The sequence below is a fragment of the Danio aesculapii genome, chromosome 18 (assembly GCF_903798145.1).
Source record: "Danio aesculapii chromosome 18, fDanAes4.1, whole genome shotgun sequence".
Classification (NCBI taxonomy): Eukaryota; Metazoa; Chordata; class Actinopteri; order Cypriniformes; family Danionidae; genus Danio; species Danio aesculapii.
Genome location: NC_079452.1, coordinates 18011617 through 18083705, shown reverse-complemented (window position 1 = coordinate 18083705; position 72089 = coordinate 18011617). Strand labels below are relative to the sequence as shown.

Sequence of the window (72089 nt, the reverse complement as noted above, 5' to 3'; positions counted from 1 at the left end):
GGTGTCAAAAAAACACGTCAACAATTCAAATCGATTTGATGTGAATCGACTATCTTGACGTCAAAACTACATCAAATTAACATCTAACATTGGTGTCAAAAAACACATCAAAAATGCTAATCGATTTCATTTCAGTTGACTACCTTGGACAAAATGACATCAAATGGACACCTAACATTACGGTCCAAATGATGATTACCTTGACGTCAAAATGATGGACATCTAACATTAGTGTAAAAACACGTCAAAAATGTTATCGATTTCATTTCAATTGACTACCTTGGACAAAATGGCATCAAATAGACATCTAAAATTAGTTAAAAAAACACATTAAAAATGCAAAAATCGACTACCCTGACATCAAATCTACATCAAATAGACATCTAACATTTATAGTGTCAAACAACATGTCAAAAAATGCTAATCGGTTTGATGTCAATTGACAACTTTGATGTCAAAATTACATCAAATAGACATCTAACATTGGTGTAAAAACACGTCAAAAATTCTAATCGATTTGATGTCAATTAAATAGTCTGAAGTCAAAACTACATCAAATGGACACCTAACATTACGATCAAAAATGTTAATAGATTTAATTTCAATTGACTACAGTGACGTCAAAACTACATCAAATAGGCATCTAATATTAGTGTCAAAAAACACATTAAAATTTAATAAACAGATTTGATGTCACTTGACCACCTTGATGTCAAAATTACATCAAATAGGCATCTAACATTAGTGTCAAAAAACACATTAAAATTTAATAAACAAATTTGATGTCACTTGACCACCTTGATGTCAAAATTACATCAAATGGACATCTAACATTAGTGTAAAAACACGTCAAAAATGTTAATCGATTTAATTTCAGTTGACTACCTTGGACAAAATGACATCAAATGGACATCTAAAATTAGTTAGAAAAACACATTAAAAATGCAAAAATCGACTACCCTGACATCAAATCTACATCAAATAGACATCTAACATTTATAGTGTCAAACAACATGTCAAAAAATGCTAATCGGTTTGATGTCAATTGACAACTTTGATGTCAAAATTACATAAAATAGACATCTAACATTGGTGTCAAAAAACACGTCAAAAATGCTAATCGATTTGATGTCAATTAAATAGTCTGACGTCAAAACTGCATCAAATGGACACCTAACATTACGGTCAAAAATGTTAATAGATTTAAGTTCAATTGACTACAGTGACGTCAAAACTACATCAAATAGGCATCTAACATTAGTCAAAAAACACATTAAAATTTGATAAACAGATTTGATGTCACTTGACCACCTTGATGTCAAAATTACATCAAATGGACATCTAACATTGGTGTAAAAACACGTCAAAAATGTTAATCGATTTAATTTCAGTTGACTACCTTGGACAAAATGACATCAAATGGACATCTAAAATTAGTAATAAAAAACACATTACAAAATGCAAAAATCGACTACCCTGACATCAAATCTACATCAAATAGACATCTAACATTTATAGTGTCAAACAACACATCAAAAAATGCTAATCGGTTCGATGTCAATTTACTATCTTGACGTCAAAATTACATAAAATAGACATCTAACATTAGTGTCAAAAAACACATTAAAATTTGATAAACAGATTTGATGTCACTTGACCACCTTGATGTCAAAATTACATCAAATGCACATCTAACATTGGTGTAAAAACACGTCAAAAATTCTAATCGATTTGATGTGAATCGACTGTCTTGACATCAAAACTACATCAAATTAACATCTAACATTGGTGTAAAAAAACACGTGAAAAATGCTTATCGATTTGATGTCAATTAAATAGCCTGACGTCAAATCTACATTAAATGGACACCTAACATTACTGTCAAAAAACACGTCAAAAATGCTAAACGATTTAATTTCAATTGACTACAGTGACGTCAAAACAACATCAAATAGGCATCTAACGCTAGTGTCAAAAAACACATTAAAATTTAATAAACAGATTTGATGTCACTTGACTACCTTGACGTCAAAATGACATCAAATGGACATCTAACATTAGTGAAAAAAACACATTAAAAATGCAAAAATCGACTACCCTGACATCAAATCTACATCAAATAGACATCTAACATTTATAGTGTCAAACAACACGTCAAAAAATGCAAATCGGTTTGATGTTAATTGACAACTTTGACGTCAAAATTACATAAAATAGACATCTAACATTGGTGTCAAAAAACACATCAAAAATGCTAATCGATTTGATGTCAATTAAATAGTCTGACGTCAAAACTACATCAAATGGACATCTAACATTAGTGTAAAAACACGTCAAAAATATTAATCGATTTAATTTCAATTGACTACCTTGGACAAAATGACATCAAATGGACATCTAAAATTAGTAAAAAAAAAGAATATGCAAAAAATTGACTACCCTGACATCAAATCTACATCAAATAGACATCTAACATGTATAGTGTCAAACAACATGTCAAAAAATGCTAATCAGTTTGATGTCAGTTGACTATCTTGACGTCAAAACTACATAAAATAGACATCTAACATTGGTGTCAAAAACACGTCAAAATTTGAATACAGGACTGTCCTGTGATCGATTTTTGACACCAATATTAGATCTCGTTTTGACATCTGGGTAGTTTACAGTGTAGGGATACAAAATCCAGTGTAAACTTGTCATTTGGAATGGAAGCTTTCATGTGAATAAAACTAAACTTCTATTATAATATTTTTGTATTGTTTTTGGTTATTCATGTGTGGATGTCAAATGGACGTCAAGGTTTTGACATTAAATCAATTAGCATTTTTGACAACAATGTCAATTTGATGTCGTTTTGAAATGAAGTACAATACTGTGCCAAAATCACTTAATTTTGCCATCCCATTGATGGTGTTGGACTCTTTCGTAATTTTATGTCCTCCTCAGTGTTCATGTACAGGAATGAAGGTGATAAGCTGGATAGAATGATGTATGATCTGCTGATGAATCTGTGTTTGATGAAAGACACCACAGGTTTCTGTATGGCGAAACCAAAGACTGAAGCGCTGAGCTAACAGAGAGAGTTTGGTTGAGGATCAGTGTGTGGTCATGACTTACAGTGGGATAAAGGATCTGAATCCATTGAATCATTTTCTCCTCTTTTTAGTCATATATGACTAAGAGGCTGTTTACACCTGGTATTAAGATGTGTTTTCGTTAATCCGATCACAAGTGGATGACGCCAAATACACATGTAAACATTGTGTCCATTTTTAAAACACTTCTAGAGACTGAAAACACATTTGATCAAATTTGCCAATACAGGCTTATTCTGAAATGTAGCCCTATATACATTTCTGGAGATCACAAATTATGTAGCCAGAGGTACGTATGGCTGCATTTTGTCTTTAAAACGAATGCTACGGGCCGGTATGATGCTGTTCCATATCAATCTGTGTTTTTGAAAACACTATCGGTTGGGATTAGGGAAGTGGGTGGGCGGGTCAATCAGTGATTTTAAAAACACTGTCAGTTGGGTTTAGGGAGGAAGTGGGGGGGGTCAATTGGTGCTTTTGAAAACACGATCGGTTGGGATAAAGGAAGGGGTGGGCAGGTCAATCTGTGTTTTTGAAAACACTGTCAGTTGGGTTTAGGCAAGGAGTGGGGGGGTCAATTGGTGCTTTTGAAAACACTATCGGTTGGGTTAGGGAAGTGAGTGGGCGGGTCAATCGGTGCTTTTGAAAACACTATCGGTTGGGATAAAGGAAGGGGTGGGCAGGTCAATCTGTGTTTTTGAAAACACTATCGGTTGAGTTCAGAGAAGTGGGTGGGCGGGTTAATCGATGCTTTTGAAAACACTATCGGTTGGGTTTAGGGAAGTGGGTGGGCGGGTCAGTCGGTGCTTTTGAAAACACTATTGGTTGGGATTAGGGAAGTGGGTGGGCGGGTCAATCGGTGCTTTTAAAAACACTGTCAGTTGGGTTTAGGGAAAGGGTGGGCGGGTCAATAGGTGCTTTGAAAACACTATTGGTTGGGTTTAAAGAAGAGGTGGGTGGGTGGGTCAATCGGTGCTTTTGAAAACACTGTCAGTTGGGTTTAGGGAAGGGGGAAGCGGGTCAAATAAGTGCTTTTGAAAACACTATCGGTTGGGTTGAGAGCAGTGGGTGGGCGGGTCAATCAGTGCTTTTGGTTGGGTTTAGGGAAAGAAAAATCTATCAATTTTTATTTGTACCATTCAAATATAACTCACCACAAACACTACAGGCAGAGTTGGAACTAATGCAGATGGCACATTTTTCCGAGTTATTTCAAAAGTGCAGTGTGCAAAAGCATGCAAATAAATGTTTGTAAATGACATTTTATTGAGTGACCCCTGGCTCAGGTAAGTGTTCTCTTGAGCATTTATTGTGAAAGTTAGAGAGGTTAAAAGGTGCTTGTGTCGACCACAGTGGACAGATAACACTCTTTCAGTCCCCAATCGCTGCCCTGGCTCAAAGCCAACTGATAACATGGTCACATACCATCTTTATTAATGATTGGTCAGGTCCCGGGACAGAGCTCAAACCCCCCCCCCCCGGCAGGTAAGATGAAGGATTTTTCTGTAAAGACCACGTCTGAGCTCCACCCAGCAGCAGTCCAATCTAACTCTGCCATAGCAACATTCCTTCAGGAACAAACGAAATAGCTGGAAAGAAAAGGTTGTATAAGGAAGCTGACATCCCCAGAGTCAGACACAGCATGAAAGGCATTCTGATATCTTGATAAAACTAGTTAATTAGTTAACATGCCGCATAACCACTATTAAAGGGACATTTCACTCAGAAATTAAAACGTTTGCGAGTTCCTTTCTTCTGTTGAACTCAAAACAGGATGAATGTTGTAAAAAGCAGAAATTCTCAATGGAAGTCAACGGCAGTTTTTTTAAACATTTCTAATATATCATATTTTTGTTGAACAGAAGAAAGAAACTTAAACAGATTTGGAACAAGTGGAGAGTTAGTAAATGAGGGCAGACCTTTCATTTTTAGACGCATTAGTCCTTTAACTTATGACTTAAGTAAAAATCTGTATTTTTTGCATCTATAAAGATCAATTATTTACAGTGTACACAGGCTTAAAAATAAATGTACTCAAAAACTCACTGGGGTACATTTTCAAGAGATACACAAATACCCTTATGGACTGTTGAGATACTAATATGTGCACTTTAGGCAAAAAAGCAGCCATTGACATCCATAGTAGGAACAAAATATTCAATGAAAGCTAATGGCTGATTTGTATTTTGACTTGTATCAGTGTAGTTTTATACTTTTATTGATGAATGTTTTGGCGGCACGGTGGCTCCGTGGTTAACACTGTCACCTTACAGCAAGAAGGTCGCTGGTTTGAGTCTCGGCTGGCTCAGTTGGCGTTTCTGCGTGGAGTTTGCATGTTCTCCCCGTGTTGGCGTGAGTTTCCTCCGGGCGCTCCTGTTTCTCCCACAGTCCAAACACATGCGCTATAGGGGAATTAGGTAAACAAAAATGTATATGAGTGTGTGTGAATGTGGGAGTGTATGGGTGTTTCCTAGTACTGGGCATCCACTGCGTAACACATATGCTAGAATAGTTGGCGGTTCATTTTGCTGTGGCGACCTCTGATAGATAAGGGAGTAAGACGAAGGAAAATTAAATGATGAATGTTTTAAAATTACAGGTTGCAAAATATGATTTTACAGCAAGCGCTATAGGGATTTCCTGGGTTCCTTTTTCATGGATATTTGGAGTTTCGCTTGAGAGCACCCGCTGTCATTTGGATTAGATTGACTTAATATGCAAATGTTTTACTTTCCATCTATATGAAAACCACACTTTACTTAAAATATATTTTATTTAAACTATATATTCCTATGTGTTCAACAGAAAAAAGAAACTTGGTACAAGTGGATCAGTTAATGCTAATTTCTAAAAAAAAAAAAAGCTCATTTTTGTATCATCTCTTTACAGTTTAAAAAAAATTTTGCATTTTTGCATCAGTCTAAATCAGTTGGTTGTAACACAGGTTTATTGTGTAAATGTACCCCGTATATATTTCTGGAGATTGCGAATTATGAAGCCAGAGCTACGTATGGCTGCATTTCATCTTTAAAATGAACACTACTCCTTTTGCGCTACCAGCTGACCGCTTATCTCCATATGAACGGCTTTTCCGCTGTTACCAGTTTGCCCTGTAGCTCACCATGTACGACGGCAGACTTGAGTCGCAGACTAGAGATCTGCACAGGACTAAATTTTGAATCCCACTCCCGCCAGGTTTTAGTCCGAACCCGACCGCTCCCGCTTATATTCAGCATTTGTTATCCTGCTGCCCGCCCCGTTTTCTACCCGCTGCACCCGTTCCCGCTAATGGGCGGGGGGGAGAACAAAACCAAAAACCACCCAGCTATACAGAGTCCAGAAAGCCTATAACAAGCTGTCTGAATAAACACACACACATAAGCACCAAGCAAGTGACATACACACAGACAGCATCACACTCTCTCTCATTCACACACATACACACACACACACACACACACACACACACAGACATCAACAAACAAGCTAAACATAGCATCACGCTCTCTCATTCACACACATACATATGCGTGCTCGCTCGCTCTGGAGTCGGGAGCGATATTGTTAGACCGCTCGCTCCCGTCCAAAATTACACCTGTTACCGACCGTTCCTGAGCTTTATTCGGAAATGTATTCCCGCGCCGCAAGAAATCTGGTCGGGTCCTGCGGCTGAGCGCAGACCACGATAACAGGGTCCGGCAAAGAACAGTTCTAGAAAGCAGGTAAAACAAATACATTAGACAAAAAATAACATAATCAAGTAAATAACAAGGTGATAATGTGGTAAGATCTGAAAACGTTGTACAAATCAGGCGGCCTCGAAGACTTTTCTTTGGAAAACGCTGTCGATTGTGTTTAGTGAAGGTGGTGTATGGGGGGATTGGTAGGTCGGGCAGTCAGTCAATCAGTCAATCAATCAGTCAGTCAGTCAACAATGGCCACTGGTGGATTTACACGAGAAAAGCAGGAGCGAATGGCACTGGCGAGAGAAATTCGAGATCTGAAAAAGCGTATACAGTAGCCTCTGGCGGGGTCGCGGAAATTCAAATTGCAAAAACAGTACCTCCTGAGATGTATTTCGCAATATCCAGAAATGTATATTGAAGTATGTATCAATATTGAGCCTGGGTTGGTTATTTATGGTGACCAGACTCTCAGAAATAAATGAAAGTACTTTTGCATGGCTAAGAATTTATTTCAGACAACTGAACAAATTTGTCAGTATTATTTTTTTTTGTGAGCACTTTCATATTTTCAGATAGTTGTAGCTTGACCAAATATTGTTCTATCCTAACAAATAATCAATGCAAAGCTTATTTATTCTATTTTTAGGTGATGTATAAATCTATTTTAAACAAGCAGCAAGTCATTTTTTGAGTGAAGAATAACGCAACTGTGCATCATTTATTCACAAACGTCTTTAAAAGAAAATCAGTAGGACCAACACAATCTCACGACAATTCGTAACTTTTTTTTTAGTGGCGAATTCGTACGATCTAATTCGTACAATTTAGTACGATTTGCTCATCCTCCAATGACGGTTGGGTTTAGGGGCGGGGTTAGGTGCCACGCCTCCTTTTTAAAATCGTACCATTTCGTACGACTGAACTCGTACGAATTTGTACGAATTTGCCACTAAACTGTCAAAACGTAAAATACTTACGTTTTCTCGTGAGATCAGGCTGGTAGGACATGTATGTAGGTAAGCATCTGCTACGTAAAAACATATGCCGGAATAGTTGGTGGTTCATTCCGCTGTGGCGATGGCTGATAAATAAGGGACTAAGTCGAAGGAAAATTAATGAATGAATGTAGACTGAGATAAACATTGCATCTTTTTTATCAGACTTGTTTCCAGACTGGCTTTTTATGACTGCCACCTGCTAAACTCATGGAAATCCTGTATATTTAAACCAATCAGAGGGCGACTGATGATCAGCTGAAGTGTTTCCAGAAAAGTGTGCCATACACATCAAATGTTTTTGAGCAGTGCTTGGTTTGACGTCTGAGGCTGAGAGTCTATCCGTCTCCAAACTCGTCTGTGTCTGTTGTGCAGGAGGAAACGCTGGTTAATGAGTAGCCCAGCGCTGAGTCCAGTCCCTCTGTCACAGGTGTGGGGGCTCAAGGCCAGCAGCTGATAAGAGCGCAGAGGGGGAACAGAGAAGAGAGAAGCTCAATAGAGGAGGTGTATATACAGATATATCAATAACCCGGAGTTACTAAGAGACCACATGACTTTCATCAGCATATAACGGTATCTGGCCCACTCCGACATGCCTTTGACACTATAGAGGAGATTGGAGAAGTGTTATAACAATGAAAAAAATGACACATCACGTACGCAATCAGGTAGATAAGAGAGCGCTGAACGAATAAAAAAAATATTAGGCTTTGTTACTGTGGAAAGCCTGAAGCACAACTGTTAAATGGTTACTTGCTGCATAATAAAAACTTTTAGAAGATTCATTATGGGTGTTTCTTTGATTAAAGCGCATTTGGGTTGTTTACCTAATCTCTAAAGGAATGAATGAATGAAGGATATATTAATCATAGTTAATTAATAATAGAATATAATTGGCTAAGTACATTGTATGTATATATATATATATATATATACACACACACTCACTTTATTAGGTACAACTGGTGTTTGTGGAGGCCATTTGAGTACAATAAACTCATTGTCATGTTCAAGAAACCAGTCTGAGATGATTCACAGATGGGTACACTGTGGTCATAAAGGGATGGACATGGTCAGCAACAATACTTAGGTAGGCTATGGCGTTGACACGTAGCTCAATTGGTACTAATTATCCCAAAGTGTGCCAAGAATATATCCCCCATACCATTACACCACCACCACCAGCCTGAACCGTTGATACAAGGCAGGATGGATCCATGCTTTCATGGTGTTGATGCCTAATTCTGACCCTACCCGAATGTCTCAGCAGAAATCGAGACTCATCAGACCAGGCAACGTTTTTCCAATCTTCTATTGTCCAGTTTTGGTGAGCCTGTGTGAATTGTGTGAACTGTGTGAACTGCCTCAAGGTTGGATGTGTTGTGTGTTCAGAGATGCTCTTCTTCAGACCTCGGTTGTAACGAGTGGTTATTTGAGTTACTGTTGCCTTTCTATCAGGTGGAACCAGTCTGGCCATTCTCCTCTGACCTCTGGCATCATCAAGACATTTGCACCCACCGAACTGCCGCTCACTGGATATTTTCTCTCTTTCAGACCATTCTTTGTAAACCCTAAGGATGGTTGTGTGTGAAAATCCCAGTAGATCAGCAGTTTCTGGAATACTCAGGCCAGCCTGTCTGAATACTCAGAACAACCCGAACTCATCTTTCTTCACAGTTCTGATGCTCGGTTTGAACTGCAGCAGATCGTTTTGACCATGTCTACATCTCTAAATGCATTGAGTTGCTGCCATGTGATAACACATGGCTGATCAGATTTGCATTAACAAGCAGTTGAACATTTTCCAGTGCACTTCATTCATTCATTTTCCTTCGGCTTAGTCCCTTTATTCATCAGGGGTCACCACAGCGGAATGAACTGCCAACTATTCCAGCATATGTTTTACACAGCGGATGCCCTTCCAGTTGCAACCCAGTACTGGGAAACACTCATACACACTCATTCACACACAGACACCATGGCCAATTTAGTATATTCAATTCACCTATAACATGTATCTTTGAACTATGGGGGAAACACAGGGAGAACTCCACACAGAAATGCCAACTGACCCAGCCGAGACTCAAACCAATGACCTTCTTGGTGTGAGGCGACAGTGCTAACCACAGAACCATCGTGTCACCCCAAAAGTGAACTTTTTTTGTAGTTGAATAAATAAATTTGTCTCCACTGTAAACACCAAAAAGTTAAGGTAACTCAAACTGTTTGAGGAAACCGATTGCAACAAACCATTTAAGTTAAAAAACGAATTCTAATGAGTACTGTGAGCTTAATCCATTTGAGTAAATGAAGCAATTTGAGCACAGTAAAACCCAATAAATGAAGAGAACTCAAGCCAACCGAGTACTGTAAAACCCAATAAGTTAAGTCAACTCAAATCGTTTGAGGAAACTGATTGCAACTAACAATTTGAGTGAAAAAAACTTATCTATGTGAGTACTGTGAACTTACTCCATTTAAGTTGAGGTAATGAGGCATTAAATTAACTCATTACCTTCAACACTGAGTTCAAAACTTTTTTCAAATGAGTAGAATTAACTTTCAGCAAATTTCAGGTTAACAACACACATTTCATTTGATAAAGTTGACATACAGTGTTTTAAAAGGATACTTCTCCCAGAAATGTATTTTCAGATATGTTGGTAACAACAAACTGCTATAGTTATCCTACAATGGAAATGCAGATTTACATTTACAACTGTTTGTTACCTCCACTTTTTAATTGATTACCAACAACTGGACAGTGAGTATTTGCACAATATCCAACAGAAAACATGCAAAAATCATGTATTTTGTGAGGCGACATGGTGGCTCAGTGGTTAGCATTGTTGTCTCACAGCAAGAAGGTCGCTAGTTCAAGTCCCAGCTGGGTCAGTTGGCATTTCTGTGTGGAGTTTTGCATGTTCTCCCCGTGTTGGCGTGGGTTTCCTCCTGGTGCTCCGGTTTCCCCCACAATCCAAATACATGTGCTATAGGTGAATTGGATAAGCTAAATTGGCCGTAGTGTATGAGTATGAATGAGTGTGTGTCCACTTTGTAAAACATATTCTGGAATAGTTGGAAGTTCATTCCGCTGTGGCAACCCCTGATGAATAAATGGACTAAGCCAAAGGAAAATGAATGAATGAATTTATTTTGTGACTCGTGATAAAATTTTTATATTTCCACACTTTTTTTCTGCTTGTGTATTGCATTATGGGATGCTGATCTTTTTTCCAACAACTTTGAACCTTGAAAAGTTTGTAAAAGTGACTTTTATGAACATTTTGAATAGTTTAAGTGATATATTGTCAGAGTTGGTGTTGTATATTACGCTATAAAAACCCTGTAATAAGCTGCCAGTACATTTTCTGTTATTTTACAGACTTGATTCTCTATATGTTATTTGTTATACGTTTGTTTTTAAGAATAATTATCTAATCCTTTTTGTCATTCAAATAAGTCCATACATTTATACTATAGGGCAGTGTTTCCCAACCCTGTTCCTGAAGGCACACCAACAGTACACATTTTCAACCTCTCCCTAATCAAACACACCTAAATCAACTTATCATAACTTCAAAAGAGACTCCAACACCTGAAGTTAATGGGTCAGAAATCCAGACATCCAAAATATGTACTGTTGGTGTGCCTCCAGGAACAGGGTTGGGAAACACTGCTATAGGGTATATGCACTGCTAGTGTTTCTCTCCATACCGATAAACTTCCGGGGAAAGCTTAATATGACTTTTTTCAATGTAATCCAGTTTCTTTTACATCATTAATGTTGTAATATAATTAAAATACAATCCGTTAAATAGACTTCAGCATTCATTTAGTTGTTCAAGTGTAAAACTAGATGAAAAGCCGTTTACACACACTGTCAGGATCAGCAGGCGAGCACAGAAACACCGTTTAACATGCTGGAGTAAAATAAATTCATATTTTAAAGACATGGCGTGGGAAAATTTTATTTAATGCAGTGCTTCTTGCACATTCTGAGACCCACTTTATATCGTATATCAATCAGGCAGTGATGGTTGATTTTATAAAGAAAACAGATCTTAAACGTGTTAATCTTGTAGCTGTGTACAGTTCACCGGAAGCGTTTGACCCTGGTTATTTTTACATTATATATTTTTTATTTGTACATTTTTATTTATAATTACTATTTTTATTATTGGTAGTGATTATCTTTTTTGGTTTTGGGAGACGTCCTAATCAAACAATATCATCAATTTTGTCATGTAAATAAATGTGTTTGTTTATTTACGGTTTTTGTCTGGTAATCTTGTTACAAAATCTAGTCAATTGTGCATCATAAATGACATCTTGAACATGTTTAGATCTAGTTTTTCTGCTAAGAGAGTTCAGGAGAAGCAGGAAATGTCTGTAAGATTCAGACTTGGGTCACTATTGCCCCACACAGGCCTGCTGCTCTGACATTATGAGCTGTTCTGAAATAAAACGTCCAGTTCCTAAAGAAAATTACCACACAAATTCATTCCTAAATCATGCGTTGCATCATTTTAACAAAGCAATGACCTCTGACCTTTGCAATGTGGCTTTAAAAGATGTGCATGTTTAGCATTTGATTCTAAGTTTTTATTTTCTGGATCTGCTGCAGGTCTCTGTTGCTCAATCTTGACTTATCGCTATGTGTCATGGAGTGTGAGTGGGACACACACTGAAGACCGGATCAATAACAGGTTCCTGCTGGTCCGCCTCTTCCCGCACACCGGCCTCGTTCGACCAGACGGGGTAATGAGTTACTTATGCCACTCTGCACCTTCAAACCCCATTAACCAATCCTCCTGTATCCCAGCATCCCCTCCTCCACACACCGTCTTCCAGCCTTCACCTTTTCGCTCTCTGTTTCTGTCCTTCGCTCACACTTCTGGCAGATCCTGCCAACATTCACTAGAAAATACCATTTGTTTACACCAGAGCTTCATGACCTACTGAATTGACCCTTAAAGGGACAGTACACCCACAAATTTTTATGTACTTATCGTTTACTCAGCCTGAAGCAGTAACATTTTTTCTTGTTTACTGTTGTATATAAAAGAAGATATTTTGAAGAATGCTGTTTTTGTAACATTTTTACATTTACAACTAGCAGACGCTTTTGTCCAAAGCGACTTACAATTGAGGAGGCATTCAGTGATTCAACAAGAACAGGCAATACACACAAGAAGTGCTTATTATACAAAGGAACTGCGTAACACAGGCTCATTGTGAAAACGTAGCCCCATATACATTTCTGGAGATCGCAAATTATATAGCCAGAGTTACGTATAGCTGTATTTCGTCGGTATGACGCCGCTGATGGCTTCTGTTTCTTTTCACACTACCAGCTGACCGCTTACCTCTGTATGGACGGCTTTTCCGCTGTTACCAGTTTGTCCATGGATTGCCGAGCATGTTGAGAGACTTGAAATGCAGAGAGGAGTTGACTGCAACAACGGGGTTCGAGACCGGCGAAGAACGGTTCCAGAAAGCAGGTAAAACAAAAACAAAAGGCAATAAACAAGTCAATAACAGGTTGAGAAAGTGGTAAGATCTGAAAATGTGGTCAAAATCAGTCGAGGGCTTTTCTTTTTCTGGATTGCTTTTGAACACACTGTCGGTTGGGTTTAGGGAAGAGGTTGGTGCAGGGATCGGTCGGTCAGTCAGTCGGTCGGTCAGTCAGTCAGTCGACAGCGGCCTCTGTTGGATTTGCACGAGAGGAGCGGGCAGGAATGGCACTTTTGAGAAATTTGAGATCTGAAAAAGCATACACAGCGGCCTCTGGTGGATTCGCGAAAACAAAAACTGCAAAAAAAACGGACCTGCAGGGATGTATTTCACGAGCTCCAGAAATGTTTATAGGGGTATGTATTCAGAATGAGCCTGGGTTGGAACCGCTAGTGCTCAGAGAATTCAATTCTACAGTAAGAAGGGAGGCGACGCAGTGGCACAGTAGGCAGTGCTGTCGCCTCACAGCAAGAAGGTCGCTGGTTCGAGCCTCGGCTGGGTCAGTTGCAGTTTCTGTGTGGAATTTTCATGTTCTGCGTTTGCGTGGGTTTCCTCCAGGTGCTCCGGTTTCCCCCACAGTCCAAAGACATGCAGTACAGGTGAATTGGGTAGGCTAAATTGTCCATAGTGTATGTATGTGTGTGAATGAGTGTGTATGGGTTTCCCAGTGATGGGTTGCAGCTGGAAGGGCATCCGCTGCATAAAACAAATGCTGGATAAGTTGGCGGTTAATTCCACTGTGGCGACCCCTGATTAATAAAGGAACTAAGCCGAAAAGAAAATGAATGAATGAATAAGGAGGGGGGAATGTTTATAGAGAGAGAAAAGAGTCTCTACAGGTGGTTTGCCAAGTCCACTCACCTTTGTCAAGCACACTTCATTACCATTGTCATCTTTAGTAGGAAAAGAAAATATATATGGGTCAATAGATACTGTTTTAAAACATTCTTCAAAACACCTTTTTTAGTGCTGAACAGATTAAAAAACTAAAACAGGTTAAAATTCAACCCAGTGTATTTCCATAATTTAAATGAATTGCTCTGAACACATAGTTTAGGTTTTCTGTATTACATAAAGAACATCGAATTATCCAACCTCAGTTTAGCTTTTATACTTTATTTACATTTTTAGTGCACTGAAGTAAAGTGGAAATAGGTTCATCTGATTTTTTTTTTTCATGTGATAAATTTGGTTAATAACATTAGTTAACATGAAAATAATACGATAAAATAAAACAAGGTGGCTCAGTGGTTAACACTGTCGCCTCACAGCAAGAAGGTCGCTAGTTCTTGCCCCGGCTGGGTCAGTTGGCATTTCTGTGTGGAGTCTGCATGTTCTCCCCGTGTTGGCGTGGGTTTCCTCCGGGTGCTCCGGTTTCCCCCACAGTCTAAAGACATGCGCTATAGGTGAATTGAATAAACTAAATTGGCCGTTGTGAATGAATGTGTATGGGTGTTGTCCAGTACTGGGTTGCAGCTGGAAGGGCATCCATTGTGTAAAACATATGCTGGATAAGTTGGCAGTTCATTCCCCTGATAAATAAAGGGACTAAGCTGAAGGAAAATGAATGAATGAAAATAAAACCATAATAATACCCATATATGTCAGTTCAATCATGCAGTCAAAGGTGTATCTGTTAATAATATTATTTACTCAACCCCAGTAAACATGACATTATTACTAATCATATAACAATAATCAAACAACTAATCATTGTTAATTTTAGTTAATGCATTATCTAATGTTGAATATTGAGACCTTAATATAAAGTGTTAACCGGTTGACAATAACCTCTCATTTAATTATATTAAATTCAATTTATTATAGTTAATTCCAATATAGGGCGACACGGTGGCTCAGTGGTTAACACTGTCGCCTCACAGCAAGATGGTCGCTGGTTCGAGTCCCATCTGGGTCAGTTGGCATTTCTGTGTGGAGTTTGTATGTTCTCCCCCTGTAGGCGTGGGTTTCCTCCGGGTGCTCCGGTTTCCCCCACAGTCCAAGCACATGCACTATAGGTGAATTGAATAAACTAAATTGGCCGTAGTGTGTGTGTGAGAATGTAAGAGTGTATGGGTGTTACTGGGTTACTGGGTTGCAGCCGGAAGGGCATACGCTGCGTAAAACATATGATGGAATAGTTGGTGGTTCATTCCGCTGTGGAGTCCTCTGAAATAGAGTCGAAGGAAAATGAATGAATGAATGAATAATTCCAATATCACCTGAAACCTTTAAACTTTAAGTTCAGTTTATTTCTTTTCAGTTAAGTTCGATACCGAAATAGGTGTATTTCCTGGGAAACCCTGACACTGATTATAGCTGTTGTTTTTCTCCTTCCAACGCCATGAAAGAATCATTTTTATTTTCAATTTAAACAAGTGTTTACAGTAATTCAATTCAGGAATATGTAGCTTTGTTTGTATTTCAGATTAACAATTATTCAGTATGTGAGAGTATTACTTGTTCTAATAGAGAAGAGGCTAAATGTAAGCAGTTGAATCTGTCTAGAGAAGGGTGAGGTTTTGTGTATGTGTGTGAGTGATATCAATGCGGCAGGCGTGTTCATCTTGTGTCTGCAGTCTCTCCACGCTGTATGAGAGTTTGACAATGGTCGCTCCGAGCCTGAGGATTACAAACCGCATCCTGGTCAGGGATGATGCAGGTGGCCAATACAACAACCTGACGTGCAGGTTATTTCAGAGCCGCTGGAAGATTTTCAGAACAAATGTGGGCTGGTTACTCTCACCACATATCAAAAGATGACTCAAATGTGCTGATGGACCATAAAATGATTCAAACTTGTTTTTATAAATGGGCTGAAAGTAGGTTTCGAAGTGCAAAGCTTTGAAAACAGCATTGTTGTTGTCCAATTGTAAACAACAAAAATGTGAATTTCAGAAGGTAGGTATAAAAGTGTGTATAAATAGTGACGTTATTACATCTTTTCTATAGGAATGAATGAGCACAACCGAAAGTACAACAACTACAATACAGTACAAGAATGAATGTGCGCAGATGTGCAGAGTTTCTTTACTAGATACAATGTAAAACACATCTGTTACTTGACAGTTTTCATATATTGTGTTTCACGGGTGTTTTCTATTTACAGTTGTGAATTGCATTATGGGACTTTGATCTCTGCTCTTTCGACTTTTTAATGTTGAAAATTCAACTCTACAATTTAACGAAGGGACTTTTATTAAAGGGCATGTATTTTATCTCTCTTGCAAGATGTACGATGAGACTTTAGTGTCTCCAGAATGTGTCTGTAAAGTTTCAGCTCAAAATAACCCTCAGATTAATTGTTATATAATGCAGAAACTGCCCATTTTAGTGTCTGAGTACTATGTACTATGTTTTTTTAGAGTAAAAAATATCCAAACAACAAGGAACCATATGGTCAGGACGTGAAAATAAACAAAAAACTCGGATCTCCGACATCACCAATGGTCACGTTCCTCACTTTTTGGGGTCCCCCAACACATTTCCATTGTGGTCTGCGCTATTTACAGTATGTTTCTGTATTTGCATGTGTTGTCTGAATATTTGTTCTTGTGTTTTCGAACTAATTAAAATATTTTCTTTCGGTTTTTGTTATAGTGTTTTTCTATTTGCACGTGTTTTCTTAGTTTGGAGTGCGTTTGAGCTCTCTCAGCCACCGTACATTTTTCTTCTCAGATTTTTTAATTTAATTTTTAGTACTGTAAAAACTAAAGTAGGTTTGTTTTCTTGTGTCTGTCATAAACTGTGAGATACAAGCTTTACATATAATCATCATTCTGTCCTCTATTGTGTTTTCCCTCCTTTCTTTTGCGTTATTGTTCATTGAGCAGGAATTGTGCTTCAGGTATCTGCATATGATTCAGGGCTCTCTGTCAGCGTTTATGGCTCCGGGTGTGTCCTGCTTACTTCCGTGTTTGAGTGGCCATAGATGTAGGTTCCTGTGCTTTGCTTGATCCTGACAGACGAGAAAAAAGCCTGAAGACAAACTGGCGAAGCTGAAGAGTTTCCTGAAGCTTATGACAATATAAGCCTAGATTCACTCATAGTCAACATTTAACAGTGTGTGTGTGTGTGTGTGTGTGTGTGTGTGTGTGTGTGTGTGTGTGTGTGTGTGTGTGTGTGTGTGTGTGTGTGTGTGTATCTTGTTTTCCTTATGTTGCGGGGACAAATTGACAAAGCTGAATAGATTCATGAAGTCAACATTTAGGACTGTGTGTATGTGTGTGCACAAGTTTTCCAAATGTCCCCACAAATATAGCAATACCAGTAAATTTTGACCTTGCGGTGACATTTTTTTGCACCATGAGGAAAAACGGCTCATAAATCGCGCAGAATTTAGTATTTTGAGCTTGTAAAAATGCAGATTGTTTTCTGTGAGGGTTTGATTTAGGTGTAGGGGAAGAGAATACAGTGTGTATAGTATGAAAACAATTTAGCCTATGGAAAGTCCCCATAAAGATAGCTGTACGGTGGGTGTGTGTGTTCATGTACACATCTCCATTGTGGATGAATGAAAACACGCAGGTGACATTTATCAGAGATACAGACCCGGAGAGCAAACACGGGCCTGTTTTCATTCTCTCTGCTCTCGGGCTTTGGCTGTTTGAAGGAGATTTCCAATGGCAGGTTGTAGGTGGACTTATTTGCCAATAAAGTGTGTTTTTAAAGTGTCCTTTCATCTGGCAGGAAATTGCATAAGTTTTTGTGAGGTTATGAGAGGCTGCTTTACAACACGGCTTTCGTTTCAGGACAGGTAAGAGCAAAACGGGCAGGTGGGAAATAACTAACCTGGGTTTATGATGTGTACAGGTGAGTGAAACCTGAGAGGAGAACACAGACATTATGACGTGCACTTTATTAAAAGCGCTGCCAGACTGTGGGATAAACAGTCTGCTCAACGGCTCACGTTTTTAACAATATAACTGATTGAATGTTCACTTCTTTGGTTCCTAATTCTGACAGTGTTTGTGAGTTGATTATGATCTAAATCTTTAGTTCTTGGTAACCTCAATGAAGAGTCTGCTTACTGGATATGCTAATGAAGTAACCTGTTGTAATGTACACACAGCGTTCGCTCCCTTTGATTGGAAATAGGCTTGACATGGTTAATTTATGACAGTGAAACAAATGCAAAGACAACAAACTATTACGTGCGTACAGGAGAAGCCTTGACCGAAAACGATTACTCACTTACTTGTTGATGATCATATATTAAAAGAGAAAGAAAATAAGAGGAAATATTATTTATAATGCTTTTGTTAAATGCTGGGATTTTTTATTTACTTATATATAATTATTTAAAATATATTTGGCACAATTTCCCAGTGATGGGTTGCAGCTGGAAGGGCATCCACTGCATAAAACATTTGCTGGATAAGTTGGCGGTTCATTCCGCTGTAGCAACCCCTGATTAATAAAGGGACTAAGCCAAAAAGTAAATGAATGAATATTTGGCACATAAACAAGAAAGTAGTATATTTAAAAAATATTTTATTGCATTATAAATATATGTTTTATTTATGTTTGTTTGCTTGAATCGTTTGTTGATTGCTTTAATAATTATATTTCAAAATTGCCAAAATAATAGTTTTCATAACGCATATTAGCATATAAAGGCATGCAAATAATGAGACTTTTTCTGGATTTATCATGTATTGATTTAAATCTAATATTAATATTTGTTTTATTTTATAAAAGGTCTTATAACATTCTTTCATATTTAATACACTACCTGACAAAAGTCTTGTCGTCGATCCCAGTTGTAAGAGCAACAATCAATAACTTGACTTGTAGTTGATCATTTGGAAAAGTGATCATCACAATCATCACAAATACTGCAGAAGACCTACTGGAACCAGCATGAACTCAAGATTCTCAGAGAAATCAGTCAAGTTTGGTGAAGGGAAAATCATGGTTTGGGGTTATATTCAGTATGGGGGCGTGCGAGAGATCTGCAGAGTGGATGGCAACATCAACAGCCTGAGGTATCAAGACATTTGTGCTGCCCATTACATTACAAACCACAGGAGAGGGCAAATTCTTCAGCAGGATAGCGCTCCTCCTTATACTTCAGCCTCCACATCAAAGCAAAAGAAGCAAAGAAGTCAAGGTGCTCCAGGATTGGCCAGCACAGTCACCAGACATGAACATTATTGAGCATGTCTGGGATAATATGAGAAGAAAGCATTGAAGATGAATCCAAAGAATCTTGATAAACTCTGGGAGTCCTGCATTTACGCTTTCTTTGCCATTCCAGATGACTTTATTAATCAGTGATTTGAGTCATTGCAGAGATGTGTGGATACAGTCCTCCAAGCTCATGATGGAGTAATAGACAATATTCATTCTGTTTCCACTGCACCATGACTTTATATTCTGATATTACTAAATAATTAAAAATCAAGGCATGATTATATTTATTTTGGTCAAATAAGCGTGATCTAGAGCCCTTTGCCTTTCATATAAGCCACTTCTGATACCAAATCAACTAGAAGTCAAGTTATTATTTGGTCCTAAAATTTGGATAGGCGACAAGACTTTTGTCAGGTAGTGTAATATTTTTTTTTTTCCAGAAATGACAACTGGAAAAAATTATAAATATTCCCATTAGTTATTATTAAAAATTACACCAAATATTGCTTTCCTAACTCTTATGAAGTTAAAATATTTGTGTGTGTGTTGTTTAAGAATGACTAAAACTCTGAAAAATGGCATCTTTTATTTTGTTCAATTGTCATTTCATGCAAATATATAATTAAAATCTGGAAGAAATGCCAACAGTAGAGACTTTATCTTAATTTTACCCCATAGTCCTAGTATATTTATATAATATGTTTGGATGTCTGTGTGCGTGTGTGTGTTTGTATGATTGTTACTTATAATGTTTGCTTATTCTCACCTTCAAGAGGTTTCATCTCTATTTACTCTATTGATATTAAAAGACAAAAGTCTCAGACAGTTATTGCTCAAGTGTCAGAGCTAACAGAGGTGGAAGAGCAGCGCAGAGTCGGGATCTGCTCCTGTGTTTTGTTTTCCAGGACAGACACCTGACTGTATCCTGGAGAGACTCCTGACTCTCCCATAACCGCCGCGGCCCGGGGGCGGATTTACTGCTACACGTGTTTGCTCGTTACGTTACGTTAATAGCGCTCTCTAATGCGGCTTTTTTTAGAAGAGAAGAAATATACCAATAATTCTGAATTTAACCTGTAGAGTACTGGAAAACACGTAAAAAATGAATACCGCTAGAAACAGTAGGAGGATAACAAAAAACAACAACAATACAAAATGACCGTCTTATGCATTATGTAGTTATACTTTGCGCCCTCTAATGAGACTTGGCAACACTTTAGAATAATGGTCCATTAGTTAATGTATTTACTAACAATAACTAAGTATGAATAATCTTGTAAAGCATTTATTAATCATAGTTTGACATTAATGCATTATTAAAATCCGAAGTTGTGCTTGTTAACATTAGTTAATGCACAGTCAGATAACATGAACATTATAACGCTAATAAACATGAATAAATACCTTAATAAATGTTTTACTAATAGTTTATTCATGTTAGCAAATACATTAACCAATGGACAATTTATTTATAGTGTTAACCGCGATTTCTCTTTTTTTAGAAGAGAGAAAATATACCAAATAATTAAGGATTTAATCTGTAAAGAACTGGAAAACAAGTAGGATATTAATCTGCTCTCGTTTGAAATAGTTGTACATAGAATAACAAAAAACAACAAATTAACAAAAGTAAATAGCAATAAAAGACAAGAGGAAGTAGAGTAATGGCGCGTGTGTCTGTGAATCAAACTTTGTGACGTCAGAATGTTAAATTGACCGTGCTATCCTTGAATGGCAGTGAATTTAGTGAGGAGTCTTTCACAAATTGTGCTCAGTATTATTTATAAGACTAATTCCTTTTGGTTTGAACATGAAACTACATGACACTTAAAATGAAATTAAAACTTAGAAACAATTGATCAATTTCATGATTCAGACATATAAATGCACATAAATAAATCACTCTTGGGATCTGGGAAATGCTTAAAATGTATTTAAAATGTTAATTTAAAGTTATTTTTGAATATAGGTTTTATTGTTTACTTAATCAACGTTATAAAACTTGAATCAAAGAATTAAATGAATAAAATGTGTATATTTATCCATTTAAAATGATTTTTAAATACATTGTTTAATTAAATGGCATTTTAAAGTACAAATTAAATAAACAGATTTAAATATGCCTATATATATTTATATATAAATAATTTAAAATGCATTGTTATATTAAATTACATTTTAAACATGAATTAAATAAACAGCTTTAATTTTGTCTATATTTATACATTTAACAATTATTTTTTAATTGTTTTATTAAATGACATTTTAAAGCATGAATTACATAAACAGTTTTAAATCTGTATATATTTATACATATAAATGATATATTTTAAATGCACTGCTAAATTAAATGGAATTTTAAAACACGAATTAAATAAACAGTTAAATATGACTATTAATTCGTCTGGTCATTTATTATTAATGTACTATTTGTTGTTTTGTCAATCAACTTTTTAAAGCACGAATTAAATAAACTGCTTTATATTTTGTCTGTTTTTAATGCATTGTTTTATTAAATTACATTTAAAACACGTATTAAAAGAACAAGTTAATATAGGATATATATCAATTTGTCTATTTAAAGTTATTTATTTATATGAATTATTAAACGAATATTGGTTCTTCATTTTATTTTTATTTCATCAAAATATCAAAATATTATTTAAATGAGCTGCCTATGAGGTTAGCATAAGGCAAATACAGATATAGGGCTGTTCCTCTCATTTAAACATTATTTTAGCATAATGAACTAAATTCAGTTATCGGACTCTCACTTTGTGGAGGCAAAGTTAAAAGCAGTGCTACAACCCCCTCTGCTGGAGAAAACACATAAACATGATAATCAGACATGCATTTTTTTCTACAGGTGGGTCAAAGTGGGTGGGTTGCACTGTGTTATTAACCTATATTGTTGTGCACATCCAATTAAATTGTTATTTACATGTAAACATATTAAATGCATGTAAATATCTGTTTTAAAGAGATCATTCACACAAAAATGACTGTCTGTCATCATTTAGCTACTCGTCCTCCACTTGTTTCCAAACCTGTTTGAGTTTCTGTTGAACACAAAGGAAGATATACTGGACAAAAAAGTCATTGACTTCCATAGTATTTTTGTTCCTACTATGGAAGTCAATGGCTGTTTTTCCCAACATTCTTCAGAACTTCATGTTTTGTGTTCAACAGAAAATAAATTAAAATTTAGGTCCATCCGAGTGTGAGTATAGGCTAAATGATGAGGATTTTTTCATTTCTGGGTGAAATATTGCTGATCTCTGAAATAATGTCACATATTCAGCAAACATTCAAGCCATTCAGCAAAACAGGACGGCTTTTGTTAATTTTTTTATTTTATTTTATTTATAGTATATTTATTTAAAAAATAAACATACTTATTATGACTTATTATATTTTAATAACTTAATAAAATCTAATTCAATTTATTAGTTAAGAAGTAACGCTTTAAATGTTTGGCTGTTTTAGTTTGATGGACGGATGGATGGATGGATGGATGGATGGATGGATGGATGGATGGATGGATAGATAGATAGATAGATAGATAGATAGACAGACAGACAGACAGACAGACAGACAGACAGGCTGATTGATTGAGATAGATAGATAGATAGATAGATAGATAGATAGATAGATAGATAGATAGATAGATAGATAGATAGATAGATAGATAGATAGATAGATAGATAGATAGATAGATAGAAGACAGACAGTCTGATTGAGATAGATAGATAGACAGACAGACAGACAGACAGACAGACAGACAGACAGACAGACAGACAGACAGACAGACAGACAGACAGACAGATAGATAGATAGATAGATAGATAGATAGATAAAAATAAATAAAGTATCTAAAAGGTGATATAACGTTTCTGGTTCCTAATTATCATATAAGTTAGCTATTGTAGTTAGTAGCCTGTATGAATTTTAAAAATGTAAATATACAGCAACGTAGTTTAGCTTAAGCAGTGTTGCTAATGTCATATTATGTGCTACGAAATTAAATGTACAGAACCAGAGGGAAATAATAATGAAAAAATAAAGCTGCTAACAATACAAGAAATAACCATTTTCACTAACGTAAACAAACCTTGATCACACTGAAGTGAATTCCTACCACCTACGTCACGCTCATGGCTTTTCCTCATAGGTTACTTAAAACGTAGTCACGTGATCTTACGCTCTCTTTCTACAGTCGGTCGGTGCACTCGCTAGTAACTGAAGCAGGACAGTAGTTTACTCTGCAAACAGTGAATTGCTCAGTGTTTACGAACATTCACCTCGTTGTTTTCAACAGAGAGCCGTTGTTTTCGTGTGTAAATTGAGCTCCTTGATAGGAGAGATACCGCAGTTCCTCAGACAGGATGGTCTGCTTTGTTACATATTAGAAGCGGATTGATCACAGGTAACTTAACGTTGTTGTTGTTTTTGTACACATTTGCTTTCTTTACGTTTGTGTTATGTTGACAAAGGGTTGTTTGTACATTCACTATGTGCCAACCATGAAAGAGTGTTTTGTTAGATGTACAGTAAGTACACTTACCTAACAAAAATAGACTAGGGTTGTGTGTCAAACCCTAACGAGTTGTCTTTCCAGGGACCATTGCATAGGCGCGGTATATTATCTGGGTTACCATAGCTCACTAGGATTAAAGATACAGATTATCAGTCAATTTTCATACGATACTACAGTATTACAATGTTAACGAAGTGTGTATGTTATGTTTTGAGGTTAACTGCACACTTTAAAGGCTATCCAAACCGAAACAAACCAGGTTCAGATGAGCTAAGTTATTCTTTCTGTTACAATGATTTATATTTTTGATAGCATCTTCAATTTTATCAAAAGCCACTTGTTAACAATTTATTTAACAAGTTTCTAACTTTGTTTTAAAATTTCAAACGTATTTGTATTTACAAAATTACATTTTAAAAATCTTTAAAACGTGAATGCTTATTTGGACAAATTAATTTAAAAATGTCAGTGTTTAGAATCATATTTGATATATAATTTATGTTTAATATTCATGATGTGTAGACTGAAGGTCGCATTATTTATATCTTCTCTGAAAAAATGTTTTTTTGAGGTTTCGAGGTAAATAATACATACAATACAATAATAAATAATACAAAAACTTGATTGTGTTTTATATGAAAATACTACTTTCATCTTTCTAATCCAAAATTTCAAGCAAATCATATAGATTTTATGACCATAGCAGACCTGAATATACCTATAGATTCCAATAATGTCTAAATTATTTTTTTTATCTAAACTTAAAACTACAATGCAATAAAATTATTATTTTTATAATAATAATTCTAATAGTAAATCTTAAAATATTAAAAATATGAACTTAATTCTTATGTTTACTTGATTAAAAATCAGTAAAAGATTTCACTCATTTGATTCAAGATAAGTAATTTTTTCCATGTTACAATGATATTATTATGATGGCATCTTCGATGTTATTAAAAACCACTTGTTAACAATTTATTTAACAAGTTTCAAACTTTGTTTTAAAATTTCAAACTTTGTCTTTATTATGCATTACATTAATGTAATTTAATAAAAAAATAACAATAAAAAAATAAATAAATATATATATATATATATATATATATATATATATATATATATAATGTTATTTATTTATTTATTTTTATTTATTTATTTTACTAACAAACCATATAGACCATTTTGTAGCATGTAAACAATAACAGTGGTCCTAATGTATTTCCTGTTTTACTTTTTTAATTTCCATAGCTTCAGGAATGTCAGAAAGGTCTACATATTGATAAATGATGTTATGATAGCTGTTTTAACGTTAAATTATTCTTGAATTGTCTTATATTACAGTTATGAAATATTTTGACAACAAGCAGGTAACGTTCATGGGCCAATGGCATCAACACATTGAAATAGTCTATAGATTTTATCACCGTAGCAGACCTGCATACAGATTCCAATAATGTCTAAATTATTTTTATTAAACCAAAACTCAAGACTGCGATGCAATTCTGATGATGATTATATCTTATTATAAAAGAAGTAAACACCAGTTTAGTAAAATCAATTTGTGATTTGTAAAAGAATATTTTGACGATAAAACATATTTTAATATGTGTATTTTTAATCAATGTTTTATTATTAATATTAATTACTAATTAGTTTTGTCTTATTTTTTATATAAATTATTATTGTTATTGAATTTGTTATTTGTTATCATAATTGTTATCATAAATGTACTTGGTGTAAGCGTTTGGGTTTATTGTTATTAAGTGTGTCATTCTTGTTATATGTGAAGCACCGCCATGTCAGAATGAATTGCCCCAAGGGGATTAGTAAAGCTTTAAACTTAAATGATATTAGAGAACGTGTTTATTCAGGAAATATTTTAAAGGAAATGTTTAAAAAGGATGGATTTCTGGAGGAATTTTAGAATATTTATCAATTAATCAAACTAAAACATTGTATATGACTCTTTTTAGTGTTGTTATTTGTAGGTTGTTTGTACAATTAATGTTTATTAAGAAACTGATATGATTGCATGTTATATATTGTATATGTAGTATAGGTTTTGCCATGAATATAGCCAATGCTGCTGATTTGGCATTAAAACATAAATAAATACATTTCACATCAAAACACATGAACCAAAGTCAACTGAAAACTGTCAGTCAGATGACCGAAGGAATGTAGTAGATTGAGTGCATGCAACAGGTTTGTTCAGTTAAGTTGTGATCATGTTGATATGCATGCCGAGTCTTGTTTTTCTATCATGTTTCCTTTATAATTCATGCATTAAATATGAATGATACAGTAGGGTTAACCATACTAAAATGGTTCGAACACAATGCATCCATTCACACATGAATAAATGAGAGTTCAATTTCTTGCGCTTCCTCCAGAAAGCACCATAACTATCACGTTACAATCAGGAAGCCTGTCATGTGACTCTCAAAACCTGCTCAGCATCTGCATTTCTTCATTCTCCTTCCATCTTCAAAAGCACTTCCACTTTTAGGTCAGATGACTTGCCAGAATGCGTGTGAGAGATTTGCCAAGCTCATCAAGACCCGTGGCTCTGTCACCAGGTTGTTGGCCACTAATGCTGACGTCTGGCTCTTTTTGGATAATGAGCTGGCAAAAAGGGCCTGTGTCTATAGAAATGCCGGACACATGAGGGAACAATGAATGGCGGCGTACATGAATGTGCACAAATGTTTACCACCCAGTCTACATGCTACATGAACACAGCTGAACTGACTCTTCTTGTGTTTTTTTAGGATTGCCTTTTTTATTTCTTCTGAATGTGCTGCTGACTGTTGACAGAATGAAATCTGATACACCATACGAAAAGGTAGGTTATACACTATTAGTCAAAAGTTTCGATTTATTTATGTTTTAAAAGGCGATTCTGCTCATTAAGGCTGATCAAAAATACAGAAAAATGGTTAAATTGTGTAATATTATTGCAAATTTAAATGGAGTTGAATGTGATTTCAAATTTTATTTATTCCCGTGATTCAAAGCTGACTTTTCTTCATCATTAATTCGGTCTTCAGTGTCACACGATCCTTCAGAAATCAGCGTAATAGGATGATTTGCTGTTCAGTTATGATACATTATTATTGGTACAAAATCACTAATAATGATTTTTAAATTGATCAGCATTGAATTATTTTTGTCTTGCTTCATAGTATCGTGGAAACTGTGATACCATTTACTTTTTTTTTGCTAAATATATATATATATATATATATATATATATATATATATATATATATATATATATATATATATATATATGTATATATATATATATGTATATATATATATGTATATATATATATGTATATATATATATATGTATATATATATATGTATATACGTATATATATATATATATATGTATATATATATATATGTATATATATATATGTATATATATATATATATATATATATATATATATATATATATATATATATATATATATTTATTTATTAACATTTTGTGCAGGTACAATGTCGTATACATACTAAATTAAATAACAGACTGTTCTGCTTTTTCACAACAAAGAAATAATGACCATAAAAACTATGTAAGAGTTAAATAACATTAAATAATAATAATACAATGAAAAATAAACAACAATAATAATAATACAAGGCTTCATTCCTCTTCTGCTTCAAGATCAATAGTGTCAATGTAATTCAACAAAGGTTTCCATGTTTTTTTTTTAAACTCTCTTAATGAAAACCCTATTTTTTCCAGCTTTAAATACAAAAAATATCTGTTATTTGAAGGTTAGATGTTTGTTTCCACTTAACGAGAATCGTCCTCCAATTATGTGGTGAAAGTATACATTTTACTTTTAGGATTCTTTAATAAAAAGGAAGTTCAAAATATTTTGTCTACATCATAAATGTATTAACTTTGACGCTTTAACAATTTATTGTGATGAATGAAAGAAAATACATTTTTTAATGGTTCTGAGATTGATAAATGAACGATAATAAATTAATAATGTAATGCAATGGTAATAATATGATGTAATGATTATGAATAAAATTGTATCATTTTCCCAAACTGACCACAATAAATTTAACAATAACAATAATTCTTCTTAAGCAGATCCTGATACTGCAATATTTGAAGGATTATGTGACTCTGAAGACTAATTGTGCTTAAAATACAGCTTTAAACTATAAGAATTAATAATACAATTTTAAACTACATTCGAGAAAATAACTGTTATCTAATATTGCAATAATTACAATAATAATTAAATGCAGCCATTGTGAGCAAAATAATGCTTTTATTAAAATAAAATCTTACTGATTCCAAATCTTTGACTGTTAGTCTATATTCAACAAGTATTAATTTCTTCATTTAAATGATTTAGAGTTGTGATGCTGTTTAAATTTATGCGTTGTTTAAGAATCACATGCTCAGTGCTTTACAAACGTATCTGCAAATACAACTCAATATGTATGATTATCCATGATTGTTTTTTATTTTACGTTTTGCTTAAGATGGTTGACGTGGAGCTGAGCAGAGCAGAAGGACATCACAGCTCACAAAAGGTATTAAAGGCCTATTTTACCCCTTTTACAAGATGTAATATAAGTCTTTGGTGTCTCCAGAATGTTTCTGTAAAGTTTCAGCTTTCAGCAATGTTGACTGTATATCCTCTATGTTTAGTATTACAGGTGTCTGATCATCCTCACATGTATAACCACAGTCTTGTTGATCCTCCTGTCACTCCAAACGTTGCTTGTTCCAATGGCCAAATCCTCCTCCTCCTCCTCCTCCTCCTCCTCCAAATCACCTGTACAGCAGGAGCGTGTGCTAATCAGAGAAACATGCACGGACCCCTGCAGGTATAGATGCTCACCTCACCACTTATTAAACCAACCAAATCCAGCACTTGTTACTTGGTATGCTCAAGTTAAAAAATAGTGCCTTCTTTGCTGAGCACATCAGATATTCTTATAATGTGAATTTTGTAGCATTTATCAGGGGCGTCGCTAGAGCCAATTTACTGGGGCACGTGCCCCAGTAAAAATCTCCAGTGCCCCAGTAAATGCATTGAGATATGATTTACTTCATATGCAAGTGTATTTATTAAGAGTGGTAATTCCGAAATAAAGACGTTATTCTCTATGTGCAACCGAACCAACGCTGGTGAAAGCAATGCGTTTAATCAAAAAGCAAACTGACGCATCTCCGCGTGTGAAAAAAAAAAAAAAAAAAATATATATATATATATATATATATATATATATATATATATATAATTTTTTTTTTTTTTTTTAATAAAAAAGAGTAGAGCTTTAAGTCTAGCAATGCCCCTGGCATTTATTATTTAAAAAAAAAAGCAACTTGGATTTACTACAATCATATTCTGAGCCAGGTTACAGCAATTCGACCGATTCTCATTTTCATATTTGTGGGTATTTTACTACATTCAGACAGTAGTGCAAAATTACAGATTTGTTGAAGAAAAGTGCTCATTTATTTATAATCTTTAAACTGTACGTGATGAAATGTTTTAATGATTTTTTTATCATTTTGATTGTTTGATTAGTGTCAAAATATTAATTAGGACTGTTTTACTACATGCTTTTTTGGCACTATTAACACCCATATGTTTTCTAGTGTTTTATAGTGATCCGCTGTTAAATGAGGTTTACCGTAGTACATGGTTTCACATTTAAACTTTTAATGAATTTGTTGAGAAAAAACACAGCACCCACACTCCTGCTGCTTTCAAGAGCTCATTTAAGAGAAATATTTATTTATTTATTTATTTTTAGTGTGGTCCGAGATAAATAGGACAAATCCTTAATTTTGAGCCCTGAAAGGTCGTGTGAAGTGAAAACTAATTGCAGTGTGACGCAACCCATTTGATCATGCACATTGAGCAAGCTCATACACAACACACACACAAAAAGTGAAATGAAAGAGGAGGCATGTGGACATGACACAAAATCTAAATCAAGTAATTTTAGCAACATTTATGCATATAAATATATTTTCCCAACAACAAATGTGTGGCTAGTGAAAATTGCGAGTGGCTAGTAATGTTGGAAATCTACTAGCCACAGTGACTGGTGATAAAAGTTAATGTAAAGCCCTGGATATATATGACGTACTCCATACAAGTATTCAGCTTTTAAAGCTCTAAATATGTAAAAAAAAAAAAAAAAAAAAACCACACATTTCACTGGACTGTCCTGCTTTTAATGACTGCAAAAGACTTTTTTTATGAAATGCTCTTTCTTAAGGATATGTTCAGCAAAGTGTCACCAGGATTTTTATTTTTACCATGAATTAAAAAAGTTATTATCTAATTTATGTATGTATCTTATTTACTAATGAAATGTTCTTGCTATAAAAATAGCCTTTGTTGCTGACATGGCATTAAATAAAAATTCATCATCATGATCATCACCAAATATGTGAAAGACTCCACTTATTAACTATTAATAAGCAGCAAATCTGTCGTGTTAAGCTGCTGATATAAAAACTCCTGGACAGTCTGTTTGATGAAAATTGCAGTGCAGATGATTTGAAACATTCATATTCCCTAACACATGTGATGTCTGATCTGTAGGATTGTTTTAGTGGAGAGCATCCCAGAGGATGTGGTGTTTAACTCCTCTGTCACTCACCAGTCCATTTATGATGCCTGGCTGAACCTCATATCTGCTACTCAGTCCAGTCTGGACATCGCCTCCTTCTACTGGACTCTGACCAACGCTGACACACAAACACAAGAGCCCACTGCTTATCAGGTCTGATGGGATGTGCTCTGAATTGTTACTGAATAATACACGGCATTAGTGACTTCTTACCCAGGTGATGTGTTCGTCCAATAGGGGCAGCAGATTCTGAAGAAATTAGGGAAGCTCTCAAGCAAAGCGTATGTTCGAATTGCTGTCGATAAACCAGCAGAAAAAAAAACTATGGAGGACATTAACTTCCTGAGCTCTCACGGTAAGTCTATGTGTGACATTGTGGTATTTAATGGGCAAATATAAAGAACGGTCACACTTTACAATGAACAATACAATAGACAATTTCGTTATTTAATGTATTCATTAACATCAACTAATTATTCTGAATACTAATTCTTGTACAGGATTTTGTTAGTCGTAGTTCAACGTTTACTAATGCATTAGTAACATCCAAATTCATGTTTGATAACATTAGTCAGTGCACTGTGAGTTAACATGAACTAACAATAAATAACTGTATTTTCATTAACTAGCATGAACAAATACTTTAATAAATGCATTTTCATTGTTTGTTAGTGCTAGTTAATAGTAAATTAAGTAACATTAACTAATACAACCTTATTGTAAAGTGTTACCAAATAACATTACATAGAAATAAATGATAGTACTTTATATTAACGTTCCATTAATTAATGTATTAATTAACATGATCAAACAATGAAGAATTCATTTATTAATATGTTTCATAATATTCAGTTCATCTCAATGATACGTTTAAATTACATTACAGTATTTATTCATCTTTGGTAATATTAATGGTCATATATTTTATTTCAAGGCACAATTTTTGCTTTTAACAAATCGTTAACTAAGACATTTTGCTTATTTAACTCATAATTTACTGCTTGGGTATTAAGGTAGTAGTTGAAAAAGATCCTACTTTAAGGTAATAACCTAGTAGTAAATAGTGGGAATTGTTACTTAGTGTTGTACAATAAACCATTAAAGGGCACGTATGGTAAAAAATCAACTTTTCAAGCTGTTTGGACAGACATATGTGACTGTATGGTGTATAGACCGTCATATTGGGGTGATATAAGCACACCCAGTGCTTTTTTTTTCAATTTAACAACATAAGAAACGGTGGACCAGTTGGAGCGGTTTTCAGACCGACCGCAACTTTACGTAGGAGAGCGGTCCCCCCGCCCACCAATATTGATTAACAGGCGCGTCATCATATCCTCAGTTTGTTGATTCACGTCCGCCATTTTCAGCGTGAGTTGAAGCGATATCACTAAAGGAACACCCTTGCTCTATTTTTAGATGCAAGGCTCATTGGGCTCAACAAAAGAGCAATATTCTCCACATTATCGCTCTAATCTGAATTATTGGTTGTATCTTTAGGTAGGTTTGCAAACATGTGTACTTCTCATTGAGTCTACCTTATACTTCAGTCGTTTGCATTTCTTGCGATCCCAGAAGCTCCCTGTGATCTTAACTAGCATGCGTTTTAGAATTCTAAACATCGGTTTCTATCAGGGTACACTCAAGTCGACGGCTGGGCGCCGCGGACCGCTGCAGACTTGAAGTGCTGTTGTGTGTACCCTGATAGAAACCTATGTTTAGAATTCTAAAATGCGTCGTGCGACGATTCGGGACACTTCATGTTTCTGCCGCGCCACAGAGAGTGTCTGGTGTGCCGTGTCGCAGCTTCAAGCGGCGCATCCGGTGCCTCAGTCAAAGTTAATTCAGTGTGCGTGGTTATTAGTTTCTGTGTACAAGCTCGGCACTTGAAACTAGCACACAGTTGGCTGTAAAACTGTACAAAGACACAAATGATTTTGTACTTTCTGCTTGGATGCGGACTGGATGCGGATCCTCTCACTCCTGCTTCTCTCAGTCTGCCTCTGTTGCAAACACAGAGTGGGTGAGCTCTTGGCTCCGCCCCCTTGTTTCGTTGGGCGGGAAGCCGAAACTAATTTACATGTGAAGCAACACACCCCTAAATCAGTGAACTGTGGACACGCCCCCAACATGACTCTTTTTAACACATTATAATAAAAAAATCTGAATTGTGTGTTAAACTGAACCTAAACTGGCACACTCAGAAGAACCATAATATTAATATTAAATCATAAAAAAGAGGTAAACTATGTGCCCTTTAACTATGACTTTTGCCTCAAACTATGCCACCTATTTTGATGCTTATTAGTAATAATACACTGATTAAGTACTAATAAACAGCCAATATTTTAATAATAGGCAGGTAATAAACCACTGTTTAATAGTGAGAATTAGTACTTAAACTAAAGTTTTACCAATAGTTCATGTTAACTCAGAGTGCATTAACTAAAGTTAACAAGCACAACTTTGGTTAAAACCTTTAACTAATGGAACCTTATTGTAAAGTGTCACTGCGTCCCAAATGGCACAGTATGCACTATGCACTTGCACACTCAACAGCATAGTATATGAATGCCATTGAGTGCACAAAGTGTCCAACATTATAACTTATTTTTAACGGTTGAAACGGTGCATCATTGTAACATTTAAAGTGCACTTATTCTTTTATAAATAACAAGAATATTTCAGTGTGAATGCACTTCTTTTGCTCTGTTCTATGCCATTTTGTTGTATAAATAGTGTAAGTATGCGATTTTGGATGCACCTTATCATTAAAAAAACACACCCTCAGAATGCTCTGTGAATGATGTTTTGCTTCTCGCAGGAGCTGATGTGCGAATGGTGAACATGCGAGAGCTCACAACAGGTGTGCTGCATACCAAGTTCTGGATCGTGGATAAGAAGCACATTTATATAGGAAGTGCAAACATGGACTGGAGGTCACTAACACAGGTCTGTCATGTTTTTATTTCATCAGTTGTGCTTCAGTTAATTCCTATAACCTTTAAATGCCATATGGTTAGGTAGATGTTATGTTTTGCTAGAAGTTAAGTATATTTAAAACCTAAAATAAATATGCTTTAAATATAAATATGAAACCTAAAATAATATATATGTTTGAAAACGCTGCTAAATTGATAAACCACATTGATAAACACTGCTAAATAAATATCTTTCTATGCCCCTCAATATAACTTGAGCGTTCTGAACGTTTTAATCACACCGGTGTGATAGAAAGGGTTAAACAGTTGCAGGTGTATGTTGTACAGAAAGTGCACCAATTCTTCACACATTTCACATGTTATTGTGTGTGTTGTGTCCGTTTCATAAGCGCAGGTAAAGGAGTTGGGCGCAGTTGTGTATGACTGCAGTTGTCTTGCTGAGGATCTTGGCAAGATCTTTGAGGCTTACTGGTACCTGAATCAGACCAAGACCGTTCCTTCACACTGGCCCAACAAATACTCCACCCTGTATAATAAGGACACACCAATGCAGCTGTCACTCAACGGGACCAGTGCCAGCGTCTATCTATCAGTAAGACCACCCAACCCAATGACTAAAATAATTCAGAGATTTACTGTAACACTGTCTGTATTCCTGTCAGTGCCTTTGGAGTTTTTTGTGTTTTATGTTGTTCCTTAATGTGGTATTGTTTACACTAGCAGTTGCAGTTTTCGATGGTGTTTTGGGGAAGTTAACCCTTGTGTGCTGTCAGGGATGTTTTCATGCACTCTGGGGTGATTTTGAGTCTATATTTGGCCACAATTGTCTATCTGTTTCAGCAAATGGAATGATTTTTGAACAGAAATCTTATTTTGACACATATATTGGAAAAAAACTTAACTATAATGACATTTTTTTTGTTTGCAAAGCCATGACACAATCATGCATTCTTTATTGTTGGTGTTTTTACCTGTTGGGAAGAGGTTGAATTTGTCATTTTGACATCAGCTGCAGTTTCTGGCTTTTATATAGAGTATACTGTGTGTGAAAGAGAGAGACCTTTATACACTTATGTCTGAGAAAATCAAAATAAGCAGCTCAGCTCTCAGAACATAGTAAACATAGTAAGTCTATTTATGCACACACACTATAAACTGCTGTTATACTGCATAGAACTCCATATAAAAGCCAGAAACCTTTTCGCACAGGCCTATCTAAAGGGTTAATCATGCTAATTGATGATCAACAGTAAAGATTACTAATTTTACATCTTCTCAACAGGGAAAACCACCAACATTAGCTATGTTTCCATTCAAAAATGGCAATTAAATGTATGCGTAAAACTGGAATATCGCATGAAAGACGTACGAATAAAGTCAAAATCGTCACTTCCTGATTAACTGGCGCCTGATTAACTAAGTAGAATTTGATGTGGTAGGAGATGCTGCGTGAATCTTTTCTTTATTTAATAAATTAATTGCGCATCAGAAGACAAATGCTGACACGCAATGAACGCGTGGTGGCGTTTGAGGGTGTGAAACTCGGAGCACAGACGCTCTTGACAGTTCTGGAGGTAATTAATAATACAATAACTCTAATACTGAAAGCATTACGGTGTTTCAGATGTTTTACAGTGTGCTCAGCCTGCTGGTTTGTTCCTTCACACATATTTTTACTATCACATGATCTCTTTTGATATTATATAATATATATATGTAATAAAAAGTCTATATAATATAAAAGTCTTTAAATAATACTATATAAAGACGTTTTTAATGCGCATACTGGAATTTGTTTGGTAAATATTATTATGTAATATTTAATATTATTATGTTTATTTACCATAATTTGGTAAATAAAATTATGTGCATAATTTTTTTATGTGCTTTTCAAAAATAATGTGCATCTTGGTGTTTCCGTCAACCGTTTTTGATGCGCATATACAAAATGAGCATAAAAATAGGTCAATGGAAAGATAGCTACTGAAGAATGCATGGTTATATGATGTCTTGGCTTTGCTATCCAAAAAATTACATTATAATGGAGGTCAATGGGGCAAAAACAAAAGTAAAGAGTAGTTAATTTGAGCAAATCACATCGGGTTAAAAAGCAGTGTGTTTCTCCTTCACAGAGCTCTCCTCCTTCACTGTGTGCTGAAGGCCGGACTCCCGATCTTCAGTCTATCGTCAGTGTGATCGCTGACGCTCAGCAGTTTGTCTACATTGCTGTGATGAACTATCTACCCACTATGGAGTTCTCTAAACACAAAAGGTCTGTGATTTTAATCTTCAGCATTAAAGCACATATCTGAGCACAGTTGAAGTCAGATTATTAGCTCCTGTTCATTTTAAGTTATTTAACATTTTTTCCCCAAGTTCTGTTTAATATCTATTTTTTGGAGAGTTCAATGGAGGGAACTTTTATCTTTGCCATGATGACAGCACAAAATATTTTACTAGATATTTTTCAAGATATTAGTATTCAGCTTAAAGTGAAATTTAAAGGCTTAACTACGTTAATTAGGCAAGTTAGGGTAATCAGGCAAATCATTGTATAATAGTGGTTTGTTCTGTAGACAATCAACAAAAAATATTGCTTAAGTGACATTCTTCACTTCCTGCTTCGCTACTGTTCGGACGTCTTTGCCTACTGCTCCGCTCTCTGCTCACTTGCTTTTATATCTTAAACCCTAATTTTAACTTGAGCCTATCAGCACAGTGCTCAAACGACACAGCTTGAAGATCAGCATCGATTCTACAAACTTTCTGGAATATAGCTTTACTAACAAGAGGGGAATTATCGTCTAAACAATCCTCCCGCCACCAGCTATCAGCTGCTCACATTCCTGAGACGGGAAAACACGGCTGTGAAAATGCCTCTGGATCGGATTAATTCAGATTCTCACTGCTGTACAAACTGCCACAAACTTCTACAAAAGATTGCAGTTCTTGAAACAAAGTTACTTGCGATCCAACCAGAACTGCAGCGTCATTGTGGACGCTCACAGCAAATAGCCGGTGAGTCCCATAAATCTATTCCTACCACTATTTCGAGCACTGAAAAACAGATTAAAGCTGTTGAAAATGAGCATTGGCATAAACAAGGTGCGAGACCAAAGGGTACTCGTGGGGTCAGATCATATGCTGCCGCATTAGCGTCCTCTACCCCAAATACAGCTCGGACTCAAATACAGCTTGAGAACAGATATGAAGTACTGAGTAATATGGGTGAAGAATCCCCAAATGCAGTCAGACAGAGATCGCATGACTCAGCAGCTAACTCTGCATGGAACAGAGGCTCAAGGCCGACTAGACAGCGGCATTCTGCTCCGATCGCACCTGAGATAAGAACACTAGTTGTAGGAGATTCAATAATCAGGAATTTTAGGAGCAAATCTACAATGACATACTGCTTCCCTCATGCAACAGTTTCTGATGTAAACAAAGAACTTAAGGAAATTCTGAAAAAGCACAAGACTGCAAAACGGATTATCATCCATGTGGGGAAGAATGATATTCGAAAGGAACAGTCAGAACTGCTCAAGAGAGATTTCTGTGAGCTCTTGGAAACAGTTGAAAGAGTGAAAATTCAGCCGTTCATCAGTGGGCCACTCCCTGCAAGAGGGACAAACATGTTTTCACGGCTGCTTGGTCTAAATGTATGGCTGCAGAAAGCATGTAACAGGAAAGGACTGAATTTTATTGACAACTTCAATCTCTTCTGGAACCAAAGACAACTGTTGACATCAGACGGCCTTCACCCAAACAAACTTGGTGCAAAGGTGCTAAAGGACAATATCTTCTTCTCCCTCCATCATCCATCAGCTGTATGTGCCACTGACCTCAATCCAAATGGCACATACACACCTAGCATCTGTCCGGATGACCACAGGACCTCAAATCAGCTCCCGAGTGGACTTGGGGTTGACGCATCACCCAAGGACAGTGATAACACCACACAGCCAAAACACCCACTGTTGATAGAGACACTATCGCTGGCCCTCTGCTCAACACAGACAGACTGTGACGCATCAGAACAGCATCATGTCTCGTCACTAAAAACTGATCCTCAGGAAAACACCCAGGAAAACATATTTCAGCACCCAGAATCTCCAGAGCCACAGCCTCTGTCGCCAGACACGTTCCCATTATCACCTTGCTCGCCTCTCTTGGGTTTCTCAAAAAAGATGGAGGAACTGGTGCATGCTGGAACTAAACTTTCACACTCCATCGCCGCAAGCCCCCAGTTACCAACCAAAAAGCGGCCTGCTCCACAACCACCTCTGAGCCCACCTGGAAGAGCTCTCCGACATTTGCCCCACCGCCAGGGCCCAAACAACAACGCACCATCTTCAGCTGGTGAACAAAACTGCTCTCCATGATGTGTCTCGGGTGCCTGCTTAGATAACAGTGTCTTTATCAGATGTTTACAGAACAAGCAGGAACCCAGTGTGCCTGTAGCTTTCTCTACACATATATGTGTTGTATTACGTGACAGAAAACCGAAGACTTTTTCAGGCCGTATAGCAAATCACTCAAATCTTGTGTCTATTAAATATAAATCTGAGACTACTGTAGCAGAAACAGCTAAAACTGTTAAGTTAGCACTTTTAAACATCCGATCACTCAACAATAAGTCACTTTTAGTCAATGATTTTATCAGCTCAAATTGCCTTGATTTTATGCTTTTAAATGAAACTTGGCTAGATGACAGCTGTAGTGCAGCAGTTCTGAATGAAACAGCTCCTTTAAACTTTGACTTTTTGAGTGTTTGCAGAGCCAATAGGAGAGGTGGAGGCATTGCTGCCCTGTTTAAAGATGTCTATGAGTGTAAACAAGTGTCATTTGGTGACTTTTTGTCTTTTGAATATCTGAGTATAGCACTAAAAGGTGCTCCACGTATCTTACTGATCATTATCTACAGACCTCCAAAATATTCTCCAGCTTTTATTGATGATTTTACAGAGCTGTTATCAATAGTAACCTCTGAATTTGACTATTTTACCATTGCTGGGGATTTTAATATTCACATTGATAATCCAGAAATCAATGCTGTAAAAGAACTGATGACTGTTTTGAACACTTTTGATCTGACTCAGCATGTTCAAGGACCCACACACAATCGTGGACACACTCTTGATCTACTTATAACTAAGGGTTTACACATTTCATCAACTGTTGTTAAGGATGTTGCACTATCTGATCATTTCTGTATTTTCTTTGATATATTGATCACTCCAGCTATTAAAGACAGATCTGTCTCTGTCAGAAAGAGATGCATAAATGAGAACACTAATGAGCAGTTTATGAAGGCCATATCGCTAGCACCAAGTATATCTGCAGACTCTGTTGATTCTCTCCTTGATTTGTTTAATTCTAAAGTTAAGAATGTCATAGATGACATTGCTCCTGTTAAAGCCAAGAATATAACTAGCAGCCAAAGGGGATCTTGGACGAAGTCCCCAAAATTAAAAATGACGAAAAGACAGTGCAGAAAAGCTGAGCGTATGTGGAGAAAGACGAAACTAGTAGTCCATTATAATATCTATAAAGACAGTCTTCGTGCTTTTAATATGGAACTAAAAACTGCTAGGCAGACTTTCTTTTCAAGCCTTATAAACAGCAACGTAAACAATGCTCGTAAACTCTTTGCAACGATAGAGAAACTCACAACCCCCCCCAGTCGGATTCCCAGTGAGCTACTCTCTGAAAGCAAATGTAATGAGTTTGCTCATTTCTTTACTGACAAGATCAATAATATCAGAAAGGCAATCAGCTCATCCAATCAGCCAAGTTGTGTCGACGTCAGACTAGCTCAACCACAACTTAAGAAATCAGACATTATGTCCGATTTCATGGCAATTAATGGCAAAATCTTAGAAGAGATCGTGCAAATTATGAAAACATCAACCTGCAGTCTCGACACGCTCCCCACATCATTCTTTAAAACGGTGTTGACCTGCTTAGAAATGGATCTTCTAAAAGTGGTAAATGCTTCACTTCTCTCAGGGATTTTTCCTAACTCACTTAAAACTGCAGTTGTTAAACCCCTCTTGAAGAAGAGCAACCTGGATAACACTAAATTGAGCAATTACAGGCCCATCTCAAATCTCCCTTTCATTGGCAAAATCATTGAAAAAGTTGTTTTTAACCAGGTTAACAAGTTCTTAAACTTCAAGGGGTGTTTAGACAATTATCAATCTGGTTTCAGACCACATCACAGTACAGAGAGCGCCCTTATAAAGATAATCAATGACATCCGCCTAAATACAGATTCAGGCAAACTAACAGTGCTGGTACTGCTCGATCTCAGTGCTGCATTTGACACTGTCGATCACAGCATACTTCTGGATAGGCTGGAAAACTGGGTTGGGCTGTCTGGGACGGTCCTCAAATGGTTCAGATCTTACCTTGAAGGAAGAGGTTACTATGTCAGTATAGGTGACCATAGGTCAGGGTGGACACCCATGACATGTGGAGTCCCACAAGGCTCGATTCTGGCACCACTCCTGTTCAACCTTTATATGCTCCCTCTGAGCCAAATAATGAGAAAGAACCAAATATCCTACCACAGCTATGCTGATGACACTCAGATCTACCTAGCCTTACTGCCTAATGACTACAGCCCCATTGACACCCTCTGCCAATGCATTGATGAAATTAACAATTGGATGTGCCAAAACTTTCTTCAGTTAAACAAAGAGAAAACTGAAGTCATTGCGTTTGGGAACAGAGATGAGGTTCTCAAGGTGAATGCGTACCTTGGCTCTAAGGGTCAAACAACAAAACATAAGGTCAAGAATCTTGGTGTGACTCTGGAGTCAGATCTGAGTTTCAATAGTCATATCAAAGCAGTTAGTAAATCAGCATACTATCATCTCAAAAACATTGCAAGAATTAGATGCTTTGTTTCCAGTGAAGACTTAGAGAAACTTGTTCATGCTTTTATCAGCAGCAGGGTGGATTACTGTAATGGCCTCCTCACTGGCCTTCCCAAAAAGACAGTCAGACAGTTGCAGCTCATCCAGAACGCTGCGGCCAGAATTCTGACCAGAACCAGGAAATCAGAGCACATCACACCTGTCCTCAGGTCTTTACACTGGCTCCCAGTCACATTTAGAATAGATTTTAAAGTATTATTACTGGTCTATAAATCACTAAATGGCCTAGGACCTCAATACATTACAGATATGCTCACTGAATACAAACCTAACAGATCACTCAGATCTTTAGGATCAAATAGATTAGAAATCCCAAGAGTTCAGTCAAAGCAGGGTGAATCGGCTTTCAGCTACTACGCCCCTCGTTGCTGGAATCAGCTTCCAGAAATGATCAGATGTGCTCCAACATTAGGCACATTCAAATCAAGACTGAAAACACATCTGTTTAGCTGTGCCTTTACTGAATGAGCACTGTGCTACGTCCGACTACTATGTTTTTCTCTTCTTTTTAATTCTTTTATAACACATTTTATCAGCTTTTATTTTATTTTTATTCTTACCATTTTTATGTTTGCTTTTATTTCTCTTATAATTGTTTCTTTTATTCCTGTTTATGTAAAGCACTTTGAATTGCCACTGTGTATGAAATGTGCTATATAAATAAACTTGCCTTGCCTTGCCTTGCCTAAGTGGGTTAATAATATTGACCTAATATTGACACCCAGGTCATGTGACTAAAGCGATTTCAAAGGATCGGAGCATTTCACGAGCGTTTCGAGGCCTGGTGAATCTGTTTGATTCACAGGGTTGGAAGTGAATCCTCAAGCGCTCATAGCCTAGTGGACAGTGCGCTAACCAGGGGCGTAGCGACTGGGGGGGACGGAGGGGATCCGTCCCTCTCACTTTTAAAGACAGACCCTTTAGAAACAGGGGATTAATAATTATATGAACATATGAGCTTATACAGCCGTCCCCCCCCCACTTTTAAAATGTCCGCATCGCCCCTGGCGCTAACATATAGTGCAACTGTGCTTCAGGTGTCCCCAGTTTGAGTCCTGGCACAGAAATGTTCTGTAGACAATCAACAAAAAGTATTGCTTAAGGGGGTTAATAATATTGACCTTGAAAATACTATAGGACTATTGAAAATATTATAGGAAATACTGCGAAAACTGCCTGGCTCATCATTGCTTAAACGTCATTTATAAAAATAATAATAATAATAATAATAAACCACAGGAGGACTAATAATTTTGACTTCAACTGTATGTGACCCTGGGCCACAAAAGGGACAGTTTACCTTCACTCTTCCACTTGTTCCAAACCTGTTTGAGTATCTTTTTTGTGTTGAACACAACCGAAGATATAACGAGGAATGTTTTTTTTTAACAAAAGCCATTAACTTCCATAGTATTTTTAGTTCCTGCTATTTTACAAAGCGATTTTTTTTTTTATTTATTTATAATTTTTTTATTTTATTTATTTATTTATTTTAATTAATTAATTAAAAAAAAATTTATAAACACAGATTTGTCAGGTCTCAAAACACTTGTGAAATGCCCCGATCTTTTGAATCGCTTTAGTCATGTGACCTGAATGTTTCGAAAAATTGTGGAAAAAATATCTTGATTTGTGTTGAACGTTCAATTCAAATAACTAAATAAAGTTGTGTTGTTTCAGAACAAATACATTCATTAAGGTTTAGAAGTTCTTCAGTGTGAGCTGTATGGTAAATTGTGATATAATGTCATTTTTGGGTGAACTATCCCTTTAAGTTGCATGGCTATATTTGTATATTTAGAATAGCTAGCAATATATTGCATTTAATCAAAATTAATAATATTTTTTTTATGCCAAAGATCAGAAAATTAAGCAAAGATCATGTTTCATGAAGACATTGTGTAAATTTCCTACTGTAAATATATAAAAATATGCATAAGAATGCTAAGAACTTAATTTGAACATCTTTAAAGGTGATTTTCTCAGTACTCTGATTTATTTTTATTTTTGGGAACCGTCAGATTTAACATGTTTAAATAGTTGCATCACATCTGAATATTATTCTATCACAGCAAACTACAAATTGAAAGCTTATTCATATTGGTTTAGATGATGTATGAATCTCACAATGCGTGCATGTCATAATTATATTGTAGGGGTTATATTATGGGGGAGGCAGCTAATAACCTTTTTCCTCTGGTCCTAAAGAAAAGGTTTTCTTGCACACAAGGCCATATTTCCACCTGGTGTGTTTTTGTCATTGGTTTGATTTGTTTTAGTACATAAACACAGCAATTGCTCTCAAACGTACAGTAAATAAATATCTCCTGAATGAGGCGATCTGGCATATTTGAAAGCAATTAGGTGTTATGAGTTGTGTTGATATAAAAATGATACCGTGGTTTCCTCCATTGTCCAAAATTAATGTGGATAAAAATCTGTTCCATTATTAGTAGACGTTTTAAGGCACAGCAGTAAAATGGTCTTAAATTGCAATCACACTTCAGGGCAAAATCCATTCATTAAAGGAATCTACATAATCTGTAGTTTTGCTTGAGGTTCAGATAGTTCACCACACAGATTTACACCGTAATTAAATTAGTCATGCAAATTCACCACGCTCACACACAGAAAGCGGTCCAGTTTGAAAGTGGATCTGTGTTAGCTGTTATTCATGCATCACTACACTTTTGACATGACAGATGACCTTTTTTGAGTGAAACATTTACCTTCCGTGGAGAATTCTGTTTGTGGACGTACTGAAGCTTTAATAGACTGATTTCACGCGGCTGCCATTTTTAAAAGCGAAATCGAGGCTGCGGTGGGAAGAAACCCGGAAGTATCGTTGGGAGTTACATTAGAACGTTGTGTACTTGGCTGTATATCTTATCAGCGAATAGAAAGAGACACAAATTTATCATTTCACCGCCTTCTGAGTGACCCGAAGGTCCGTTCTGAATGAATGGTGAAAATATAAAGGGATATCAGAGCTCATTTTCAGCTAAGTTAAGGGAAACGGCACTAGTTAGCTAACGTTTTCTTTCCCAAACACACGTTTTAGATGCCATTTATCAAACTCAAGTTAATGAACTGATTCTTTCACTATATTAGACTTGTCACGTTACTGAATTAAAAGAAAATTTGTCAATTTCCCGCTAACATTTAAAGCACTGTTGATGGCTTTCTTAAAACAGAGCTGATTGGCCATTGTGTTCACGTGCTCAACAGATATGCTTGTGATTGGCCGAGAAGGTCATCAGTTCACCCTCCGCTGTTTACTGAGCACAAACACAGCCGAGCGATCTGCTTGATGACTCTACTGATCCTTATGGCTGTTTCGCGCTTGCGCTCCAGTCTCCGTGTATCTGTGTTTGCACTGGGTGAAGAGCGGTAAACTGAGTGCAAACAAAAGATACATGGAGACTGGATCGCGAAGCAGCCGTGAAGATCAGTCGAGTCATCCGCGCTCAGCGGCGCTTCAATTTTAACTTAGCGGGAATTAGACTGTTTTAAAACTTCAGTACTGGGACAACACGAGGGTGTGCTACAGAGGACTGCAGTGTTTATCGCTCACCAAGTTACATAGGCTGAAGCAGGGAAGCGTCCCCTCTGTTTACCTGCTGCCATGAACTGAAGCCTAGGAGGACACTTGAGCAGATTACTCTTACAGAGCTTGTGATGTTGTTTGATGCTAAATTGCTTTTAATTGTTTAAATTAAACGTACTGACTGATATTGAAGTGATGTTTACACCATATCTGTATTTTGAAATCTCGGCAACAGCTGGAGGTTTGTAGTCCACAGCATGTCACTGCAATGTTTACAGTGCTGGTCCTATACTTCCGTGTTTCTTCCCACCACAGCCTCGCTTTGGTTCTTTAAAATGGCGGCCGCGTAAAATAAGCGTATAGCATACCCAAACTTAAAGGGATAGTTCACCCAAAAACACAAATGATGATTTTTTTTGAGGAACGTTGACTTCAATAGTACTTTTGGTTTCTACTCTGAAGTCCAAACATTCTTCAAAATATTTTGTTGTTCAACTCAAAGATTTTTAAACCTCTCATTAAGTATGGCTGATGTAAAACTGACGATTCGACACTGTGTCGAGATCCCGAAACGCAGAAGTTTCGAAACACCCAGGTCATGTGACTAAAGCGATTTCAAAGGATCGGAGCATTTCACGAGCGTTTCGAGGCCTGGTGAATCTGTTTGATTCACAGGATTGGAAGTGAAACCTCAAGCGCTCATAGCCTAGTGGACAGTGCGCTAACCAGGGGCGTAGCGACTGGGGGGACGGGGGGGATCCGTCCCTCTCACTTTTAGAGACAGACCCTTTAGAAACAGGTGATTAATAATTATATGAACATATGAGCTCATACAGCCGTCCCCCCCCACTTTTAAAATGTCCGCATCGCCCCTGGCGCTAACATATAGTGCAACTGTGCTTCAGGTGTCCCCAGTTCGAGTCCTGGCACAGAAATTGTTTGGTCTCATTGCTGATTTTTTTTAATGACCAAACCAGCACATTTATTCACAAAGGGTTTGTTGTCAAATGTTAGACCAATGTTACAACAAAACACATTACAAGAACAAGAAAAACACACGTTTTAAATGACTTCAGTTGCTTTAACCTGGATTCAAACCTAACGCCAGTCAGGAACAGTCCACTAAATCACTTGATAATTAGTGTATTTCCTTTATGGTTTCTTTGTTGAAGCCATTTCAGAGCAATAGCTGAAACGACCACTAGGTGACACTGTAGAGATGGGTTTCGAAGCCTCTACATCTGCTTCTACGGTTTCTGTGTTTCACAAAGCCTCTCTCATGGGTAAATTTGAGTACGTTTTCATTTTTGGCTAGACTTACCCTTGTTGTACTTATTTCCATCAGGTACTGGATGGATATTGACACTGAGCTGCGACGTGTTGCTTATGAGCGCAGGGTTCGTGTGCGTCTGCTGATCAGTTGCTGGAACAGCACCAAACCAATCATGTTCCCTTTCCTGCGCTCCCTCGCTTCCTTAAAGGACACAAACGAGCTGGACATTCAAGTGGTGAGTGTCGTCACATTTGTAGTAATGTGTGAAAGGTGTCATGATATATGGCATACACACCACCACACTGAATTTTGGGCTTGATACATTTATCTTATGTCTCTTATGATGAATCTTACACTGATTGAAAGCGCAGTATGTAATTCTCACCACTAGAGGGTGTGTATTCACAACAAACAAATACATAGTATGATGACGCCAGTGTGGAACCATGGGAGTTGTGGTCTTAATTACATCCTATAAGACTCTTATCTGTTTATGGATAAACTAAAGCATCTGAAGATCCTGGAGGGCCACAGCTCTGCACAGTTTAGCTTTAACCCGAATTAAAAACACCTGATATAACTAACTGAGTCCTGTAGGCTTGTGTGAAACCTACAGGTAATGCTGCGGTCACACTCGAGTTTGAGTATGCAAAATTCTGTCGTACGGTGCTGTGAAAAGGGGCGGGATTAAACAAGATAATTAGACATTAAAAAAAGCGAGCGATTGCTCCATATTTGAAATTCCTGTACAGAGAGGTCCTGTTTTGATCCTTGATTGGTCTCATGGAGTCAAGTGATGCGATTTCGCAGGTCAGAGTTCAATAGCTTGAACTTTCCAATGCAGCGATCTGCGAAAATTTGACGCACGAGCTTTGCGTTTCCGGTCTGTCGCATTTGCGTGTGTATGAATGTAAGTCTATGGGGAGAAAAGTCCAGTGTGACCGCAGCTTAAGTGTTGAAGCAGTTTGAAGTAAACTGCGCAGGGCTGCAGCCCTCCAGGAACTGAATTGACACCCCTGAACTAAAGTATTCAACACTTATTTACATGGTAGTAGAAGAAGCAGTGCTGCTTAATCATGCTTGATCCTGTTTTAATGCTGCTCTGTGCAGTCTAATAAAACACACAACATATTAAACATCTTTGGTGTTTCCATGTTTTCTATGAAACCAACTGGGAAATCGAGGGCTTGGGAAATCATTAGCATGAACACACAGCACACTCTAGATAAATCCCAGTCCCAATTTTATTTTTATACCCCTTCCCCTTCCCCTTAGCCCTTACAACCGAGGGTTAAGGGGAAGGGCTTCAAAATTTACCCCAAAGAATTGGGACACCACTACAGCACCTGCACACATCATTATATGTCCTTGCGATCTCTTGCTTCATATGAGATCAGACGATGGCGACTGCTTTAGTTATTCCAGTTGTGTTATTTTTTGGTGTTTATCTTCAGGAAATCACTGAAGGCAACGATATAATGTTATCATAACCCTCTAATGTGGCAATAAGATCATAACTGCACTGTGCATTTACACTGTGGCCATATTCATCTATGTACAGACACCAAAAACAACATTAACATTATAGCAGACACTGTGAAAAGCTGATTGACAGCCATTAGACATTACTGACAGGGTATTCGAGTGTCATCGAGTGTCAGAATGTTGTGGGACTGCTCTACAGGAGTTATGATTAGGGATTATAGATCGCGAAATTTAACAGTTTTTATGTTAGCGTTTTTTTTAAAGCATGATGGTAAAACAAGAACGCGATTCTGAATGTATTAAAACGTATGTTTGTTTGTTGTAAAAATTCGTAATAATGACAAAAAATACTTATTTGTGGATCTCCTTGCTTTTGGGTGCAGCTGTGGCTGGTGTATTCTGGGAAATTTTCTCACCCTTTGGTTTCGAGTGTGGTCCTGAAAAATCTTCGTTTGAAGGGGTGTATACCACTTGCCATTAGCCTTCAAGCTAAAGAGAATAGGGACACCACTACCCCTTCACGGGCACGCGCAAAACGAGGGGTAGGGATAAGGGGAAGTTCTAAGGGGTAGAATTGGGATTGGGCCAAAATCTGATCATTCTTTGAAACATTTGGGTTAATACAAGTACATTAGTCAGCAAAATATCCAGTAGAACACCTTTATAGTGTTTACTTATTTATTTATTTTTATTTTTGATATTTTAATGAAAAAAATCTTACATATTGTGCCTTTAAAAAGATGCATTTCCAAAAAAAGGAATTTCTATTGAAATATTTTTAGCTTAGTCCCTTTATTAATCAGGGGTTGCCACAGCGGAATGAACCGCCAACTTATCCAGCACATGTTTTACGCAGCGGATGCCCTTCCAGCTGCAACCCATCACTGGAAAACATCCATGCACACTCATTCACACACACACACACACACACACACACACACACACACACTACCCTTCACAATTTACCTGTACCGCATGTCTTTGGACTTGTGGGGGAAACCGGAGCACCCGGAGGAAATCCACGCCAACATGGGGACAACATGCAAACTCCACACAGAAACGCCAACTGGCCCAGCCCAAGCTCGAACCAGCGACCTTCTTGCTGTGAGGCGAACGTGCTACCCACTGTGCCACCGTGTAGCCGATAAAACTTTTTTCATTTTTCAATTTAATAAAACTTTAAATGTATTTATTTATAGTTGGTGGTTCATTCCGCTGTGGCGACCCCTGATAAATAAGAGACTGAGCCGAATGAATTCATATATTTATTTATTCTTTGATGCAAAGCTGAATTTTCAGCCTCATTACTCCAGTCTTAAGTGATCCTTCAGAAATAATCCTAGTATGCTGATTTTCTCAAGACGCATTTATTTTTATTCTCAATTTTTAGATGCAGTTATAACAGCTATCATTTTTCTGGAAACAGTTCTGGATTTTTCCAGTTATTTATAATGGAATTATTTTGGTTAACTTTTATAAATGCTTTTCCTCTCACCTTGGATTAATTCTCAGATCCTCTTTTTTTTTTTTCCCTGCACACAGAAAATCTTCACAGTGCCTTCAGACGCTCAGCAGAAAAAAATCCCCTTCGCCAGAGTGAACCATAACAAGTACATGGTCACAGATCAAGTTGCATACATAGGTATACCTCATTTTTACTATGACTTTCTGTCTTTAAATTGTAATCTTTTTAATTGCACTTAAACACACACACACACACACACACACACACACACACACACACACACACAGACAGTTGGTATTGTGGTACTTACTTGCACCTCCATTCTTTGCAGGCACCTCTAACTGGTCCGGGGACTACTTTATGAACACGGCCGGCTCTGCATTAGTGGTGAACCAGACTTTAGCTTCAGCAAGTCCGACAGTGCAGGAGCAGCTGCAGGCCGTTTTCGAGAGAGACTGGGAGTCTTCATACAGCACAGACATCAACCACAGATCCAACCATAAAGACATCTGCTAGACCAGACGCGGCCTGCAGGAGGAGCTGGAGAGACTGAAACAGAGACTGTGTAAACCTTTTGCTCCATTTTTAGGACACTAAATACTTCACATGTTGCCATGAACTACTTTTACGCTCCAAAAAAAGGAGTTTTAATTGCATTAAACATGAGGAGAGAGTTAAAAGGGATAGTTCACCCAAAAACTTAAATTCCGTCATCATTTACTCTTCTGTTGAACACCAAAGAAGACGTTTTGAAAAATGATGAAAACCGGTAACCATTGACTTCCATAGTAGGAAAGACAAATACTATGGAAGTCAATGGTTACAGGTTTTCAGTTTTCTTCAAAATATCTTCTTTTGTATTCAACAGAGTAAAAAAAAACACTCAAGGGTGTGTAAATAGTCAGTAAAGGTTCATTTTCTATCCCTCTGCAGAACTTTTCCTCCCCAATAAGAGTCTCTCACCTCAGACTATAAATACTTTTGCATACATTTTGCACAAAACGTCTTTTTAACTAACATGCAATACCTCTGCCTTCCTGTTGATTATTTTTAACATCTGTTGAACTTAAAGCGTCTCAGGAGGAATCATTTTATTATTGATCTACAACAATGGTCTCAAACTCAATTCCTGGCTCTGCATAGTTTAGCTCCAACCACCTTCAACTCACACCTGCTTAATAGTCCAGAGTAGTCCTGAACACCTTGATTAGTTGGATCAGCTGTGTTTGATTAGGGCTGGAGCAAAACTATGCAGAGCTGCAGCCCTCCAGGAATCAAGTTTGAGACCTATGATCTACAATATTGTTCATAACTTTCTACAGTGATTTATTAATTACCATCTCGTTCAGTTGAAGGCAAAATTATTAGCTCTTCTGTGAATATTATGATACTTAACAGAGCAAGACATTTTCATAGTATTATACTATGACCAGTGGTGTAGTCGGGGCTATACGCATGTATACTCAGTATGCCTACTTTTTTCCACTAGCTGTTTGGGTATTACGACTTCTGAGGATCAATAATTGCATATACCCTCGGTATACTCACTTGTTTTGCTGATTAGACTTGCCGAATTTACGTATATTTGCATCCCTTAACTGTATACCAAATGATTTTTTTAACTCTCATCTTAATTTGTTGCAATTGGTGCGTTTTTGTTTATATTTTGCGCCATTCCCCGCCCCCTGATGACCACAGCAGCTGTGAGAAAATTTCGTGAGTTTTTCAAAGTCAACTGAATGATGTCTCGCTGAAACGTTCAGGTAAAATTATCAAACAGCATTGGCGGGTTGGGTGGGTAATAGTACACCACTTTTTTTTTTTAGGACTACACCACTGACTATGACTATTTCTTCTGGAGAATATTTGATTTCTTTTAGTTTATCTGGAATGTAAGCTGTTTACATTTTTAAAAATATAATTTAAGGTCAATATTAATAGCCCCCTTAAGGTGTTTTTATTTTTAGATTGGTTAGAGCAGTGTTTCTCAACCACGTTCTTGGAGCACCACCAGCTCTGCACATTTCCATGTCTCCTTAACCAAACAGACCAGGGTAGAGTTGCACCAGCTGTTTGTAAGTTCTTTCTTAATCTAGCTCTTTCTTAAACGTGAAGTCCACATTAGGGGCTTAGTAACTACTAGCTAGTTTGTAACTAAATTTGTTCTCACTTCTGTTGCACCACATGTTCTTGAGGCAAACTAGTTAGTAAGTCGTAAGCTCTCCGTAAAGTCATGCGTATAGTCGCATTGAATGATGTAACATCCAATAAAAACATTTAAATTGTTAAACTGCTTTGAAATTCTGCAACTAATGCATCTATATATAACTTTCCTGTGAAAATTTAATTATAAATCACATTTTAAAGCACATTAAAGCAGGGAGAAGAACTCCGTCATGAAGAAATTCTCGTTTTAATTGATGCAATGAACACAAAACACTCCTTGAAACAAAATTCAACTCTTTCATAAACCGAAAAAATGTGAGATTTGGGAGGATATTAAGGCTGTGAGTAGAGGGAGATCATTCTTCATTATGATCGCGAGCTCCTCAGTGTAAACTAGGTGTAGAGTTATGTTTAAACTAAGGTCAGTGGTGCAACACCAAAAAATTTAGTAGTGTGTAAGCTGGAACTTTGTCACAACTAGGCTACGTTTTAACTTGCGCACTGCTAGTGTAACTGGACCCTGATTCAGATCATCAGCTTATTAGCAGAGACTGAAAGACCTGAAATAGGTGAAAGAGACAAAGGAGACATCCAAAATATGCAGTGCTGGTGGTCCTCCAGGAACGTGGTTGAGAAACACTAACCTAGAGAACAAATCACCGTTGGCCAATGGCCTACTTAATTAGTCTAACTTGCCTAGTTAACATAATAACCTAGTTGTCTTTAAATTGCACTGTAAGCTGAATATTAATATCTTGCAAAATAACTAGTGGCACTGTCAATGCGAAGACAGAAATTAGTTATGAAAAATATCATGTTAAAAAATCTTGGGGGTAAAAAAAATTCTGACAAATAATTAAAATAATTTTGTCTTCAGCTGCACATTAGCATAGCCTGTATTTTAAAAATCTTAATAGTATTTGATTGTAAATCATTCATTTTCCTTCAGCTTAGTCCTTTATTTACCAAGGGTCGCCACAGCGGAATGAACCGCCGATTTTAAATCAAACGTGCATTAGATTAATCAAGAATGCCACTAAAATCATTCTGAATGCATTTGATGTTACCACTAAATCACTATTTTTACTGCACGCGTGGGTTGTTTCACGTTAGTTTCAGGACTTACAGGGTGAGAAATTGTGAAGTATGTTTGTTTTTATTATGTCTGTAAAACTGGAAGTGAAAATGACACATCATTCATGTAGAGTCATTAGCAGGTAAGTTCACATTATAAAGAGGAACAGTGAGTGGTTGTGTGAGCTTTTATAATCATAGTTTGGAAAATGCACTCAACTGGATCTGATTTATGCGTTTAGGTTGTAAAATTGGGTCTCGGATAATAAAAGTTACTCTTGAAATCAAAGATCAATTTACTTTCACAGCTGTAATCTAGTTTCGTGTGTATTTTATGCTTAATTTTCTTAGTTGCATTTTAATTGTTTTGTGTATAGTAGTGAATTGATTGCTTCAGAAAGATGTAAGGGGTTATTTTGTGTATGTTGAAAATAATTATGGATGTTTCTGAAGACAGAGATTTGGGAAACTGACTTCATCTGAACAGTGAATTTATAAAAATGCAGGTTAAGACATGTGAACACATTCATGCCATGAAAATGAAGCCATACCATCAAATCTTAAGTAGAGAACAAAATTTAATTCATATTTGAAGTCAATTTGCTAAATTACATTTTTAATATTAAAATTTCCAAACATTGTCGTTTTAATCATAAAACAATCATCATCAATCTTTTGTATACTCTATTAGCTCATCGTAAATCATCATTATCTACTCGATTCAGTTATGTATCTTTTAAAATTGTGCTTTCGTTCAGTCTTTACTTGTCCTTGAAATCTATTCCAAGTATTTAATTATCATATCTATATTTAACATTGGCTTCAGTCCCATAAATGGGCATTTCTCATGCACTGTCCGTGTTCTTCTGCGCGTTATTTTTTCCCACCCGTATTACAACAGGCCACGCCTTTTTGTGCACTATTGGCTAATATGAGTTATGTGTAGTCTGTGATTGGAGAGTTAAAATGTCATTCACATTGGCTAACCAATCATTTGAAAGAGTTGTGAATGAAGGGCGGGCCTTGTCTGAACACTGCTGGAAGAATGCGATTCCTGGCGCAACAAGGAGCTGAAGATGGCGGTGAGTGAGGCTTTTCTCCGTTTACAATTACAAATTATTCTTATAAAGACGTTTTTTTTTCTTTCTTTCTGCATTTGATATGAACACCTACAAGGTCATTCATAACACAATATATATTAATTTGGTCGTATACAGCGTAGAAACGGGAAAGTTTGGATTTTCCCAAAGAAATAACGTTGTTAAAACAATGTAAATTCACTATAAGATGCCTCATATGCTTCTTTTTGAACTGAGTTTTATCGCTCATCTCCTTCAATCTGAAAGCAAGTATGAGCGAGTATTAGTCAGGATTTTCCCAATCTAAAAATGAAATTTGTATGTAAATATTTTAAATATAAATATTTTAAAGTGACTCAATATGTGAGCCTAATAAATAAAACAATTAACTTAAGAGAGAAAGAGAGAAATTTTAATGTTACACCCACACGGAAATGATAGCCTGGATTTTAGCCATCAGACACTTGTTGGTTTTCACTGAACTTGAACGATATATAACGCGTAAATCATTTTGGCCAGGCTATTTTTATTGTCAGTATGAAATTATTAGATATTTTTCTACCTTTATTTCTAATGTTTCGGAGGGAAACGGTTCATTCATGATTAATCCTCTTTTGTCCGACGCATTCACGGCAGAGGGCAGTATGTAATCCATAAATCTGACCCTTAGACCTGCTCCATATAGTTAAAAATAACGCATTGACGCTATTGTTCAAATGTAACCTTTAAATGTAACTATTACGACAAAACGATACGTTACAATTAAAAAAACTCTTAACACTTCGTAACGATGTCACATTAAACAATTTTAGACCCAATTAGACCATTTATTATCAATTTACGTTTTAATAATCATTTGTTGTGCCTTAAAGTACACTTATTTTTTATTAAACACACGAATCATTTAGTAAAATATTTAGTTTACGTGGATTAATATACATTTGTTATCATTATATCAATATAATATCAATATATTAAACAAGTATTGTTAAACTGATAATGAATACATTTTCATGTTATGGAAGATAAAGTTTACTTTATATCAAAATAAATTCTTCAAAGTCTAAATTGTATAGATATGGATTTGGATAGATATGGTGTTGACTTTGATGCTTGTTACTATCGGGTGTTTTATGTAATGCAGCTTTTATATTTATAATTAGCTCTCCTGCAACATGAGAATTTTCCTTTCGAATTAATAAAGTCTTAATAAGACAAATGTTTATATTATGTAAAGATATAATGCTTAATATATTATATTATATTAAAAACATGCATATAAAATACATGTAATATCTATATTTTAGATTTATTGATGTGATCTCTCTCTCATACACACACACACACACACACACACACACACACACACACACACACACACACACACACACACACACACACACACACACGGATTACCAGCAATTCTGAAATTATGTATGAAAGCGTTTACATGTCTAAGATAAGACATCCTTTTTGATGTCCACATTAAAATGTATTACTTTAAGATGTAATTACATGTTAAATACATACTGTACATTTAATGACACCCCTTTTTTTCTTTGTTCTTGGTGATACACAATATTTTCACAACAGTAGATTTACTTAAATGTAGTGATTTAAAATCCCAGTTTGTATGGCAATAATTATATGCGAGCATAAGGCGTAATGTACATTGAATGTTTGTTTTTGTGCTGATGTACGTGGTCAGTCGGGGTGTGTCTTTGACCAGGCACTGCTGTGAACGCTCAGGGTCACTGGCAGGATGTCCTGTGTTTACACACGTTACCCTGCTCTCTTTAAATGGTCTGTATGATCTCTGCTGTGGGTCTGTGAGGGTCTGCACTGCATGACATCATTCATACCTCTGGACCGCCACAGCCTCAAAACAAGCATCAAGCTTCAGTTCCTTCAATGAAGCAACAAGTCACTTGTAAAATACGGTCTCTGGAATATATTCTCGCTCCAGATTCAAGACCTTTGTGGATCTGGATATTTATACCGGAGAACCAGAGTCAAATATCAAATTTCACTGACTAAAAAGCTGAATTTCCATGACCAATAATGAGCAGGAAAAACCGGCTGCCGTTGTGCTTTAAATAACATTAAAATGGTTTTAGCTTGAAAATAATTGTGAAGGACTTTATTAGCCACTTTGAGAACAGCGATGAATAATTAAACTCAGATTTAGTTACTGTTTGCATGGCTGTGAATTGTTTCATCTCCCATATTTGATAGCTCGATAGTTACAAACTTCACATTTAGCTTTTCTGTCCTCTACTTTTCAACACCAAGTCTTTGAACTGGTCATTTTGAAGCCAAAACACCTCAAACTTCTACTACACTGACTTTAAATGTTAACAGATACAGACTGGTGGCTGCATTTGAGCATGTAAGGAATAAAATGGAAATAAATAAATAATATAATAAAATATATTCATTCATTTTTCCTCGACTTAAGGCTGATTTATACTTCTGCGTCAAGCGCACGCGTATGCTACGGCGCAGCCTACGCGTGGATGCATAGCCCCTCGCTGTGGCCGTCGGCGTTGCTGGAGCGCACCTCTCAGAAAATGTAAAGCCTGTGATTGGTCGGCTTGGTAGCGCTGACGAGTGTGGGCGGAGGTAAGAGCCACGCGAGCGTGATGCAGCAGGTGTTTACAAGTGTGGAGCCTCATCAAGGAGCTCCGGACGGAGACTGCTGTTTTGTGTTTACCTTATGATTAAAGTTGTTGCACGTCCGCCGGTTCCCGCCTCAAAATGAGCGAATTTGAGCCACTTGTACATTTAAGGAACCATTCAGAAAAAACAAAGCATCAGTGAAGAAACTCGACACAGATAAACATAGACACCTACTGCCAGCTAGCGTTTCGGAAGTGTATTGCAGAGCAACAGAAACAGCGTGCAGAAGTATAAATGCAAGCCTACGTGCAAGGCTTGCGCCGTAGGTCACACCAATCACTTGACGCAGAAGGCTTTAGTCGAACCAGTGACTTTCTTGCTGTGAGGCCACAGTGCTAAGCTAACCATTAAGCCACGTGCCGCCCCTAATAAAATATATTGTAAATAAAATGAATAAATCTCCCTGAATTTCAATACCTGGAATAGACCTTTTACACTTCTGATATTGTAGAAATTCCATGACCCAATGGGAACGCTGTTATACATTATACTAAAGAACAAACGTTCAGAATAACTACTCTGCATTTATTTGATTAACATTAATACAGTAAATCACATCAGTCTGAACATGGAGTTGGCCAGCAGATGACACTTTGTTCAATAACATTCGTTGTTCAAACTACTTATTTAAAATGAGCTGAAACAACACAATTCTTGACATTTTGTTTTTTTTTGGGACAACTTAAATATTTTATGTTCAATGCACTTAAATTAACTACTATGTTAAACTATGTTAAACTAATATGTCAACTTAATTCCTTCATGTTGTTCCAACACAATTTTTTTTGTACACTAAAAATCAAAATTATTCCAAACTAAATGACCTTCTAGAGCTTCTTAAAACCTTTGGTCTTCAATCATGTCACACCTTCGGTATGTTTGTGTGTTGTTTTGTGTGTGTACGTGCACTTTAATTACCAGCCGGTCGTGTCTGTGGCCTGGTCTGGTGACGAGGGTGCAGACAGTAATGGAGATCAGCTCCTGAACTCAGCAGAGCTCTGCCTCTGCGATGGAGCGTCCCGACAGAACATGCATGCCTGTGGTTGTGTTTTCTGGAGAGACTGGGTGTGTGTGCCACCCAGGGAATGATGGGTGGAGGTGTGATCTGGGTGAACACCCTCAAAATAATGCCACAGGAGATTCCAGTCTAAACTGGCAAAATAAGTGGTGACGACCTCTGTTAAATTGACTACAGGTCAAGAGTTTGGGAGTAATTATCATTTTCAAAAGGTCTTTAAACTGGATTAAAGGAAAAATACTGCAAAAATAGTGAAACTGTGAAATATTACATTTTAAAATGAACTTTTAGTGTCATTACTCCAATCTTCAGTGTCACATGAGCCTTCAGAAATCTCTAATAAGAAAATGGTGCACAAAAATCTGAAAAATTTTGGAAACCTGTAAAGCTTTAAGTATATGTTTAATAATATAACACTACATTTAATGTATACAGATATATATATATATATATATATATATATATATATATATATATATATATATATATATATATATATATATATATATATATATATATATATATAATTATAATATATATAATATAATCTTATATATATCTCTTATTAATAACATGGAAACTGTAAAGCTTCATGTATATGTTTTATATTATAACACTACATTGTGTATATATGTATATATATATATATATATATATATATATATATATATATATATATATATATGTGTGTGTGTGTGTGTCTTATTAATAACATGTTAACTGGAAAGCTTTATGTATATGTTTTATAATATAACACTACATTTAATGTTTGTGTGTATATATATATATATATATATCTTATTAATATCATGAAAACTGTGAAGCTTTATGTATATGTTTTGCAATACAAACACTTATTAAACCAAAAAATATATAATTTATTACTAACATGGACACTGGAAAGCTTTATGCATATGTTTTGCTATATAAAACACTTATTACATTAAAAAGATATATATATATATATATATATATATATATATATATATATATATATATATATATATATATATATATATATATATATATATATATATATATATATATATATATAATTTATTAATAACATGGAAACTGCAAGGCTTTATGTATATTATTGCAATGCTAAACACTTATTAATTTAAAAATATCTTTAATTTATTAATAACATTAACCATTATATTGGAATAAACCAAAACAACTGTTTAAATATATCATAATTATGTTTTATTTAAATGTAACGTTAACAAATGAATGAAACATGTTTTAAATAATTTATAAATGTTGACATTATCTACCTAAAATTATAACTATTTAATTTGTAACCAACCGCTATAGACATGCACACACTTTTTAATGTTTGTGATTTTGTATAAAATTATTAAAAGGATAATGCTCCCGAACACTGGAATAATGATGCTGAATATGCAGCTTTTTTTGTTATATTTTATAATTATAATAAAGTAAATCATATTTGTATAAAGCATCAATCATAATTAATGTTATTTTTTTTTCAAGTATAAATAATAGGGCTGCTCACTGTATCGTTTCAGCATGGATATCACAATGTGTGCATCCGCAATAGTCACATCACAAGACATGCAAAGTTGAGTTTGCAGTGTATTTTTAACATTTAAATATAGAAAACCATAAAGTGTGCACTGTTTAGGTCACTTTTAGCTTTGCTTTATTGCATTCATCTCTGCGTGTAGTTTGTTTATTACATTTTATGCATGATTCACTCCCCTACAGAATCAGCCCAATTAAAATGAACACATTTGATAACACGTAGGGACCAATTCTCACTATTAAGTTGCTTATTAGCAAGCATGTTATTGAGATATTGGCTGTTTATTAGTACTTCTAATCTACATATTCTGCATGGCCTTTTTCTACATCCCTAACCCAATGCCTAAACTAACTTAATATTTATTAATAAGGAGCAAATTAGGAGTTTATTTAAGCAAAGGTTAGTTAATGGTTTGCTAATAGTGAGAATTGAACCTTAAAATAAAGTGTGACTATAAATTCCTTCCAAATAGTGCTATTCAATCATGTGGTGAAATTGTATGAATACAATATATCACAGAAAAATAAAATATCACAATGGCTGATTTATTCAATATCGTGCATATGGAGCTAGTTTAGTATCTAAAGTAATTCACGCAAAAGACACGATGTACACGTGCGTAAAACCAAATTCACGTGCGTAAAACCAAATTCACGTGCGTAAAACCAAATTCACGTGCGTAAAACTAAATTCACGTGCGTATAACCAAATTCACGTGCGTATAACCAAATTCACGTGCGTAAAACCAAATTCATGTGCGTAAAACCAAATTCACGTGCGTAAAACCAAATTCACGTGCGTATAACCAAATTCACATGCGTAAAAACAAATTCACGTGCGTATAACCAAATTCACATGCGTAAAAACAAATTCACGTGCGTATAACCAAATTCACGTGCGTAAAACTAAATTCACGTGCGTATAACCAAATTCACGTGCGTATAACCAAATTCACGTGCGTAAAACCAAATTCACGTGCGTAAAACCAAATTCACATGCGTAAAACCAAATTCACGTGTGTAAAACCAAATTCACGTGCGTAAAACCAAATTCACGTGCGTAAAACCAAATTCACGTGCGTATAACCAAATTCACGTGCGTAAAAGCAAATTCACGTGCGTATAACCAAATTCATGTGCGTAAAACCAAATTCACGTGCGTATAACCAAATTCACGTGCGTATAACCAAATTCACATGCGTATAACCAAATTCACGTGCGTATAACCAAATTCACGTGCGTAAAAGCAAATTCACATGCGTAAAAGCAAATTCACGTGCGTATAACCAAATTCACGTGCGTATAACCAAATTCACGTGCGTAAAAGCAAATTCACGTGCGTAAAACCAAATTCACGTGCGTAAAACCAAATTCACGTGCGTAAAACTAAATTCACGTGCGTATAACCAAATTCACGTGCGTATAACCAAATTCACGTGCGTAAAACCAAATTCATGTGCGTAAAACCAAATTCACGTGCGTAAAACCAAATTCACGTGCGTATAACCAAATTCACATGCGTAAAAACAAATTCACGTGCGTATAACCAAATTCACATGCGTAAAAACAAATTCACGTGCGTATAACCAAATTCACGTGCGTAAAACTAAATTCACGTGCGTATAACCAAATTCACGTGCGTATAACCAAATTCACGTGCGTAAAACCAAATTCACGTGCGTAAAACCAAATTCACATGCGTAAAACCAAATTCACGTGCGTAAAACCAAATTCACGTGCGTAAAACCAAATTCACGTGCGTAAAACCAAATTCACGTGCGTATAACCAAATTCACGTGCGTAAAAGCAAATTCACGTGCATATAACCAAATTCACGTGCGTAAAACCAAATTCACGTGCGTATAACCAAATTCACGTGCGTATAACCAAATTCACATGCGTATAACCAAATTCACGTGCGTATAACCAAATTCACGTGCGTAAAAGCAAATTCACGTGCGTAAAAGCAAATTCACGTGCGTATAACCAAATTCACGTGCGTAAAACCAAATTCACGTGCGTAAAACCAAATTCACGTGCGTATAACCAAATTCACGTGCGTAAAACCAAATGCACCTGCGTAAAACCAAATTCACGTGCGTAAAACCAAATTCACGTGCGTAAAACCAAATTCACGTGCGTATAACCAAATTCACGTGCGTAAAACCAAATGCACCTGCGTAAAACCAAATTCACGTGCGTAACACCAAATTCACGTGCGTAAAACCAAATTCACGTGCGTAAAACCAAATTCACGTGCGTAACACCAAATTCACGTGCGTAAAACCAAATTCACGTGCGAAAAACCAAATTCTTGTGCGTAACACCAAATTCACGTGCGTAAAACCAAATTCTTGTGCGTATAACCAAATTCACGTGCGTAAAACCAAATTCACGTGCGTAAAACCAAATTCACGTGCGTAAAACCAAATTCACGTGCGTAAAACCAAATTCACGTGCGTATAACCAAATTCACGTGCGTAAAACCAAATTCACGTGCGTAAAACCAAACTCACGTGCGTATAACCAAATTCACGTGCGTAAATTATTTGAATGTTTAAAGCTCTCATCTGATTGGCTGAAAGTTCCGAGTTTGTTTTAAGCATTCAAAACTTTTTGCACACTCTTATACATTTGCTAATGGTGTTTTGCATTTGTGAAACATTTTATGAACATGTATTTTTATTTTGTGCACGTGAATTGTTTTTGTGAATATGTATAAATATTTTATGCACGTGAATTTGGTTACGCATGTGTACATCATGTCTTTTGCGTGAATTACTTTAGATACTAAACTAGCTCCATACATGCAGCCCTAATAAATAGCACCCTTCTTTTTCAGAAACAATGCAAACGTGATTTAATCATATTTTCCTTGTTTAGCAAACTTAATGTATAATTCATTTGCTGTGCATTTAACCATTTCGTCTGCCTTAATTAAATCCTATGTAATTTTCTGTTTCAGGGCATCCACTGGGAATGGACAGGAAGACAGGATTTATGAAGACATGCAAGATGTTTATATAAATATCTATATTTAAATATTTTATCATGTTTAAAACAAATGGATTAATTTTACAGTTGAAACCAGAACTATTAAATTCTTTATCAAATATTTCCCAAATGATGTTTAATAAAGCAAGGAAATTTTCACAGTATATCTGATAATATTTTTTCTTCTGGAGAAAGTCTTATTTGTTTTATTTTGGCTAGAATAAAAGCAGTTTTTAATTTTTTAAAAACCATTTTAAGGTCAAAATTATTAGCCCCTTTAAGCTGTATATTTTTGATAGTCTCCAGAACAAACCATCATTATACAATAACTTGTCTAATAACCCTAACCTGCCTAGTTAACCTAATTAACCTAGTTAAGCCTTTAAATGTCACTTTAAGCTGTATAGAAGTGTCTTGAAGAATATCTAGTAAAATATTATGTACTGTCATCATGGCAAAGATAAAATAAATCAGTTATTAGAGATGAGTTATTAAAACTATTATGTTTAGAAATGTGTTAAAAAAATCTCTCTGTTAAACAGAAATTGGGGAATAAAATAAACAGGGGGGCTAATAATTTTGATTTCAACTGTATATACAATATGTAAACTATCAGAAATGTTAACGTTCATCTTATTTCTGAATTTCAGTTTTAAAAAATAGCGTGAACATGATATTTAAAAACAATATTAAAGCAAATATTGTGCATATATAGAGTTTTGTAAATAACATTGTACTTGTTGTAATCGCTTCTTGCCATTGTAAATAAATTGTTGTGTTGAACGATTGTTTTTGCTGTGTTCAAATCCTTCACTTAATACAGTAAAAGTTTAACAGGTAAAAACCATGCAAAGTCAATGAATCACTTTCTGTCATGGAGGTGGAGCAGCGCTATATATAAACTTTTGGGTCCAGATTGCCTTCATAAATAAATTTGAGAGTGTAAACTGTCACACTTGCTAATCAGAATCAATGGATTAAGTACTTTAGTGCTGTTTGAAGGTTTTTGTATAAATTATGCTAAACTATATAGGCTAATTAAAAGTTATTTGCATGAGTCAATCATTCATTTTTAAAGGCAATGTTACTTACTGAACATGAATTATGAATGTTTACAGAAACTTTATCTCAAAAGTAAGACAAGCCACAGTTCTGCAGTTCTTATCTGTGAAAAATTAAGATTATTCAAGCTGCTTTGGCTTTAAGCAGGAGGCTGTTACTTCATAATCTGCCATTTGTGCACTTTTTCGATTCTTACAAAATGTCTTTAGTTTTGCTTTGGATGAGAGGAAGACACAAGCATATGTTCCAGTTTTTGTTTAGAAAAAGCACTTTGTTATAACTTGGCATTAAGATACACGATGTCTATTTACTGAGGTAAAGTTGTTCTACATTCGGACTTTCTCCTTAATAATACGTTTTCAGAAAAGTATTGTTTGCAAATTCTAAATAGGGAAATCATATTAGCAGCCAATGACTATCAAAGTACAACATTGTTCACAGTCAAGTAGTGCTAATGTTGTTTTGAAGGCATACTTGCAAGCGATTTCAGACCGAAAGTAGCGTGGTAAACAATATGGCCGTCATAAGTTGACTGTTCAAAGATGAACGAATGAGCGAATATAAACCAACACTACCTCAATATTCTACTTTTAATATTCTATTATCTTAAGTAGGGTGAATTCGGAAAGTCTGGTACACTTTTTGATATATTAATTCCGCAATCTATTTCAATGTCTATTTTACTAGTTAAAACAACATAAGACAATTCTCTAATCCTAAACACACTGACTAGGTGTCCCAGGAGTTCCAAATCCCCCCTATAGCCTATTTTAGTAAAGTATTGGATATAATAATTAAATATTAATGACATAATTGCACTTAAAGAGAAACTTTTCATGACTTATGTAAGTTAATAGCCTGTCAAAATATAATTTTTATTTGATGGTCACTAGCGTTCACTAGCTAACACACTAAATTCTGTCATGACAACTGAAAACTATGACTATATAATTAGCCTACATTGCCATACTACTCTGTAATTCCATTTTAAAGTGTAAACATGAATGGTCGTTTACATGTGAAAATACCGAGAGAAAACAAACCGAACAGCGCGACGAGAATCGTAAACATTCATGACTCGTTCAAAGGAACCGAAATGGGTGAACGGATCCTGAATTCCGACTCACTACACACACAATCCGCCTCCGGTGCGGAAAGAGATGAAAACGTAAGCAGAGTCATAAATCCATCATTGTATATTATATCCGAATAAGTGTGTTAGGCTACTAGGTAACACTTTACAATAACAGTACTCATGAACTCCTTATGCATGTCCATCTAGTGCGTTCACACTGAATTACAATAGTTCTGTCAACATCAGGAGTTCATTAAGGACGAGTTAACGGTGATGTGCCCCCGCAAATAAAGTCATGAAATAATTATACATTAACAGCTCATGAGTTCATGTTGGTTACATTTAGCTTTAACTTAAATGTCAATTAATACATTAATTAACAACATGTAACAAGTAATTAAGGTAGCTGTTATTTACTTATGAACTCATGATTCATGTTGTAGTTAACGCTAGTTCATGATTAGCGCCTGGAGCATAATATATAACACCAACCCAGACAATATATCACTTTAAACCAGTGTTTCCCAACCCTGTTCCTGAAGGCACACCAACAGTACATATTTTGGACATCTCCTTTATCTGATCCATTTATTTTAGGTTTTGGAGTCTCTTCTAATGTTCTGATGAGTTGATTGGGTGTGTTTAATTTGGAAGAGACTGAAATGTGTACTGTTGGTGTGCCTTCGGGAACATGGTTGGGAAACATGGCTTTAAACTATTAAACATGTTCATAAAAGTCACTCAATGGGGCCAATGTTATTGGGCTTAGTGACAAGCAGGGAGATAGGTGGCATGGTGGCTGTGTGGTTAGCACTGCACTCACAGCAAGAAGGTTGCTGGTTTGAGTCTCAGTGCCACTACATTTTACAGACTTATTTCTCAACATGTTATTTCAAACTACTAAAATGTTAATAAAAGTCGCTTTGTTAAAGTGTAGAGTTGAATTTACAACATCAAACATCAACAGAGATCAACCATCATCCTATAATGCCATTCACAACTGTAAAAACACAATTGTTTTTAGTTGAATCAAATGAACTTTGAGTCATCTCAACTTACAATCAAACTGACTAAACATATTAAGATAAACTTTGTATAAGTTAAAAAATGCAGTTGAAATCTGATTAACATAAAAGAAGAAGAAAGCCTGATCGCTCCATCTCACTAAGCCCAATAACAAGGCCCCATTGTGTGACTTTTATGAACATTTTTAATTGTTTAGAGCAGTGTTTCCCAACCATGTTCCCGAAGGCACACCAACAGTACACATTTTCAGTCTCTTCCTAATTAAACACACCTGAATCAACTCATCAGAACATTAGAAGAGACTCCAACACCTGAAGTTAATAGATCAGATAAAGCAGACGTCCACAATATGTACTGTCGGTGTGCCTCCAGGAACAGGGTTGGGAAACACTGGTTTAAAGTGATATATTGTTTGGGTTGATGTTGTATATTATGCTCCAGAAACCTTGTAATAAACTGCCACTACATTTTACAGACTTATTTCTCGACATATATTACTTCAAACTACTAAAATGTCAATAAAAGTCGCTTTGTTAAAGTGTAGAGTTGAATTTCCAACATCAAACGTCAACAGAGATCAACCATCATCCCATAATGCCATTCACAAGTGTAAATAAAGGGAAAACTGTTCATTAACAGATATTGTTTTGACAGTGTGTCGTACATCATCCCGTACGGCTCCTGTTTCCCCTGTTTGTGACTGAGAGAATGTGTTTTTCTTTTAATTATATTGTGGGATGGCTTGAGCTCTGTCTGACAGAAGGCCTGATCGCTGCTTCTTACTAAGCCCAATAACAAGGCCCCGTCGTGTCCCAACTAAAGCCAGTGTGCCGACGAACAAAAGCCAGGAGCTTTAGTCCGGGGGCCGCAAACTGCTGACTCTCACCACCAGCTAATGCAGCATTCAGTGCTGTCTCTCCACTGTCGGCCATCCCTCGCTCTCTCTCATCGCTCTCCACACCAGGATGCCCCCCAACAAAGAGCGCTGAATTCAGGCTGTGTGTGTCCCCGGAGCCCCTCCTGTCTGCGTTTGGCCCCTGGTCAGTGAGCGTCTGTGCTTCAGGATCTCGGTGTGTGTAAGCGTCCGGCTCTGTGATGCTCCAGTGTGTGTGAACGCTGTGATCTGCTCTTCTTCTGCCATGTGTGAGTGTCTGCGAGGGATCTTCCGGGTCAGCTGGACACCCTCTTCAGATGCAGGTACATCTGCTTACACTATACAGACACATTACAAACACTGTTAACCATTTGTGTAAATTACACAGTATTTAACTCAGGGTTCATGCACATTTTCTTATAACTTTTCCAGGACTTTCAAGTCAATTTTCATGACCTAAGGTTTCATGTGATGTCTATGTATACATGATAACTAAACAGTGCACGTTCAACACTGTAAAAAATGCAGGGTTCAATACTGAAAAATCTGACAATATTTGGCAACCCTTCCTCTTACATTTAAAAAATAAATAAACGATAGATGACCTATTTTCTCTGCCCTTTTTTATTAATTTATTTTCTACTGCTGTACCTTTTGCATATTTGTATTTTATTTTATTTATATATATATATATATATATATATATATATATATATATATATATATATATATATATATATATATATATATATATATATATATTTTTTTTTTATTGTTCTTAATGCAAGAATATTGTTATTGTATTGAACTTCTGATTCTTTGTATTTGGTTCTGAGGTTCTCTGTCTAATATGTATCAGTAAAAACAGAGTAAACTAAAAAGGCTGGGTTCCACACAACTGTTCCAAACACAAATCAATTAAGTTAATTGTTTTCACAAATTTGAGTTCATTGAACATAAAACAATTAAGTTATTCCACAAAAATCCTTAAGAATCGTGTTGATTCAGCTCATTATGAATAAGTAGTTTGAACAAGCAGCAAAAATACTGTTTTTGAGTGTACAAACGCATTCACACTGTTAACCATTTGTGTAAATTACACAGTATTTCACTCAGGGTTCGTACATTTTACTACTACCTTTTCCTGGACTTTCAAGTCAATTTTTATGAGCTAATGTTTCATGTGATGTCTACGTACAGTTGAGGTCAGAATTATTAGCCCCCCTGAATTATTAGCTCCCCTGTTTATTTTTTTTCCCCCAGTTTCTGTTTAACGGAGAGAATATTTTTTTTTAGCACATTTCTAAAGATAATAGTTTTAATAACTCATTTCTAATAACTGATTTATTTTATCTTTGCCATGATGACAGTAAATAATATTTGACTAGATATTTTTCAAGACACTTCTATACAGCTTAAAGTGACATTTAAAGGCTTAACTAGGTTAATTAGGTTAACTAGGCAGGTAATTAGGCAAGTTACTGTATAACGATGGTTTGTTCTGGAGACTATCGAAAAAAATACAGCCTAAAGGGGCTAATAATTTTGACCTTAAAATGTTTTTTAAAAAATTAAAAACTGCTTTTATTCTAGCTGAAATAAAACACATAAGACTTTCTCCATAAGGAAAAATATTATCAGATATACTGTGAAAATTTCCCTGCTCTGTTACATATAATTTGGGAAATATTTAAAAAAGAAAAAAAATTCAAAGGGGGGCTAATAATTCTGACTTCAACTGTAAATGTGGTAAATAATAAGGAAAAAATTCATGTTCAACACTGTATAAATTCTGGGTTCCACACAATTCCTTCTAGTTGTCTCAACACAAATCAATTGAGTTAACTTGATTGATTTCACAAATTTAACTTAATTGAAAATAAAACAAGCAAGTTATCCCAAAAAAAACTCAAGAATCGTGTTGATTCAGCTCATTATAAATAAGTAGTTTGAACAAGCAGCAAAAATATTGTTTGTGTGTACAAACATATTCACACTGTTAACCATTTGTGTAAATTACACAGTATTTCACTCAGTTCATACACATTTCTACTACTAACTTTTCCTGGACTTTCAAGTCAATTTTCATGAGCTAATATTTCATGTGATGTCTAATATACGTGGTAAATAATAAGAAAAACTATGCAAGTTCAATACTGTAAAAAAAATGCTGGGTTCAATGCTGAAAACTTTGACACTATTTGCCAACTCTTCCTTATACATTAAAATTAAATAAGTAAATAAATAAATAAATAAACTATAGCTGACCTATTTTCCCTGCTCCTGGCTTAGTTATGAATGGAGAGTGTTTTTTTCCTTCTTTTTTATTTATTTTCCACTGCTCTATCTTTTGCATATTTGTATTTATATATTTTTCTGTATTGTTGCAAGACCTAATGTGTGTTTCTTTTATCTATAATGCTATTTTATTTATCTTATTCATATTATTATATATTTTTTATTTAGTTTGTGTTTTTTTTATATTGTTCTTTTTATATTGTTATTGTATTGAACTTCTGATTCTTTGTATTTGGTTCTGTGGTTCTCTGTCTAATATGTATCAGTAAAAACAGAGTAAACTAAAAAGGCTGGGTTCCACACAACTGTTCCCAACACAAATCGATTAAGTTAAATTAATTGTTTTTACAAATTTAAGTTCATTGAACATAAAACAATTAAGTTATTCCACAAAAATCCTCAAAAATTGTGTTGATTCAGCTCATTATAACTAAGTAGCTTGTCAAGTAGCTTTGTGTAAATTACACAGTATTTAACTCAGGATATCTTTTCCAGGACTTTCAAGTCAATTTTCATAATGTTTCATGTGATGTCTATGTATACGTGGTAATTGATAAGAAAAACTATGCATATTCAACAATGTAAAAAATGCAGGGTTTCACACAATTCCGTCACGTTGTTTCAACACAAATGGATTAGGTTAACTTTATTGTTTTTACAAATTTAAGGTGATTGAACATAAAAACCCTCAAGAATTGTGTTGATTCAGCTCATTATAAATAAGTAGTTTGAAGCAGCAGCAGAAATACTGTTTTGAGTGTACAGACATATACACAGTTAACCATTTGTGTAAATTACACAGTATTTCACTCAGGATTCATACATATTTTCTTTCAACTAAAATTCCATGACTTTCCCATACTGTAAAAAATATCTGTTAATCAACAGCTTCTGTATTTTGTGATCCACAAGTGTTTTCAGTTTATTTACAGTTGTGAATTGCATTATGGGATGTTAATCTCTGCTCTGTCGAATTTTGAGGCTGAAAATACAACCTTACAGTTTAACAAATTGACTTTTATTTTATTGACTGATATTTTAGTAGTTTGAGATGAGATATTGTTTAAGAAATATTATCGAGAGGGAAATACGTCAGTGAAAAAACAGAACGTTTACGGGAAGTTTAATACAAGGTTTATGAAGCATAATGTACAACACCAACCCAGACAATATATCATTTTAAACTAATAAAATTGTCAATAAAAGTCACGTTTACAAACAATCAAAAGCTTTTAGAGGAAAGATCAAAGTTCCATAATGCAATTCAGAAGCAGAAATAGGTGGGGAAGGGGACATAAATCACAAAATATGGAAAACTCAATTTACAGATATATTTTAGAGTGCAGGACTTTCATTTTCATGATTTGAAATAACCTAAATGCAGCTGAAATAAGATTTAACTTCACTTTTATATCATCGTAAACAATTATACTGCACTCGTTTGGTCTTTTAAAGTGTCAATTATCAAATATAGGTGTGTTTTTTCATAAGGGTGTAAATTATTCAGTGTGACAGCAGAATCAGAAGCTCAGTGTTATTTAGGTATTTAATCTCCTTGCCTGCTTTAAATTATATTTTCAGGCTCTATTAGTGCTTTTTAATGCTCTGGTAAATGAAGATTCAGATGAGTTTCAGAGTAGATATTACAGGTCTCCTCAGTGTATAACAGGTGCATTATCCATTAAACATCTAAAGAACTGAAGTGTGTGCAGGCTGCAGTACATCATTTAATTTTACTAAACACTGTTGAAGTTGAAGATAGCCTTCACTGAAGTTTCATCATGCCTCTTATACGCTTATTTTATAGATATTATTTACTGCTAGATCTGAATCAGCCGTTTCATTCGTCATTTTCTTTCGGCTTAGTCCATTATTTATCAGAGGTCGCCACAGCAGAATGAACCGCCAACTATTCCAGCATATGTTTTACACAGCGGATGCCCTTCCAGCCACAACCCAGTACTGGGAAACACCCATACACTCTCACATTCACGCACACACATTATGGCCAATTTCATTTATTAATTTTCCTTCGGCTTAGTCCCTTTATTCATGAGGGGTCGCCACAGTGGAATGAACCACTAACTTATCCAGCATATGTTTTACGCAGCGTATGCCCTTCCATCTGCAACCCTGTACTGGGAAACACCCATACACTCTCATTTACTCACATACACAGAAATGCAAACTGGTCTAACCGGGACTCAAACCAGCGACCTTCTTGCTGTGAGTCGACAGTGCTAACCACTGAGTCACCATGCTGCCCTGAATAAGATGTTTCTTTGTTGGCATTTCATTCAGTTCACACCACACAAAAACCTCAAAACATTGTGTAATTCTGAGTGTGCCTCACACAGGTGAGTGGGCTTGACAAACCACCTGTAGAAAACACACTCTTTCATCTCTCTGAGCCCCTTTCACACAGTGATACCGGTAAATATCCAAAAAATTTCCAGAATGACTTTACTGGTAAATTCAGTAAAGCGCTGTTTACACAGGCAAGGACGTTCCGGAATTTTTCCGGAAAAGACCATTCACGCATCCATTCCAAAATACCGGTAAATCCTGACATTATTAACCAGAAACGACGTATAAATGGCTGCACTTGTATTTGTAAACATAATAGGAGTCAGGCTTTTGTTTAAAGCTTTAGCATTCATGCAGCTGCTTTGTCCCAGAGACATCCAAAGGCAGAAGCGCAAACCGCAGCTAAATGTTTACACATTTGACTACATTACAAATTTTGTGGATGGATAAGTATTGACAACTTCGATGTAAACATATAGAGCGACACTTTCACATGTCGAGATGTACTGTACTGTACATTTGTTTGTGTGCTAGCACTCACCGGAGCACTCCTTCAAGTGCACAAGCACCACACAGCTGCACGCACGGTTTGCAGGTAAACTCACAGCGATTATTTTATAGCGATAGTTTTTTTCCAGAGTCTGCATTAATAATGAACATGAAAACCTTATCTGACTAATAACTTGCAGCTAAATGTGTCTGGAAAAGTATTCAAAGGCTTTTCTTTTCATAAACAGCGCGGATTTGAATGAGTCTGAATATTTTGATTGGCTGGAGTAGACGTCTCAATTTGGCACGTTCTAAACATGAATGTTTTCATGAGGCAATTTTCCTTCTGCGTTCACACAGAGCAGCAATCCACGGTATTGCACCGGATGCTTTCTTACAATCGGTCCATATCTAAAAAAAAATATATTGTGCGTTTAAGAAGTGTGCTTCACACAGGTGAGTGGGTTTGACAAACCACCTGTGGAAACACTCTTCTCTTTATTTGCAAGAGACAATTTCACTTAAACTCCTTAGTTCCTTTGCATAATTATCACTTCTTGTGTGTATTGCCTCTTTAAAATAAAAGATACTGTTGTGTTTTCAGGAGCAATACGTCAAAATTAAATGCTTAAAACAAGAAAAACAATCTGCCAGTGAGGTAAGCAAAATAATCTTATTTTGAGTTTGAAAAAAAGGTGATTTTACTTACCTCACTGCAAGATAATTTAGATAGCTTAAAGGTGCAGTATGTAAATTTGACACTCAGTGGTTGAACTAGGTATTGCGCTCCAGAATCAAAACAAAGGCAAGCGCAGGTTGCCAGATTAAGGACAGGAGCGAGTGATTTAAACCGTGTTCTAAATAGAAGTAATGGCATCCGATAGAAGGAATATTCTCTATATTAAAAGGAGTTTTTGTCCTAACCAACACCTCGAATTTATATACTAGAAACGGCTTCTATTTCTCAGAGGTGAGCAACAGACAACTGTGATCACCTCAGGTAAACTTCATGAGCTTTATTCAGTGTTAAATTCTAACAATGTGAGATTGAATGCCATTTTACATGACATTTATTGCCATACTACTGAAAGCAGCAGCAGATAGTTCACCTCAGATCTTGAAAATAAAATGAACCGTTTGAAATTGAACTTTAAAACAAAGCTTGTGATTCAGCATCTACATTTAATAATGTTAAAGAGGTTTAATATGTATTAATTAGATTAGAAATCGTACCATTTTGTGAGTGAGTGCATATTCTGTGCGTCTGAATGGCTGCATTTACATTTCTGTCATCTTTCGTCTGGTGCAAACAGCCAAATTGCTTATCACTGCAAATCCAGCCTGATCTCACGAGAAAACGTAAGTATTTTACGTTTTGACAGTTTAGTGGCTAATTCGTACGAGTTCAGTCGTACGAAATTGTACGATTTTAAAAAGGAGGCGTGGCACCTTACCCCACCCCTAAACCCAACCGTCATTGGCGGATGAGCAAATCGTACTAAATTGTACGAATTAAATCGTACGAATTCATAAGAATTAGCCACTAAATCAAAAAGTTACAAATTGCCGTGAGATTGTGTTGGCAAATCCTGTAACGTAACATATTTTTAGGACACGTAATTACAATGTAACCTGCTCACCTAATGTTTACGTTCATAACATTTATATTAGTTGCTAATTAAGAACCACCTCTTGTGGAACTCTGAATCTGCGTCTCATTTCGTAGTCTGCTACTGTCCACCAGAGGTCGCATTTCGGTCACGGACGCATGCCTTTCTGAATGAATGAATGAAATCTGCTGTTTTCCATCAAGGCAACCCAGGGTGCTGAAATATAATTGGCTAAACTAGCACTGGGCGGGTTAAAAGAACCAAAACAAAGACAGCCGTTCCGGCACGGAAAACACATTTTCAAAGCAGAATATCTGACTTCAGCATTGTTTTTCAGATAAACGAGAATGTTCACCTGGCATGTTTATTAAATATCTACAAATATATTATAGTATTTTTATTAGAAGAGTCAAAAACGTACATACGGCACCTTTAAAAAAAAACAAGACAGTATTTTTTACTAGCCTAAAAATGCTTCTGGATTCAGTATTGCTAATATTTTGGGGATACTGGGACTAGAAACAAGTCAAA

General features: G+C 35.9%; 1 protein-coding gene across 1 annotated transcript; it reads left to right on the top strand.

Annotated features, from left to right (window-relative positions):
- Positions 1-23647: 23647 nt before the first annotated feature.
- Positions 23648-51788, top strand: pld3 (phospholipase D family, member 3). Its single transcript, XM_056478165.1, has 12 exons — positions 23648-23857; positions 26743-26816; positions 28495-28545; positions 28664-28842; positions 30579-30759; positions 30844-30961; positions 33431-33558; positions 33943-34140; positions 35681-35820; positions 45382-45544; positions 48337-48436; positions 48591-51788. Exons 2-12 carry the CDS (start codon positions 26790-26792, stop codon positions 48773-48775), a joined length of 1470 nt encoding a protein of 489 aa, XP_056334140.1. The 5' UTR covers positions 23648-23857; positions 26743-26789; the 3' UTR covers positions 48776-51788.
- Positions 51789-72089: the final 20301 nt, after the last annotated feature.

Coding starts and splice junctions, on each gene's coding strand:
- pld3 (XM_056478165.1), top strand. CDS start 26,790: ATGAAATCTGATACACCATACGAAAAG. Junction 26,817..28,494: donor CTGATACACCATACGAAAAG/GTAGGTTATACA, acceptor GTTTTGCTTAAG/ATGGTTGACGTGGAGCTGAG. Junction 28,843..30,578: donor ACATGCACGGACCCCTGCAG/GTATAGATGCTC, acceptor TCTGATCTGTAG/GATTGTTTTAGTGGAGAGCA.